Source organism: Antennarius striatus, chromosome 1 (genome assembly GCF_040054535.1).
Source record: "Antennarius striatus isolate MH-2024 chromosome 1, ASM4005453v1, whole genome shotgun sequence".
NCBI classification, from domain to species: domain Eukaryota; kingdom Metazoa; phylum Chordata; class Actinopteri; order Lophiiformes; family Antennariidae; genus Antennarius; species Antennarius striatus.
Window position 1 is genome coordinate 14,128,792 of NC_090776.1, and position 72,089 is coordinate 14,200,880.

The window sequence follows — 72,089 nt, forward strand, 5'->3', positions numbered from 1 at the left end:
CTCTCCTCCTGGCTGGGTTGTCCAACGTACCGTTTTCTCTTTTGTAAACAACAATGAAGTGTGATATTTGAAAAAATCAGATGCGCTACCGGTGGACTGCGCGCCACCAATCATTTGTAGTCCGAACCAAAGCGGCTTTTGAATCCCTCCTTCTCTCCCCACCTCTTCAAATTCATTGGCTGCGAGAGGAGTGGCGACAATGTTTAATGCACCATGCGGTGTCCGGAGTTCAGTCAGTGAGAGGAAGCGTTCAATGTTCCTACGGCTATTTTACGTGCAGATAATACAAAATAACTACTTTGCGTATATTATCAAGAAAATCATTATTTTTTTCCGATCACTGCGGGGAGACTTGTGTCCCAAAGCTGCGCTGTTGCTGATCACCTCCCCACCGGCAGCTGTCTTTCTCTCCGTGGACTTTGACGAAGGAGAGGACAAGGACAAGATGTCACAGGGAATCAGTCACTCAACGCTGTCTCTGACGCATGGAAACAAAAAACACTGATTGCATTTTACGCATCATCCAGTTTGGATCTACTGTACTGCACATCTGGAATTTTTTTTCTCATCATAGTGTATTTTTCCAGAACAATTTTCCCTCACGAAGAAAGGTGACTCACTGCAGACGGGAGGCGATCTCCTGAATCTCAATCAGAGGGGGAGAGGACTTCAGCTCATTGACATTACAGTCGTACTTTTCTGGAGCACTTTTCTTTTTTCTTTTTATTTACACTGCGCTGCCCTGTAGTCTCCCCGTGCGTCACGGACTCGTGGGTTCGCCGTGCGGAGGGAAGTGGGGAGAGGACACGGGCTGGTATCCGCTGAAGTGCTTTGGGGATAAAACTCCTTGAACCCTGTTGGAGCTGACGGGTTTCGATTTTTCTTTTTACTGTAACGTTCATGGACTAATACTAGAGTTTCTCTTGGTAAGTTTGACGACTTATTTCATTATTATATAGCCTAGGTTCCTTTTGTTGCGTAAATCCACACTGGAAATCATGTCTGTTGCTCTTTTGCGAACGATTGTTCTTGCAATCATTCGAACGGATGCAACAGCTTCTTCGGAGGATCGTTGATTTTTTTTTTTGTTTTTTTTGTTGGTACAGAGACGGAGAGCGTCAGCGGAGAGAATTACACGGCTGTGCTAAACCGTTGGCAGCTCATTTCCGATGTTTTATAAGACTCATTGTGAATATACGGATTATGCAGATTGATTAGTGCGTGTAAGAGGCTCATTTTATACAGTTATTCAAATACAGGACAGCCTCAGTTGTATGCCTCTTAACACATCATTAAAGTTGCCCTAATGCCTTTTCAGTCAGCATTTCTCAATGTGGAAATGATACATTATTATTCCAGGGTCAAGGTTTGCTTTGCACTTTAGATTAAAACTGCGTGACAAAGCGGGAGTTTATAATAGTAACATGGAGTAAATAAGATACAAAGAGAGTCATTATATTCTATCAAGGCTGTTGCCGAATGCCTTTCCAAGGTTAACTAATTGACAAGCTTCCCTGATAATTGTGGATATGAATTACACATGAGCTCTGTTTCGTTTACGGCCCGGCGCAGGATCTGATGTTTTACTGCCAGAATGTCTAAACTGTGGCTTATTTCACTGCTATTTTTGGTGCCTGATTGCCACATGTAGATTATTACATATCTATTTATTCTTTCCCTTTCAGATCTTATGGGTGAACACTTTCAAAGACTATTCTGTTTGGACACTTGAGCCTGATTATTATTTTTTATTGAGTCTGGGCACTGAGCTGAATATAAATTCGGTGTTCACCACCACTGACTGCTGGAAGAAGCAGAGGAAAAAAGCAAAGAAGAGCAAAGACAATCCACAAAGACGAATGCCAAGGCCTCACATGATGAAAAGAACTCTTAATTTGATCTTGAATAACATAAATACCAAATCTCAAAGTATCAACAGGTCAAACGAGGCATAAACACAGAGATTATAGCAGCTTTTACAGAGTGGGGATGCATCTTTCTATTTTCTTTTTCCTCCTCTTATGGGCTCATGCCCTGACATTGAAAAACTTGAATTACTCTGTTCTAGAGGAAGAGGGTCCAGGGACAGTGATTGGGACCATTGCCAAAGATGCCACACCTGGACCTGAACAAACTGGACAGGGAGGACAGGGAAAGAAAGCCAATTTCAGGGTCCTGGAGAACTCAGCGCCACATCTCATTGACGTGGACCCTCAAAGTGGACTGTTGTTCACAAAGCAGCGCATTGACAGGGAAACATTGTGTAAGAGAAACCCCAAATGCCAGCTATCCATGGAGGTGTTTGCCAATGACAAGGAGATTTGCATGATTAAAATAGATATTCAGGACATTAATGACAACTCACCCACTTTCCCTTCGGATCAGATTGATATTGATATTTCTGAAAATGCAGTGGCAGGTACACGCTTTCCTCTGACCAGTGCACATGATCTAGATGCAGGGGAAAATGGTCTGAAAACCTATCAAATAACACGCGATGACTACAATCTTTTTTCCTTGGAGGTAAAATCCCGTGGGGACGGAACTAAATTCCCAGAATTAGTTATTCAACGCCCACTGGACCGTGAAGAAAGAAGCCATCACACACTTATTTTGTCAGCCACTGATGGGGGGGAATATCCCAGGTCAGGTACCATGCAAATAAATGTTAAAGTCATTGATTCTAATGATAATAGCCCTGTTTTTGATCAGCCCACTTACGTTGTTGAAATTCCTGAAAATTCCCCTCCTGGTAAAGTCTTGATTGATTTAAACGCTACTGATCCTGATGAGGGCAACAATGGTCAAGTGGTTTATTCTTTTAGTGGCTATGCCCCTGAGAGAATTCGGGAGCTATTCTCCATAGATTCAAGAACAGGGGTCATAAAGATTCAGGGTGAAATTGACTATGAAGAAAGCCCAGTTATTGAGATTGACATCCAGGCAAAGGATCTAGGTCCCAATCCAATTCCTGGCCATTGTAAAGTCACAGTTAAAGTGCTTGACAGGAATGATAACTGGCCATCTATAGGTTTTGTGTCTGTGAGACAGGGAGCCATCAGTGAGGCAGCACCTTCAGGCACTGTCATTGCTCTTGTACGCGCCACAGACAAGGACTCAGGGAGAAATGGACAGCTTCAGTGCAGAGTTTTGGGTAATGTTCCTTTTAAACTCGAGGAGAACTATGACAACTTCTACACAGTGGTGACAGATAGGCCATTGGACAGAGAAATGCAGGACGAGTACAATGTCACCATTGTAGCCAAGGACAATGGCCTTCCTCCTTTAAATTCCACAAAGTCTTTTACTGTAAAGATCCTGGATGAAAATGACAATATTCCTCGGTTTACCAAGTCTGTTTACCTTCTTCAAATACCTGAGAACAACATCCCCGGCGAGTATCTTGGGTCAGTTCTGGCACATGACCCAGACCTTGGTCAGAATGGCACTGTATACTACAGTATAATTAATTCCAATGTAAGTGGGGGAGATGTCAACACATATGTCAATGTGAATGCAGCAAATGGAGCCATCTATGCAGTGAGATCTTTTAACTATGAGCAAATCAAATATTTTGACTTTAAGGTTCTTGCTAAAGATGCTGGATCTCCTCACCTGGAGAGCAATGCAACAGTGCGCATCAACGTCCTTGATGTGAACGACAACATCCCTGTCATAGTTTTGCCCATACTTCTGAATGATACAGCTGAAATACACGTGCCACGCAATGTTGGAGTTGGCTACATTGTCACCACGGTCAGGGCTGTGGACAATGACTATGGAGAAAGTGGGAGGCTCACCTACGAGATCTCAGATGGCAATGAGGAACACCTCTTTGAGATCGATCCATTGACTGGGGAGGTCCGAACAGCACATCCATTCTGGGATGATGTGAGCCCCATTGTGGAGTTGATCATTCGAGTATCAGATCATGGCAAACCAACGCTCACCGCTGCTGCGAGGCTCATCATCAAGGCCTCTGATGGACGTCCTCCTGATGGACTGCCTCGCACGAAAGACAATCAAAATTGGGACAAATCCCTGCCTCTCATTGTGACTCTTAGCATCATATCCATCATGCTTCTGGCTGCTATGGTGACCATAGCGATCAAGTGCAAGAGGGAAAACAAGGAAATTCGTACCTATAATTGTCGTATTGCAGAATACTCGCACCCTCAGCTGGGAAAAGGCAAGAAGAAGAAGATTAACAAGAACGACATCATGCTGGTGCAGAGCGAGGTGGAGGAGCGGGATGCCATGAATGTAATGAATGTGGTAAGCAGCCCTTCCTTGGCCACCTCTCCCATGTACTTTGACTACCAGACACGCCTGCCACTCAGCTCACCAAGGTCAGAGGTCATGTACCTCAAACCCACTGCCAATAATAACCTCAGCGTGCCCCAAGGCCACGTGGGATGCCACACCAGCTTCACAAGCCCAGTCACCAGCACTACAGACACACCTACTAACCGCATGTCCATCATACAGGTAAGGGAAATTGCACCCTCCTCCGTTACCTTTATACCACCATTTTCACATCACAGTTAGAAAATACGCATTCCTAAATCAGTGTCCCTTATTTGGTAAAATAAAAAAAAAAGATGATAAGGACAGACAGAGGCAGACAGATCCAGGAGCACAGAGACAAAAATTGGAAGGGAGGGCTAAGCATTAGGAAGGATTAAACACTCAGTCTGATGTTCTCATAGAACAGAGCCAGTGACATCAACACAAATCAGATGTGCTCGAAATATGTCATGGGAGGCTTTTGAAATCAGTTTATACATAGAAATGATTCGTTAATCACTCGATCACTGTCATTTCATTCCTGTGGAATAAAGAGTCTAGCCTGTGGCTGAGCTATAAGCAGGTATGTGTTTACTTTTTCAGAGTAATTTCATTTTAAACTGCCCAATTATAGCACATTTCCAGATTTTCATCCACAGACTATTTTTATTATGAATCTAGATTCTTAGTTTTTTATACCTGTACACACTAGATGAGTAAAGTTACTCTGAATAGCTAGATGCGACCAAATGAGTCACAAAATGTTACAGCTCTTTGTGGTTAATTCTAGTGATTTTAATTCCTAGAGATTAGCAGATTGTATTTATTTTCACAGCTACTTTAGACGTTTTCTTGTGGAGGACTTGGGTACATAAGCCTCTAACACGATAACTTCCCTGTGTCTTTGGTCGTAAGCCCATTAAAAGTCTGTCGTTTCAGACGAGGATTAAGGCTGATTTAAGACATGTAACACTCCATAGTGGTATGTAACACTATGGAGAAAGGGTAGTTTGCAGCAAAATTGTTACAAATAAAAAAAAAATCATATTGTAATGTGGTAAGAACATTAAGTTCTGAGTTGCTTTCATTGCTATTATGTTCTACCCATGACCTCACTATTTTGCAAAACTGGAGGACGTTCTTTCCAGTTGCATCCTGATGCACTATTAGTCACTCAATTAGCCTCGCTGATTACTTTTCTATCCCTCTATTTGTGCTGAATGTGGATGTGATGATGACTGTGATCAAAAGTGACATTTCCCACCAGGGAGAATGGTCATTGTCTGTTGTTCCCACTTTCAATCTCAACCCTGTTTCTATTATGAGCCAGCTGCATAGGGCATGGGTCAGAACGAAGACCGTTAAGGCTTCCTAATCAGAGGGAGGGAATAATTGCTGCTCCATTTTGCAGGCTTTTACTCAACTAATGTAGTGATGAAGAATTACAGTTTTGAGGACTCGAGGTAGTCAAAGGGGAAATGAGAGCGAGAACACATCCCTTCATGTCTTGTTTACAGTGGGCCCCCCTCAACGCATTAGGCGTGCAGGGTGCTCTATTGTATTATTCAACAGAAACCTGTGTAGAGGGACATGGCCTGAGGCATTAAGTTTCTTCAGAAGTTGTACAGAAGCGTATCATTTTCCCTCCCTCCCTTCTGCTTTTACCTTCTCCTTCCATTCATGTGGACAGTAAGTAACCTGAGTCAGAGAAGAGTGGCTATGGGGAAAATGTCAGGAAACAAAGACAGAATTCCCCTTCCATCGATCCCAAGGCCTTTCAGCCCATCTGTCACTACATTGCCATTAAAAGGAGAGGCTAAATAGGAAAAAATAAATAAAGAGATGGATAAAGCAGCAGTGCACATTGCCAGCTCAGTCAGCTTCATAAGGGCACCTTAGTGGTGCTGTCTTCATCTGCACATGGTTGGATGACTAGAACTGCCTGCAACTCCCAGTCTCTTTCCACCCCACTGCTGCTGGCCTCTAATGATGTTTTATAGTTGTGAACTAGCAGACAGGCCGGGCTCGATTTCTAGCTGGGAGAGGGTGAATAATGTGAACATATCAACTGAGCTCCGTTGGCCTTATCATTGTCACCACTGTGCCTGGTGGAGAGCTTCTTTTCATTTCTAAAGAGAATTCCTAGGATAAAGAGATGGATGATACGTAATGATGCCTAATTCCGCTTAAGGCGTTGAAGGGAATTACTTAGTGTGGAATCAAGGTTAAAACCAATCTGCTGCGAAATTCCTCTATGCACATGAAGAAGGGATTTCAGTAATTCACTCCGAAGAGGCAGCCTGTGCCCACTCTGTTTTGAATATGTTTGAGGATTTTGTCCCACATTATGTTTAACGTCGGCAGCTGTGCCAGGCTGTGGCCCTCCGACGGACGGATCCATCGGGTTCCATGCTCCTTTTCTCTGCTGTGTTTTCTAAAAGATGCCCCTGATGTTTACAAATATCAAGACACCTGTGTCATCACTTTTAATTGGCCCATAATTTATCATATTGATTTGTTTTGATAAGTTATACGCGTCTTAATTTGGTTCGCCATGAAACTGTAATTAAACAGGATCCTGTCTCGGTGGGAAGCCATCCGTGCTAATAAGGTGCAGGTGGTACAGAGGCAAAGTGGGTGGGTGGGGAGGGGATTATGAAAGGCTATAAAAGCTGCCTGTAGGTGGCGGCATTCTGCCTTGTGTAGGGTGGTATTAAGAGGAGGCGTCTCAGAGGGAAAGGGGTCCTTGCTGCTTTTGTCACTTGTTGAGGAGACGACTACACCCCTCATGAGTGTGGGACGTGAATATGTAAGAAAAAGTGGATTTAAAAGTGTTTTGTTTCAGTGACTTTGAAGGATAATTACCGAGGAAACATTCAGTCTCGGCTATATGCAGTTTGCTGTGAATTACACTGTCTATAAAAAGAAAACCCAGGCACATTTCTCTTCTTGCGACTCATAATAAACCGAGGTCTTTGAATTGAATCTCAAAATGACTGGCAGACAAAAAAACCTATCAAGTGGTTTTCAAGAAAGCTAGTGTGACTGTGATCATTTAAGTGGGTGTGCGTACAATATAGGAAGAAAAAGTGTTCGCTCCTTTGATCCATTTAGGTTGAGTATGTGCATGAAAAACAATGTAGCTGGAGCAGATGTTTAAAATGAATCCTTCCAGGAATGGACGTACTCTACGTAATTTAGAGAAGTTCTCTCTCTCTCTCTCTCTCTCTCTCTCTCTCTCTCTCTCTCTCTCTCTCTCTCTCTCTCTCTCTCTCTCTCTCTCTGTGTGTTGTTCTAACATCATTGTGTATTCTAGGCATGTGATTTAAGCCTTAGCTGGCAGGCTCTGTGACAGAGCAGCTCTCTTTTACGAGCGGGACAATCTTGCATTTGTTCAAACCTTGAAACATCCTTTCTCCAAGACACACACACACACACACACACACACACACACACACACACACACACACACGCATACCCACATATACATCCATGTACACAAACACACATGCACATGTAACTGTGCTTGGACTGATTTTAAGGATCCCACCTGAAGTCTTATCAAAGCCTTCGCTGTTTATTGTATTGAAATTGCTCCCACACTTCAGTGGCTGCTGAGGCAATGAATAGAAAAGTGCTTTTTTTATTTCTCTTCTCTCCCCTTCATCTTCAGATAACTGCCTTCCTCTGGAGCTTTCTATAGAATGACTTGGGTAAACCTGTATGGGATTGAAGCCTGGTTACCACTGAACAGTCCAACATCCAGATGCTCAAACAGTCATTTATAACATCAGGACAAAGTTCAATTCATGCCATTTACATAGTTTTGTTCCCCAGTCAGACAAGCTTTGTTTTATTTGAGCTTTCCAGCATGTGCATGCGTATAAAAATATCAGCTCACCTGAGGCAGTATCTTTATACTGCCAGTGTACATAACATAACACACTGAAATTCTGAATTATTAATAGGGAGTTTTATTTTTCTTCACCTTCCCCTAGCTCATACAGGAAGTACCCTCAGATTACAGAGTGTTGCTCAGGGGAATAATGGTAAATTATGTTATTTCCTTAACAAAACGTAGACATTTTGTGAGCCTGTTTCCTTTATTAGCTGCCGTTATTGTTGTTTTTCAAATGGCAGAGGGGGTTAATTTTGGTACAAATGTTTCACAATGACTGGAAGCTGTGGTGAAATTGCAACACATTGCTCAAAACAGCAGGTATATCAACATTATCTTTCATTACAAGTCTTCCAGAAGAGGCAGGAACATAGGGTGACCTATACGAGTGGTGGTAGGAGCACACAGGTAGAATACATCTTTTGTAGACTGTGTAACCTGAAGGAGATCGGTGACTGCAAAGTAGTGGTAGGTGAGAGTGTAGCCAAACATCATAGGATGGTGGTGTGTAGGATGACTCTGGTGGTGAGGAAGATGAAGAGGTCAAAGACAGAGCAGAAGACAAAATGGTGGAAGCTAAAAAAGGAAGAGTGTTGCATGACTTTTAGGAAAGAGTTAAGACAGGCTCTGGGTGGCCAGGAGGTGCTGCCAGATGACTGGACAACTACAGCTAATGTGATCAGGGAGACAGGTATGAGAGTACTTGGTGTGTCATCTGGAAGGAAAGTAGAAGTAGGAGACTTGGTGGTGGAATGAGGAGGTACAGGAGTGTATACAGAGAAAGAGGTTAGCTAAGAGGAAGTGGGACACTGAGAGGACTGAGGAGAGTAGACAGGAGTACAGGGTGATGCAGCGTAAGGTGATGGTAGAGGTAGCAAAGGCCAAACAAGGGGCTTATGATGACTTGTATGCTAGGTTGGACAGTAAGGAAGGAGAGACTGATCTATACCGGTTGGCAAGACAGAGCGATAGAGATGGGAAGGACGTGCAGCAGGTTAGGGTGATTAAGGATAGGGACGGACGTCTATTGACAGGTGCCAGTAGTGTGATGGGAAGAAGGAAAGAGTACTTTGAAGAGTTGATGAACGTGAAAAATGAGAAAGAACAAAGACTAGAAGAGGTGACTGTTGTGGACTAGGATGTAGCAAAGATTAGCCAGGATGAAGTGAGGAGGGCACTGAAGAGGATGAAGAGTGGAAAGGCAGTCGGGCCTGATGATATACCTGTAGACGTTTGGAATTGTCTAGCAGAAGTGGCAGTAGAGTTTCTGGCTGGGTTGTTCAACAGGGTATTAGATAGCAAGAAGATGCCAGAGGAATGGAGGAGAAGTGTGCTATTGCCCATTTTTAAGAACAAGGGAGATGTGCAGAGTTGTGGCAACTACAGTGGAATAAAGCTGATGAGCCATACAATGAAGTTATGGGAAAGAGTAGTGGAAGCTAGACTAAGCGCAGAAGTGGACATTTGTGAGCAGCAGTATGGTTTCATGCCAAAAAAGAGTAATACATATGCAGTATGTGCTTTGAGGATGTTGATAGAAAATTACAGAGAAGGCCAAACGGAGCTGCATTGTGTTTTTGTAGATCTGGAGAAAGCTTATGACAGAGTGCCCAGAGAGGAACTGTGGTATTGTATGAGGAAGTCTGGAGTGGCAGAGAAGTATGTTAGAGCGGTGTAGGACATGTAGGATGACTGTAAGACAGTGGTGAGGTGTGCTGTAGGTGTGACAGAGGAGTTCAAGGTGGAGGTGGGACTGCATCAGGGATCCAGTTCTGAGCCCCTTCAGGTTTGCTATGGTGATGGACAGGCTGACAGATGAGGTTAGACAGGAATCTCCATGGACTATGATGTTTGCAGATGACATTGTGATCTGCAGTGAGAGCAGGGAAGAGGTGGAGGAGAAGCTAGAGAGGTGGAGGTTTGTCCTGGAAAGGAGAGGAATGAAGGTTAGCCGCGGTATAAGACAGAGTACATGTGTGTGAATGAGAGGGACCCCAGTGGAAGAGTGAGGTTACGGGGAGAAGAGATCAAGAAGGTGGAGGATTTTAAGTACTTGGGGTCAACAGTCCAGAGCAATGGAGAGTGTGGAAAAGAGGTGAAGAAGCGTGTACAGGCAGGATGGAACGGGTGGAGGAAAGTGTCAGATGTGATGTGTGATAGAAGAGTTTCAGCTAAAATGAAAGGAAAGGTGTACAAAACTGTGGTGAGACCAGCAATGTTGTTTGGTCTAGAGACAGTGTCACTGAGGAAGTGACAGGAGACAGAGCTGGAGGTAGCAGAGATGAAGATGCTGAGGTTCTCTTTGGGAGTGACCAGGAAGGATAGGATCAGGAATGAGTACATCAGAGGGACAGCACATGTTAGAGGTTTTGGACATGAAGTCAGAGAGGCCAGACTGATATGGTTTGGACATGTCCAGAGGAGAGATAGTGAATATATTGGTAGAAGGATGCTGAGTTTTGAACTGCCAGGCAGGAGGCCTAGAGGAAGACCAAAGAGGAGGTTTATGGATGTAATGAGGGAGGACATGAAGGTAGTTGGTGTGAGAGAAGAGGATGCAAAGGACAGGGCTAGATGGAGGCAATTGATTCCCTGTGGCGACCCCTGAAGGGAAAAGCCGAAAGGAAAAGAAGAAGAAGAACAAGTCATTATGTTTTACAAATTAGAGCGAAAATTAAGATGTTATGATAAACATCAGAAGTCTCTGGCTACATATAGGGGGAGGAGCGGGTAAGAAAGGCAGAACACTGGCTAATCTCTGAAGCAGAAGCTGCTTGGTTTCCGATGTAAGCGGAATTTGATCATTATTTACTAGTGTTTCTTTGCAATTCGAAGAAGCGTGAGATATAGAGAAACTGACTCTGGCCACATCTCAAGTAACCCAATAGTAACAAAATGTTCAAGTTTTAGAAAGAACCTCGGAGGAAATCTGCTAAAAATGTAATAAACTAGTCGAGCATCTGTAGTGTTTCAATTTAACTGTTTTCTTTGGCCATGATTTGCATGGATCACATTTAACAGACATTTTTTTTTGTAAGCCTTACAAAGTTAACCGTCTGCAAATACACAATGTTGGTGCACAGGAAATCTATGCGAGTTTAGAGGTATCTGTGGAACTGAGTGTTTTAAAAAGTCCAAGTAACCTTGTTAAATAATTTAAAATATCGCCAGACATTCCCCTCTGCATCAAACAACAAAGTTCAATATGGCAGAACCAAATAGACATTGATAAATAGATAGATGGATGGATGATAGATGACTGAAGACAATTATGCACTGGTACAGTATATTGGTCTGATTGGCCACCCATTAGAAATCCAGCTGTAGTGGACACAGCACTTATCTGTGATGCATAATTTCATTATTTTTACACACATCCCAACCTGGCAGTGGAGGGCAACTAAGGCATGTTTTGTTTTGTTCTTTTGTTTTCAAGTGCAGAGGGATTGAGACAGGATATGAGAACACCATTTGACCTCCGTGATAGCCAGACTGCCCGGACACATTAGACCAATTTACTTGGCTCAATAGGAAGTAGTCTATTGGAGATGACATGGGCATGATAATAAGACCGTGCGCTGTCATTGGACATTCACTCTCATGAACATTATGTTTCCATGTCTGCATGAGTGTTTTTGTGGCAGAGGAGGAGTGGATTATCAGGATTCCTTATGCTCATTTCTGTGACATAGGAGCATCTGAATAGCATGCCATTCCATTTTGTTCAGTTGATAGTGCTGCTGTATTGTCTGGGTCATCTTAAAATTATTTTAGATTGATCTCTCACCAGACATCTTATTTCTGTTTTGTTATAACAATGTGGATGTTGTTTTGTTAAACCTCCCTATATGACACTACAACACATATACAGTACATATCTATAGTTTTATATTTATTCATTAGTTAAATAACTACTGCACCAAATTGTATTTTTTAATGTGATCCCACATTCCACATGGATGGCAATCTGAAATGCAGGTTGTCTAGGAATACTGGTAACCTGTAGTAGTTGTGTGTTTCAACTACCTTCCTGCACCAGATGGCTATCCACGGTTCCTACAGCAATATGTTTTCATTCAAATATATACAGTAATCCCTTGTTACTCGTGGGTAATGTGTTCCAGGAACCGCCCGCAAAAACGAAATTCCGCAATATAGCTACAAACCATTTATTTTATAATTTACGTTAATATTTAACCCACCTTCTATCTGAGTTACCTTTTCCCACACTCTTATCGACTGTTTAAAGCACTTTTGTGTCTCACGGAAGTGTGCTGCGTTCCTAGACTCACAGAACGCAGCTCACTTCCGGATGCCGTCAGCCAATAGAATGCGTTTAAGGTATCACGTGACTAGCTACTAAAAATCCGCGATGAGGTGAAGCCGCACGAGTTAATGCGCAAATGCGTGAGGGATTACTGTATTCCGTTATACTCTACGGAGGGGAAATGAAAACATATGTTCATGTCCCCTGTGTATTTTGAAACATTTACCTTGCTACTGGTAGCGTTGTGCTCAAACATCTCAAGCACAAGGAACCAGGCTTGCGTCAGCCGAGGTCATGACGACAAGGGAGTAAAACATAACCTTCACATGGGAGCAATCTATGATTCATCTGCCCTTTGTCACTCACACACACACACTGTTGCACCCATGCTCCATAGTGTTCTCTGAACCACCAGCCATGCTGTTTTTCTTAGATTGGTAGAACATTCTTCCCTACAGGAGTCATGTCCCCCCATGAACTCTTCCATTCCTCCCAGTAGATACCCCTCGATTTGTCTATGTCTGTCTGTCTATGTATTTGTATACATATGTGTCTATCTGCTTGTCTGTCTGTCTCTCTATGTATGCATCTCTCTGTCTATGCATCATCAGCTATAATTAATTCTGTAATCATGAGGTATGCAATATAGATGATATGTATTTATTACAATTATTTAGGGCTTTGCTGTGACTCTAAAATTCTATACTAAAATACAATACAGAACCATCAAACATACGAAGCTTTGCAGGCAAAGCTGTTGCCAATTATTTACTGTAAATTTCCAGTGAAATGTTTAACAGTGAATACACAAGATGGCAATGATGTATTCTTTGAAATGGTAGCAGCCGGGTCTCCTTGCTGTAAATCAAACAGTCTCAAAGTCAAACAAAGTGGAACTCACGCTGCTGTCTCGGCACAAGTCCAACCTCGGAGAGCTTTTATTTCTTCCACACCCTCCCTCATTGTGCCCCCTAGGCATGTGCCATAGAAACAACGCACTGCAGCTCAAAGAATGAGTTATGTGAATCTGTTCTCACCGTCTATCTCATTAGTATAAGAGAAATGATTTATCCTCTTCACCCTGAAACTCTCTCTCTTTCTCTGTCTCCCTCCCTCTCTCTCTCTGTCTCTTCTTGTCCTTGCTTAGTACAGTTCAGCACTTCCTCAGCTTCGTGAGTAATGTGGTTCATTGATTCGAGGGACATACCTTGAATACCACCTCATCTTCTTTAATTTCAGCTAAGTATGACTTAGACAAGCTTTTTTTCAAAGAGGTTTTTCTGTCTGTCAGCCACTGGAGTACATAACTGTCACTTACTTAAGCAATAAAAGGTTACTTTGCTATTTGTGTGTTGTTGTTTTTTGTTTGTTTTTGTTTTTTTCTTTCTTTTGCTGTTTGTGTGTCTTTGCCTCACACTCTAATGGGAGGGATCCTATTGTCTACTCTGTTCCTGCTTATATCTGAAGCACAGTTTGAAATCTGATTCCCATATCTAAAGCGCTGTGTGTGTCTGAAGGGAATTGACATGCACTGTGTTTTTCAGTGGCTGTGTTTGTGACAACAGAGAGGAATGAGTTGCCACTCTCAGATGTTATTGCCTAAACAAAAGGACCACTAAGATTTGTCATCAAATGTTTGACTGTCTGCTCTTCGGGGTGGCAGACAGTGCTAATGGTGTATTGAAAATGGTGTATTGGATGGTTTCATCTTTTTCTATTGTACTACACAGATGTAGTCAATTGGCCCCTGACTGAGTTCATGTCATTGAGAGGAATCTTTTTAGGGCCTTTCACATTCAGATCAATTGGTGGTTTGCTTCATTTCTTATTGATTTTTGCTCCATTTGGTACAGAAATAGTGTATTTCATTATCTATCCCTATGAGCATTGCTCAGTTTAGGAAAAAAAACAACAAAAACTGGAGCTTGCCCTGTCTTTTCCTTGCTTTCTTCCATTCGTCTTCTACTGTCTTCTTTTTTTGATTCCATTCATTTCTGCTGTGCTGTTGTCATTTCAGATAAGTTCTGCATTTGCTCATGTTACTGACAACCCATGCCAGATTCATAATGATGAGATTATTTTGTCAACAGCACAGAGTGTATATGTCTGCTGTATTGATCTGGGAACAGTCTTAATAAATGAAGTGTCACGCTGGAACCATTGACTCAAAGATAACCTAACAGACCTCACCAGTTATGCATTCACTACTGTTGAAATAATGGAGCTTGTTTATTCGACACATGACCGTTTCTCCTCTGTCCTTTCTCCAGTTTTGGAATTATGGGGGGGGGGGGGTGGCGCTTTCTCCACACAGCCTGTCTAAAATGCATCCTTTTTAAAGTCATGTTGACATTTGGAGTTGATGTACTCCCAGGTGGAGAGACATGGGTTTTACCCTGGAAAGAACCAATCGGACAGGCAACGTAGGAGGGATAACTGGGGAAGAAAAAGAATACCAATGCCTCAGCTCAGTGTGTTGGTGTGTTTTCCTGTGAAGGACTGATATTTCAAGAAGAGTTGTACATTTCAAGGGATCAGCAGGGTTTGGAATTCAAGATTACATGTGAATGCCTCTCAGTGAGCTAGCTGATTAATGCTAGAGCTTCTTGACGGACTCTTAATAGACCAAAGCAACAGTACCTACACCTGGCCGACATATAGTCTTTTCTGTATGAACAGCATCCTTCCTGACTCCTATTCTTCCCTTCCCCAGCCCCTCTTTTGCCTCTGACCTCTAACTCAATGCATATATGGTGGATAGGTCACCTTGGTATACAACAAGACATAGTCCATCTGCTGCTTGTGTGTGTGAATGGAGAGTGGTTTATGAACACGGGTGTATATGAATGCATGTGTGGAGGGGGTTTGTATTTATCTCTGGCCTCAGCTGTGGGCTTTTGGGCAATATCTAAAATCCTTTCATCTTCATAAAGGCTCTTACTTCAGTTCAGATGTTATACTTTTGTTCTTTAGGTTTTTTGCGCACAAGCACTCAGCTTCCGTCTCATTCACTCACAAACAAGAAAACATGTTCGGTTAGTTTCATATCCAAGCTGTAAAAAGCGTCCTTAGTCAAGTTCTGATGTAAATAACAGATAACAATGCTTAAATAACGGATAACAGGGCTTAATAGTATTATTTCCATAATGTAGTAAAAGTGTGCTTTTAGCAGCCTGAAAGCAGAGTGATGTTTTATTTAGATGTCACTCCAAACACTGCAGGATACAGACTTTTGGCTTCATTCATAAATGCACTTGGGTTTGTTTGATCTTGGTTTTCATCTCACTTTAATCATTTCAGTCATCTGAAGACAGGCAATGTTGTAAATCATGGTTTTTTCTTTAAAAGTTATTTGGGAAACATCCTTATTTCTCTTTTTTCTAGGATAACTTAATAAGATTGATACCACCATTGCTGCCAGCAGCTAATTAGCTTAGCATATAAATTGGAAATGGGGAAAGCACTAACGTGGCACTGGTGTTGCATTACAACAGGTCCTCTACCACCACCTGTGATTAATCTTTTATGTCTTTTTAACTTCTACTTATAAAAATAAATCATATTATAGTTATGATGATATATTTGGCAGGACTCTTGAAGCACTGATTTCCTGGAGTTTTTTGCGCTCCGTAAGGTTCATATTCACTTGTGAGCTGTACTGATTGCCTTTGCTAAGGAGAAAAGGCCAACATTATTTTATCCCTCGAAGTGGTGATGTATTGTAATTGTCAGTGTTTGTCTGTCAGTCCGTCCTTCCGTCCGTCTGTCCACCAAATACTTTCACAACCATTGCAGATAAAACGATGAAATAAAAAGCACATTACTCAGGTGGCAAAGCGGATGAAAATGAGATGATGACCTTGACTTTGAAAAAACTAGGTCAGGGCCAAATTTCAACTTTTGTACATTATTTTGTACATATCTCAGGAACCAAATAAGAAAGAAAGATGAAACAAAAGACGTTATATTCAGGGAGGCAAGGGGATGAAAATTAGATCACAACCTTAGCCTTGGAAAACTAGTTCAAGGTCAAATTTTCCCCTTTACACCTTTTTAGGTACACATCTCTGAAACCTGATGAGATATAATCACAAAAGAAAAAGGCAGCCAGGGGCATAAAAATGTGATGATGACCTTCACCTTTGGGAAAACTAGGTCAATTTCATACTCGATAGTACAATATAGAATTAATTCCTGCATCCATTATGAAAGTAGGTCAGGGTAAAATTTTGAAAACAGGGGTGTCGCAGGATGTTGCACTCTCTGACTGCCTTATTTTACTTGTTGTTTTAAAGTTCATGTGTTTGTTCCTACTTTGTTCAATACATAGATGCATGAAATGTACAGTACAATGTGTGTGTGTGTGTGTGTGTGTGTGTGTGTGTGTGTGTGTGTGTGTGTGTGTGTGTGTGTGTGTGTGTGTGTGTGTGTGTGTGTAACAGCTTTGGATTTTTGGGCTGAGTTGCTTATGGAGTGATGAGGATGAAAATTGTCAGTGCTGACTAAAGATTCCACGTAACAGCAAGTCTGTTGTAACTATTGATGAACAAGTGCTGAATGATTAGTAGTTCGCGCACCAAAATCCCATGCTGAAACCTCTTTTTACTGCATTCTTCAGTTTTTACTCTGTATACCCAATTTGACATCAAGTTCAGTCCTCTGTCTCTAGTTCTTCTATTACTCCTCCAGATATTTTTCATTATCAATGATCAGAGTCATATTGGCTGTTAACTGCAGTGCCAGTTGGTTGAATGTGTCTGTGCAAACAAAGTTGAAAATAACATTGCTTCTGGGAGAGACATTGAAATGATGTTTTAAAATCATCAGAGAGTTGCAATAAATCTTTTCTAAAAGCTACATTTAGCATTGACCAGCGGGGCTAGTCTGCCACAGATGTTTATTGTGTTGATAGGACTACAAAATGTGTTGTCTATCTTAAGAGTGGAAACTTTCCTCTGAACTGCATCCCAAGATAGCAGCTGAGAATAGATAGGCAGTTGAATTATTGTCAGTTCTGATTTATTTGCATGATGCTGTAAGGAGCTCATACAGATAGAATAAGCTTTAAGCAAATATGTATAATTTATTCTGAAACATATATAAAAGTGGAACAGAAAGTAACATTAAAATGAGCTCTGCTTTTGTGAATGTAGAATTGCTTTGTATAGACACCAGTGTGTGATGCTGGGATTATATACATGTATTATAAACTGTACTATATAAAATTGCTCTCATACCAATGCAACAATTGGTTAAAAACTTCAAGAACCAGCACAGCTCTGAGTTAAAATATTTTGCTTATGCCAGCAGTAACATGAGCAAACATGTTTTCAATGTATAAGAGACCAAATAATAGATTCCCAGCTGCTGCCACATCACAAACATTGTCCTACCAAAGCTGGACAAGTCCATGAAAAATCACAGCTGCCTGTTGTATTTCATGTTCAATAGGTTTATTAGCCTTCTGCCTTTTGCCAGTCCAACTGCAGCGGATCTAGAGTGATTTTACTCCAGAGTGTCGCCCGCCATGTAAAGCAGTGTTAGGGTTTGCATAGCCAGGCAATAAGGTGCACGTTTGGTGGTATGCTTCAGGCATGAGGCTTTTATAAAAAGTCCTGTTGGCATTGTGCTCTAGAATACTGAGGTAAGGAGGGGATTTAGGGCATAGAAGTGGCGCTGAAATTAAGTTTAGATGTGGTAGTTGAGACATAATTGTTCAGGAAAGCACAGTTGGATTCTAAAATGTGATTTAATGCAATACCATGTAAACTTCTGACAGACATGAAGTAACAGCCCATGAAAAGCAATTACCGTATTTATTCGAGTATAACGCGCAAAATTTTCTACCTAAAAAAGAACTCTAAAAAAGCTTGGGTGCGCATTATAAACGAGGGCTGGGGTGACACGCTTAGATGTATTAGTATATTATTTGCGCAATGACTTATTGGTCGAAGATATCGCTGACCACAATCGCAAAACATTGAATGCAACCACATCTCTCGACCCACAAAACGTCCATGGTCAATTTTTAGTAACAGTATCCAAATCATTTGCGTGGGCGATCTAAAATAAATACCGGTAATTCATGATGGCTCATGCGCATCACTCCTGCAGAGGCGAGGCGTATCTAAGGAAATGGTATTCAATAATCAAATGCGTCATCAGCAGACCTTGTCGGATGGTGTCATTTCCGAGAATTCTTATTATCCGCTGTGACGTATGATATTTGATTATTGATTAGCATTTTATTAGCTACGCCTTGTCTCTTCATTTCCTTTCCTCGCCTCGGCCACACTGAAACGTGAGTTACCGGTAAGCATTGCTGGTGTCTGATGATGAATCGGACTTTGAAGGATTTTAAATACTGGTAAATATTGTTAATTTTATTTCGGTATTTTGTTCATAGTTTACGTTGTCAATAAATTATTTTTATCATGGATGCACGTGTTTAACAATGTTTGGCACTTACAATGCTTTGTCTGAGACAAGAAAAAGTGAAACAAAATTTTATACCGATTTTTAATCGAAAATTAGGGATGCGCGTTATACACGTGTGCGCGTTATACTCGAATAAATACGGTAAATTTTGAAAGCAAACTTATCATGTTATGATGAAGTACTCTTAACTTGAACTGTGACAATAAGTGTTGTTGGTGCTTCCCGATGCTTTTCCTATTCAATGTTTGTATTGGTCTGGAGTAGTGTTGACTTCGAGTGCCTCATTGCTTTGCACACAGGTGACTGCAAATGATAATAATGGCTCAGTAATAACATAAACACACAATGTCTTGATTCTTCAAGTACAAATGCATGAAGAGATTATTAAAGCACAGCACAAATTCAAGTAAAAATCTGAGCTTTAATTTTCAGCAATTCTCCATAATGTTGGAAGGAATGTAGGATTTGTTATTCTCTATTGCTCCCTCAACCAGCTGTTGGTGATTTATTTGTTACTGCTGAAGATTGTCAAAATGAAGCTCACATGGCCACGGGCACTGATATCCATACGATTCGCGAAAAACGAAACCATAAGAAAACATTTCCCATTCTGAAGTTACGGCATCACTCATCTGAAATTCAATTTCTTTTATTTCAAAGTAGAGATTATAAAATGGGTCACAGTCAAATTGGTTTTACAGTTTTAAACTTCCATTTAGCTCTTACGAAAATAGATTCTAAGTGGCTGGGCATGGATTCTAGCCTCTGTTTTGTGTTTACGATGGGGGTTATGCTTTTTAGTCAGATAAGGATCATTTGCTCAATAATACTAATTCCAAAGAGGTAAAACTAAATTGTTCTTAATATGAATTTGCAATTCATCAAACAGGTAATTTTTATAGCTGTTAGGATAGGATAGGCCTGTTGAGCTGCTTTGTTTATAGATAGGCGTAAGCGGATGAAGCGGTTAGGGAAAATGAATGATTTAACTTAGGCCATCATTCAGTTTTTTTTGCCTCATAAAATAGGGGAGACTCTAATATATTTTGTTGAGTTTATTTTCAAGATAATAATAGCAGACTTCATTTTTTTCCAAATGCTTTGTTGATTATTTCCAGACTCCAGGCTTCTTATTTTTTAATTACCTTCTGCAATACTAATATTTTATTCTTCTAAAGTAAATTACATAGCTTATTGAGCAAGAATAATGTACAAAACTGCACCCTGAAATCAAACAGGACAAAACAAAACAACACAGATGGTCTCTTTTATTATATTCTTAATGGCAAGCTGCCTGTCCCACTTGGACTCAAGGAAATTACCTAGAAAATGAGAGCAAAGTATTTTTTGACAGTACAAAATGCTCAGACCCTTCATCAAAAGGACTAATAAAATAACAGTAACCGCAAGAGGAAGATGATGAAGAGCACAACCTCTTCATCTCTCATTCTTTGTCCTGTGCAGCCCTTCATTTCTCTTTCTCCTTTTTGCTTTTCATCTGTCAGTGATTTCATTCCCTTGCTCAGCATGTGGTTAGCATAGCAAGCCAGCCGTTCAATTTGAAGGTCGTTTTCTTCCAATAACAAGAGTTTCTTTTTTTTTTTTTTTTGAGATTGGAAATCATAAAAAGAGAAAGATTTGTAATGATCAAAGAATGCTTTCACTTACCTTGTAATATGTGTAGTGGTTCCAGCGTAATAACACACTACAGCTACATATGTATCTCTAATGAAAACAGTATGGTCAACAAAAATAATAGGTAATCAGTTAAATGATTGTGTATTTTACATAATATTTTTTCTGGTAAGCTGTGAAAATTCAAGGAAGAGGCCATGTCGTTGATGGTGCTTTGAATGTTAAGAAACTGAAAAATGCTACTAAATGCTACAATATGTAATGAGATAACCCCAAAAAGGTCTGGCTGTTGAGATCCACTGCAGCTGCCCGAGTTACTGTCTTCACAGTAAATAATTTTTAAACAACACACAATATTTTAAAGTAATAGCCAGTATAAAATACAAAGATGTGGGTGACTATTCATTCTGAGATGGAATACTAAAGTTCAATAAGATATGGGTAAATCATATTTTGTCACGGCACAGGAATGATGCCTTTCATGAATTTAAATTTACTGTCTGGAAATGTGGGCTGAGATTTGTGTTTGCTGGTTGTGGTTTCTTTTATTGTTGGAAAAAGTTTTAATTTTTGTATTTCCATGGCAACAATTTATATCCTAAGAATAGAGCGACTTGCTTTTAAAGCACATCTTGTGTGCTATGTAGGTTTATGAGAAGGGATGTGAAAACTTTTTAGTTTCCCTTAGTATGTTTTTGATTGACTTCAATCCCATTAACTACAAGAAGAAAAAAGCCCTATGTATTAAAGAAACTAAACTTAGTTGCACCTCCTCTCTTGGCGGTGTTTTTGTACATAAATAGGTACTTCACCCAATCTATATAGCCTGCTAATTGTTGACATCACTTTCTTTGCGTATTCAAAATCAAAACAAGGTCAGGAAACAGCAGGAATTGCCTATAAAAAGTATATTTGTTGGGTGTTTTCAAGGTCGATCATGATTAAAAACTCCACGCCTACCTTATTGCGTCAGAGGCATTTACCTGTCCAAGTCCTTTTTCCCAGACATCTTATTATTTGGAAGATATTGGAAGATATTTAGCAGCCGGTAGACTGCAATGGCTTTAAGTTCACTTAAGCTTTCTAATTGATTGGTGTCTTATCTCCATGAAGATGTATAGGAGCAGCTAATTAGATTTGATCACTTACAATTGCTTCTTAGCCACTAGTTAATCAATGCAGTCTAATTATTGTCTAGTTTTCCCTCCCCTTTTTTCTGTTTTGTTCCTTAATCATCCTTTTTTGCTCTTAATTCTGTTTGCTATCCTTTTGGTGTTTATGTCCTTACTTTTTCTGCACATTTCTTTATAAATGTGTTTTTTCTTTTCTGTAAGATTTTTTTTCCATTCTTTTCAGATAATCATTTATGACAGAGTGATATCAGACAAAAGCCGTCCTATTTGATCATAGGTGAATTATTTGACTCAAAGAACCCTGCTCATAGATGCAATTTAAATCCAATCCAAAATGAACAAAAAGTTTCCTCCCATGCCAACAAATTTCACAAAAACTAGGAAATCAAAATAATTTTGTTGACAAATAAGCTGGAAAAAACAAACAAAAAATCAATAAAAAATGACAATATCCAATTAAAAGCTGCACTTCAGGTGTTTGTGGCTGAAGTCATAATGGAGTTAGAGCCACTCTCACCCTCCGACATGTGCATGAAGGTGGAATGCTGTGTTTCATTTGGATTACAATAGAAAACTGCACACATTATGCCTAGGATGGGTACAAAGATAAGACATGCTCATCCTGTAAACAAAAGAGACCTGTCCAGTCATGTGTAACAGAGAAGCTGCAATTTGTCCTCTTTCACCACTCCCACTCCCAAAGATGATAAACACACACATGATCCTATCCATCCTGGTCACTCCCAAAGAGAACATATAGATAACACACACACACACACACACACACACACACACACACACACACACACACACACACACACACAGGGAGGCAAGTACACCAAACATAGGCCCAGAGCAATGAACACTTCCCCAAAACACACCAACAAAGGCCTACGGGTGGAATTGCGCTCCGATATGTTCATCCCATTTGTCTCAATTGGCTGCTGTCTGCTTGGTCAGTCACATTGGGAATACAGGATAGAGTGCAGCTTTTTACACTTACTCAGCCTCACTGTACTCAGTATCTGTCTGACCTCTGTGGCCTTTCTGGATGGACTCTTTACAGCACATCACTCAGTACAATTCAATAGGGATGTTTTGCAATTTTTATCCACTACATACAAAAATAGCCTAAAATTTATACAAAAAAGCACTGACCCATAGCTGCTGTGTTCATTATGTATAGCTAAGGTCCGAAGCCTGTCTTGAACAATATCTTAGGTCAATAGACATGTCAGATTTACCCAACCTCAAAGATCAATAATATATATTCTGCATTTTGAGTCTGTTTGATTCATAGTAGGTCTGTCCAGCACTATTCATTTGACTTTATTTCACTTGAGTTCATTTCAAAATGTATCAACATGAAATAAAATACAATACATAAGATACATGCAGTTTAAGAATTAATTTCCTCAATAAATGTTGTGTCTGATAATGTTAATAAAATTACAGGACCTCCAACCAGAACTTGGCTTTCCTCCCCAAAATCATTCATCATTCATTGTGGGCTGACAGTCTGAGTACAAAGCAACCCATGCAGGCTGTTATCGATCCATTAATTGGAAAGTGGCCCACCATAGTGAAAGGGCTGGACAGTATAGACAGACAGGAAGAGAAGGAGGCTTAAGATCAGCCTGGACTCTAATTGGCAGGAAAGAGGTTTCTATGAAGTGGCATAATGTGCTCTTCACTGGCGCGCGCACATGCGTGTGTGTGTGTGTGTGTGCGTGTGTGTGCGTGTGTGTGCGTGTGTGTGTGTGTGTTGAGTAGGGTGGTTAACAACCGTAAATACAGTGCTGAGGGCTATCGATGCAGTTTTCACACAAAAATCGCAGCATATCATTGGTAAGTTTATATAATCAATATAATCAATCGTAGTGCATTGGTTGACTGATATGAACCTTTTACAGTCTAATCTAATGTAAGAAGAGTCTAGTGAATAAGAATATGTTTTATATTTTTGTTTCATGTGCACAGCTGCAGACAGCAAATCAAATGATCTTACAATCATACAAAAAGTGATTTTTTATGCACTTTTCCTTACATTCTGCTCACATTCAGCACCAAATGAGTCTGGTTGATTGAAATGGAAGTCCAAGGACAAATCCCCTGGCCGTACAAGTACAAACTATAAAGACTTCCATTTCTTCTTTTTTTAAAGAACTGTTATCATTTCAATGCCAAACCATTTCAAAAATGCATTTTTCGACTTCTCTATATTCAGGTTCCATTCCAGCCTGGTTTTCAATTTTGATTTCATTTTTTGATGTTTTCTTCTTTTTTGTCTTCTTTGTTCGGAGGAGGGTCTTGACATTGAGTTGAAAGTGTTGGCAAAAGCATGAAAGGTCAAAGTATGGAGGTGGCCTGTCTGAATTCCATATACCCTTTCCACCTTAGAACATGGATAATATTGAAATACTCTATTGACTGGGACACAAGCTGTGCATGTGAAAGAGCTTTGCACAAGGAGACATTATGTACTGTTTGAGAAATTTGAATTGACGTGACTGCTGTCAATTAAAAACAAAGCTGTGCACTACATAATAAAATTATTTAGCTTTGAAAATATATTTCTCTTGAAGGCGCCAGTTTCAGACCTTATTGTCCCTTAATCCTCAAAAACAACTTTGAGATGTTCCGATCACAATTCAAACCAAGTATAAACACATTTATTTCTGTCTTCCTGTGGTGTTAGCAGCGCTTTAGTTGCTCGTTTTATTAATGTTGACGAATATTCCTGTAAATGCCATTAACGTGATATAAACCATATATATATATACACATATATATATATACACTGATTAATATATACACTGGTATATATATACACTGGTATATATATATATATATATATATATATATATATATATATATATATATATATAAATATAAAATGTGGTGACCCTCTATCTAACCGTCTTCTGCATCCTCTTCTCTCACACCAACTACCTTCATGTCCTCTTTCACTACATCCATAAACCTCCTCTTTGGTCTTCCTCTAGGCCTCCTGCCTGGCAGTTCAGAACTCAGCATCCTTCTACCAATATATTCACTATCTCTCCTCTGGACATGTCCAAACCATCTCAGTCTGACCTCTCGGACTTTATCTCCAAAACCTCTAACATGTGCTGTCCCTCTGATGTACTCATTCCTGATCCTATCCTTCCTGGTCAGTCCCAAAGAGAACCTATATATATGATGCACACACACACACACACACACACACACACACACACACACACACACACACACACACACACACACACAGAGCCGCCCAGTGGTGAATGATTTAACTCATAATGTTGTTTCATGCAGTGCTGTTTGTGCTGCTTATGCAGTTTGTCCAGTATTCCAATATGTCACTGTTCTGTTTTGTATTTGTTTTTCTAATTTTGTTCTGTTATACATGTTGTTCCTTTGTGCAGCATATGCAAGGAAACAATATTGGTGGGTCTTTGCAAAGTTGTGCACACATGCATGTTTGTGTATTCTCCAAACAATCCCGGCAGCATAAAGTCCCCTGTGGATGATCAGGTAGCCCGATACTCAATAAGAAGCAGATGGTTCAACACGTCCAATCCTTCTTCTCAAGTTGTGAAGAAAACGTGATGCCGTAGCTCTGAATCATTTCATGTTTAATAGTTAAAACTATGTCTGCCAGATTTGATGTTCATCTCTGCGTTTATTCATTAATGGTTACTTAGATGGCTTCATGCAGTTAACGGAACGCTCCAACCTGAACAATACCGAACCCACACTCCCAAGACTGCAGTATCCCCCTTCCCTGTCTCATTCATTTTATTCTGCATAATTAATTGTATGTTGGTACAAAATCGAATTTCGCAGTAGGACCTTCCAAAGCCCACTACCTACTTTGTGTCTCTCTCTTTCTCTATCCACAGACTGACAATTTCCCCACTGAGCCTAATTATATGGGTAGCAGACAACAGTTTGTTCAAAGGTAAGAGTTGGAATCTATAACAATCACTACATTTCAGACCTTGGTTTTCTTGTCTCTAATGGTCCCAGCACACCACTATCCCATCAGTAACTAAACTGACAATAAAATGCACCGAGCACAGCGATGAGAGAAAGGGCATGCACATTTAATTAGGTCTGAAAGTGGTCACTAACAGTACACAGTAGAAACTCTCTTTTTTTCTTTCATCTGTTGTCTTCTTTTAAAGAACAGTGCTGCTTAAAACCTGAATCCTATTGTTTTTTGTTTGTTTTCTTTCTTTAAAAAGTCTCAGCCAAACACGGTTTACTGACACTTTCTTTTTGTTTATTCATCTAGCAGTTCGACATTCAAAGATCCTGAGCGAGCGAGCCTTAGAGACAGTGGTCATGGTGACAGCGACCAGGCCGACAGTGACCAGGACACCAATAAAGGGTCTTGCTGTGACATGTCTGCAAAAGAGGCCCTCAAACTGAAAGCTACAGGCATAAAACCGCCACCTTTGGAGCAAGGTGAGATCATCAGTAAATTTGACTGCATGAGAAATGGGGCAAACAGGACAAACAATCTCGAACCAAGCAAGTATCAATACATTTTCCATGATGCCGTTATTTGTATTAACGATTGAGCTCCTGACTTGCCTGAACGCTCACAATCTGAACTTTTACTTGGCTGCTTTATTCTCCACTACTTTCTTCCCTCCATTTTTCTCATTTTATATTTGAGCAGTGTGTGTGTGCATGTCCTTCTGTGTATTTGAGGGTGTTGGTGAGTGTGCATTCTACACACGTCCTCAGTTTATCAAAGCAGACAAGTCCATTATGTTTTTATAAGTCCAACTACTTCAGCCTCTCCATTTAGACCCCCTTCCCTGAACACCCGTCTCTGAAACTTTGATAATGGAACATGGAAAATGACTTAGAGAGGAGTAGGCGATGTAGTTTCATACTGTGGTGATTAAATATGAATAATTATTCTAAGCACTGTGGGTCGGGCAGATTACATATGACATGTGTTGAACAATAGCTCCCTAGATATGAATTGTTCTAGTCCTCCTCAGCAGAGTCATTTTATTGAAGCACAGGATCACTGTGGACACGAAACCAAGATTATACATAGTATACCTCTGTGAGAAGCAATGGGACAGAAGATATGTACATTTTCCAACTGCACCTTCAACCAGTTATGTTCGTCAATGTTCAATTACCTGCATGAAGAAACATATATAGCCACAGAATCACATACTGTAATCATTTGAGTCTTCACACATATGTATCTCACTGACAAGATCTGGTTCTGCATACTGAACATGGATCCTCTCTAATGGTACCATTAATCCTGGGAACAGAAGGGCTGTTTTACTCCTTCTGGAAGGACAGTGACAATTTGCACAATATGAAATGTGCACATTTGTACAGACAGCACTTTTTTTTGCTTTTGATTGTGTTTTTTGAATGAGAAAAAAATAGCCACACATGTTGGCAAGAGAAATTGGCCAATTAAAAGGCTCCATATGGTTCTTAATTTGAAAATGTCCCCATTTAACTGTCTGTGAGGGACAAAGATAATCACATTTATACACATAACACAAGAGAACTGTCGGTGAGTAGCATGTGCTGCTGCTGGTGAATATTTTCACCCCCAGTTTGTCCATCAACCTGTCTTTTATCAATATTAGTTTGATTGTATTGGATAAGAGATTATCCCATACATGCCCAAAGGGACACACACATGCATTCATGGCAGGATGGAGCTCTAAATGGAGAGGTTCTAACTGGCCTTGGCTTGTTCTGCACTCCTGGCTGTCTTTTTTCACTCTCACTCTATAGTGTCACCCTCTCTCTATGGCTTTTGTTCCACTCCTCCACCTCAATTAATGTGACAGTAGACAGTTAACTGGCTGCAGCTGGCTGTGTTTAACCAATAACATGTGGGCTTAGCTAAACTGTGGGGGAGGGTAGAGGCAGGAGGCCAAGGTGGTGTGCGAGACTGGCGATGATGGTAAAACATTCCTCTGGCACTTTTACAGTCTGCCGACATGAAGTTAAGGAAGTTTATCGAATCCAAACAGCAAATGATGCTTCATTCAAGTAAAAAATATTTAAGTCTGATCTGTCTTTCAAACTACAGTGTGATCTGATTAGGAGTGGAATGTGCAATGTGAAGCTGAATTCAGGCGTTGTTTCCTGTGGTTTAAATAAAAGCTTCCTGTGTGCAAATGCATGGATTGCTATACACTGAGGGCCACAGGCACTAAACATCTCTTATCTGATTTTAAGACAAGGAAAAAAAGGGCTTGTCATTCCCACTGTCACTGGGGCTATTTTCTTCACGTCTCAGAAGTTAAAACTACTTAACAGTTGTCTCTCCATCTCCTGTCTTCCCTCCACCATCCCATCTTAGGTCCTCTGTTTCTCTTCAAGAATAGCCCTTCCAATAAGTAGCTCTCGCTGCCTGTTTGCCAGGTCACCAAGGCCCCATTCACTTGCTCAATTTAAGCAGAACTACAAGTGCGCAAAGCATGCAGTCCAAGTCCCAATCAACCCCCAACCCTGTTTCAGTTCTTATTCTTTAAAGTCACTTGACTGTAGTCTGCAGTCTATATGCAATTTTGTTTTTCCTTTTTGTTTCTGATTCCTTTTCACCCTTCTTTGGCCTTCGTTATTCTTTTTTTTTTTCAAATAATAGTTAATTTCCTCTCCATTTTTCTGTTAGCTCTGTCCCCTGGCAGTATGCATTAGTAGAAAAAAGAAGCAAATCTTTCTCATTTTTGTGCTTATAAATCATCAAGCCTTTCTCTGATGTTCACTGTGGTTTTCATCCAGACAACATAATCTGGACATCTTCACACCAGGGAATGGTCTCAAATTGATTAATTACCCTTGCATAATTGCTAGCTATGTATTAATTAAGCTTAAGTATATTAAATGCATTTTTGCCAGTTTTAAACTGCAATTAATTGGTACTCCAGTGCTTTTGCAGCAGACGTTGATGCGAGGCTTGTCTGGCTCTGGCAGAGTGGCTGGCAGCACATTGCTCCTGTCTGCGGAGATGACTGCCACAGTTGCTATCATGAACAGACAGGCGGCAGCGGTGTAGAGAGATGTTACCCACTGATAGGGGTGTCTGACAAAATGGAGAGAGATGGATGATGGAGAAGCATAGAGGGACACTGTTTGACAGCGATACTGTTTGACCGTACCAGCTGACCTATCCTAATTAGCTGCGATCAGAGTGCAATTATCAAGTTGCCTTCTCCCTTGTTTTAAAAAGGGAAACATGAGTGGGACACAGGAGGAAGGGGGGGGGGTTTGATACGACAAGGGCGGTGGGGGAGATGGCATGATATATGTTCCTACGCTATGACACCGCTGTAAAAGGTGATAATATTGACTTTTTCTAGTTATTTGTGGCAAAGTGATAAAAATGCCCTCCAACCACATCATACCTCAGGTCGCAAAAAGTTTAAATAAGACAGACGTCATGGTTTGGCTATTGTTCTCACACATGACATTTCTCAGTGTTTAAATACATGAAAGATGATGTCTGTTCACATATGGATGTATATTCTGTGCACATTTGATGATGTTCGCGGTTGTATACCGTGTATGTGCAGTCCACACTGCATCTATTACTCAATCAAATTGAATATTTAAATGCTTGTTTTATGATGTGTAAGTAATTACAGTAATGAGAAGGCTGTGGATGTCAGCGAGTCCTCAACCTTTATAGTTTGCAGCTAGATTACATTTTAAAAAGGTGTTATCCTCACTGTATCTTAAATATAGATTCATGTTTAAAATATGGTCGTGTTTTAATTAACACTTATATTTCACTTATTTTAATTAACACTTATATTTCACTCAGTTTCTATAGTTGTCATAATAGAAGCCCCAAGGCTTGAAAAAATAAATATAAAATATTATTGTGTGTTATCCAGCAGATATCTTCATATATTGTTTTTCTGAATAATTGGTTTTCTCTCTACCATTTCACACCAAGACCAAAGTTAATATTCACACTTTAATCCATTTTAAATATTCACCCATCTTCCCTCGTGGCAGTCTTAATCTTAAAACTCCTGCATTGCTGTAATTTTGCAAAATAGTCCCAAGAATCCCCCCCCCCCCTCGCCCTTTTGAGTCACAGTGATTACATTTAAATCATGAATGAATGTTTGATAAAAAGGGGAAAAAATGCAATTCCAAGATTAATTGACTGGTCAGAAGTCATATCAGATGCCCTTTTCACACTTGTAGCCATAGCAACCTCTACACTGCTCACTGTGGCCTTCAATAAACCTTTATCTGACTGTTGGAAAAGGGCATTCTATTCAACATCATTTATATTTCATGGACAGATAAATGCAGAAGTGTATTTCAGAGGCAGGACACACACATATTACAATTTTAATTTAAGTATTTTGAAATTTTAAATGCGGTGCCCTCAGCATTGTTTGTGCTGAGTTTCGGGTTGCCATTGCTGCAAAATTTCTGTGCATATGATAGACAGCATATGCAAGTACGATAGCAACTAATAATGAGGGCATATGTCATTTGGAAGTCATTCCAATTTTCCAACATGTATGAAATATAAACTGTCATTATTACTGACCAATTGTACCATTATTTGTAAAGCCTTGCTATGGATCCAATTCATCTGAGTGACTTCAAACTCTGATAGTTACAAGTTGTGTCATTATATGGAGCAAATTTATATTTCCAAGACAATAATGGTTTATCACACTCTGATAAATTTAGTTTACAATAATCCCTAGCGCATTCGTGCATCAACACTTATCGCAAATTTTTAGTAGGTAGTCATGTGATACCATATGCACATTCAATTGGCTGACAGCATCCGGAAGTGCGCTGCATTCTGTGAGTCTTGGAACACAGTGCACTTCCGTGAGAGACAACTGTGCTTTAAAAAGTCGATAAACATGTTGGAAAAGGTAACACAGATAGAAGGTGGTTTAATATCAGTATGGGGAGGGTTCATAAACATTTAAATTACCGCAAATAATAAGATAAATAGTTTGTCACTATATCGCGGCGGAATTTGTTATCTGCGTGTGGTTCCTGGAACGCATTAACCGCGAGTAACAAGGGCATGCTGTATGTGTATTTGTATGTGGCTAAATTGAATCCCAAAACCCACACGCATACACGCACGCACGCACACACGCACACACGCACACACACACACACACTCACACACACACACACACACGAACGAACAAACGATAAAAACAACACAACACAAAATCTGCCTTCTGGAAGGCATGCAGGTTAAAGATGCACTTCTTCTGATACATCTTCATTGAACATTGGTTCCCAAAGTCCCAAAGTGTAGATATGATTGATGTTATGTAGAACCAACACTTGATTTAATCATATCTTGTGAAAAGTTTCATAGTCCCTATTCCAGTTTTCTTTACTGTCCTCTGTATCCTGGAGTCTTCCACGCATTCCAGTCACCTGTGTTGCTATAGCCACCTGCTTCCTATCTCTAATCAGGCTCCACCCACTTAAGCTCTGGTCAGACCTCAGTTCGCTGCCAGATTGTCATTGATTTGTCCTACTCTTCAGGTTTCTTAGACTTCCTGGTGATTTTTTTGGACTTGGACTGTTTCTTGGACTTTGCCTGTTTGTCTGTTCCTTGTCTGATCTTCTGACAACCTGTTGTGGATTTTGATGAATTCAATGATGAATGTGGACTCCTCCCGTGGTGTTCTGCATGTGGGTTCTAACCACACTCGTGACAAGATACTTCCTGTATGGGACTAAAATGTGCTGGTAAACTCCCTAATGTGAATCAATATTTTATTACTCTTTATCTTTGATATTTGTATGGAGCATTTACGATATTAACATTCATACATTCTATAGCCTTTAGCTATGTGACCAATAGACTTTAAAGCAATATCGGATGAATAAATTCCATTTCTTAGTAAATTTACACATTATCGCTGCAGCAAGAAATATGCTACTGATTTACACAACAAACAGAAAGTTGGTACAATGTACATTTAAATGATTTTAAAATAAAAACATCTCTAGCTAACATGTTAGCACAATGAACATATTTGATGTCTTTGTCAGGGTGTGTAGTGTGCCGCAGAGGATATTATTTCAGTCCTATGTGTGAAGTCAAACTAATTGTTCTGCTGGTTAATGGACAAACATATTTTGAGGAAGGGCCCCCATTTAAGTGCATTTTAAACACTTGGTTTCTAAACTACTGTAAACAGGTATCATATGGAGGAGTTGTTTTCATGCGAAGCTGTCACATCTCTCTTCTTAAGTATAATTAACTAGTAATGAGACGGGTACACTACATGCCTCATTTCTGTGAACTCAGAATCAATTAATTCAAAATCAGGATTTAGCTCCTGTTTATTGAGCATCCGTTTTGTTTTTAATGTCAAACTTAATTGATCATTTCAAGGGTTTGTAGCCAGATCTTGGAGGGAATAGATGAGACAAACACACAACATCTAAAAATGGCACCCAGATGCTCGTGTTTCTTCCTACTGTTTTTGCGACCTGGTGGACCTAGAAGGTTTGTCTCTTAGCCTTTCATCTTTCTCTGCTCCCAATGTTCTCAGCTGTTCATTGGTATCCCTGGCTAGCCTGATAGCATGATTCATGGCAACATCACCAGCTTGTATCCTCAAGTGGAAAATGAGAGCCATCAGCAATCTAGACTTCACTCAAAGTCAAATAAAATGTGTGTCTGGTTGCATGTGTGTGTGTGTGTGTGTGTGTGTGTGTGTCCTTATACACATGTGCCAATTTGTGTGTTCACCCCATTCTTAGAGGATGTGGCGGTATCGTACAGCAGTGAGGCGATTTGCGACTAAGCTAGTGGAATCCTGCGGAAAGCCTAAAATCTTGTGGGTTGATGGGAGGGGTCTAAGGATTTCCTCTCTCTCATTATAGAAGATTTGAAGGGATTAGTCTATTTTCTTTAATACGGGAAGTTTTATTAAAATCTTTTGTTACATTTGTATTTTATGAAGGGTAATGTCCATTCATGTGTCCTTCCTCCTCTCGTGAGTGCGTGATGCTTGACAGGACTTGCCATAGGGTTTAATTTCCACTTCCAAACCTCAGCTTGTCTCCATGGTGGCTCACCAGTGATTTCAAGCCCTTTGGCAGCAGAATATCTTCTCTGACTGCTTGGGCTATTAATTTTTTGACATTATCTCTTCACCTCTGTGGCCACAGTGAATAATTATGTCGTGTTTATGGATGCAATGATAGAGATATGTACTTTTTTTTCTGCAAGTAGCATTATATCTAACCCTAACCATAACAGAGCATGATAAGACTAATCTTACAAAAAATTTAAGTTGAGAATGCATTCTCCCTGTGCCTTCAAATAAGAGCTTCTGCCAAAAAAAAGCTTACGGTTTTCCAACCTTCTTCCTTCACATCACACAGTAATGAGAACAGGGTACTAATCTTTGTGTGTGCTCACTCATATTAGATGCTGGAAAAGACAAAAGAAACAGTCAATAAACGCTGCGGAACTGTTATGCAAGGTGTATTTTTGAAGAATGCAGACAGGCAGGTATGGGATAAATCCAGAGTCATGGATTTTTTAAAGTCATTCTAATGTTTTTCTTCTGTTTAATCCCCTTCAACGGTAACACATTTCTTATTTTTTTAGTAGCACTGCCAGTGTAGCTCTAACACTCATGATTAATGTGGAAACCTTAATTGGATAGTTTTTGCTCAACACAAATTAATCAAAAGACCACGTTTGACCCAAATATCTTCCTGTTTACATGGATTATCAGCAGGACTTATCAATGAAATATGTGGCTAACACAGGTAATGTAATGACCAAGGAGTCATCCTAAAGATTAATTTATTCATCCATCCATCCATGGTCCATTGTTCCACGGCCAGGACGAAAACCACACTGCTCCTCCTCAATCCGAGATTCGACTTCCGGACAGACCCTCCTCTCCAGAACCCCTGAATAGACCTTGCCAGGGAGGCTGAGGAGTGTGATCCCCCTGTAGATGGAACACACCCTTCAGTCCCCCTTCTTAAAAAGGGGGACCACCACCCCAGTCTGCCAATCCAGAGGCACTGTCCTCGATGTCCACGCAATGTTACAGAGGCGTGTCAACCAGGACAGCCCCACAACATCCAGAGCCTTTAGGAACTCCGGGCGGATCCCCGGGGCCCTGCCACCGAGGAGCTTTACCTCAACCCCAGAGATAGGAGAGAACCTCAGAGAACCCAGACTCTGCTTCCTCATGGGAAGGCGTGTCGCCGGAATTTAGGAGGTCTTCGTAGTATTCTCCCCACCGAGTCACAACGTCCAGAGTTGAGGTCAGCAGCGCCCATCCCCACTATACATAGTGTTGATGCTGCACTGCTTCCCCCTCCAGAAGCGTCTGATGGTGGACCAGAATCTCCTCGAAGCCGTTAGGAAGTCGTCCTCCAAGGCCTCACCGAACTCCTCCCACACGCCACGAGTTTTTGCCTCAGCAACCACCAAAGCTGCATTCCGCTTGGCCCGATAGGACTCCTTCTTCAGCTTGACGGCATCCCTTACCGCCGATATCCACCAGGGGGTTCTGGGGTTGCTGACACGACAGGCACCGACCACCTTGCGGCCACAGCTGCGGTCGGCCGCTTCAACAATGGAGGTGCGGAACATGGTCCAATGTCCCCTGCCTCCCCCGGAACATGGGTGAAGTTCTGCCGGAGGTGGGAGTTGAAACTCCTTCTGAAAGGGGATTCCACCAGGCGTTCCCAGCAGACCCTCACAAAATGTTTGGGTCTGCCAAGTCGGACCGGCATCTTCCCCCACCATCGAAGCCAACACACAACCAGGTGGTGATCAGTTGACAGCTCCACCCCTCTCTTCACCCGAGTGTCCAAGAAAATCGGCTGCAAGTCCGATGACACGACCACAAAGTCAATCATCGAACTGCGGCCTAGGGTGTCCTGGTGCCAAGTGTACATATGGACACCCTTATGTCCGAACATGGTGTACATTATGGACAGTCCGTGACGAGCACAGAAGTCCAATAACTGAACACCACTCGGGTTCTGATCAGGTGGGCCGTTCCTCCCAACCACGCCCTTCCAGGTCTCACTGTCATTGTCCATGTGAGCGTTGAAGTCCCCCAGCAGAACGATGGAGTCCCCAGTGGGAACGCTCTCCAGCACCCCCTCCAAAGACTCCAAAAAGGGTGGGTACTCTGAACTGCTGTTCGATGCATAAGCACAAACAACAGTCAGGACCCGTCCCCCCACCCGAAGGCGGAGGGAGGCTACCCTCTCGTCCACCGAGGTGAACCCCAACGTACAGGCGCCAAGCCGGGGGGCTATGAGTATACCCACACCTGCTCGGCGTCTCTAACTATGGGCAACTCCAGAGTTGAAGAGAGTCCAACCCCTCTCGAGAGGACTGGTACCAGAGCCCAAGCTGTGTGTGGAGGTGAGCCCGACTATATCTAGTCGGAACTTCTCAACCTCACACACCAGCTCGGGCTCCTTCCCTTCCACGTCCCAAGAGCCAGCTTCTGTCGCCAGGGATCGGATCGCTAAGGGCCCCCCCTCAGCCACCGCCCAGCTCACAGTGCACCCGACCCTTATGGCCCCTCCCACAGGTGGTGAGCCCATGGGAAGAGGGACCCACGTTGTCCTTTCGGGCATGGGTGCCTTTGTCTGGTCCCTCACCTAGGACCTGTTTGTCATGGGTGACCCTGCCAGGGGCATAAAGCCCCAGACAACTTAGCTCCTAGGATCATTGGGACACACAAACCCCTCCACCATGATACGGTGACGACTCAAGGAGTGGGATTAATTTATTCATTACTTTCAAAAAAACAACTTGTAAGTAGAAGTTTGGATATAAGAAACTTGTTTGTGCACATTGATGCGATGACCTGAAGCGTGCCCATTATCACTGCTGAAGATCAGTTTCAAGGCGTTGTCTACAGCGCCTCAGGCAAAGACAAATGAAGTGAAAAGACAAATAAAGCAATCTGTTTACATTTACTTTGTAGCTTTTGTTTCACGTCAAGTCACATGGGGTAAAAATACCAAATATCCTCAAAACGTCCTCCCAAAACACAAGTAAGTTCTGGTATTTTAAATCTTGTATTTAATCATGATTAATCAGCTTGGTTGATGTTGATCTGTTGACAGACTCCCTCCTGCACTCGTTCAGTGTAGTTTGAAGTCCAAAGTTTGGTCCTGTCTTGGTGTTAGTATTTTTGCTAATAGAAATTATTTGCTTTACCCAAATGTAATTCTTCAGTACTGTTTTAGTGGGAAAAAAACCCAACTAATTTCATCAGTGTGTGAACATAACTGCTTTTATCCAAGCTTCTCACTTCCTATTAATCTTGATCAGTCGCAACTTTATTGTGTTTAACACTCTTCATTTTTTAATTGATTGAGAGTCTTTTTTTATTTTTTTATTTTAGTGAGTCTGTCTTATCTCTATTTAAGACCAATTGTGCATAAAAGTTCTCAGTTGCACTGCAGCAGGTCTAGCAGAAGATACCTCAGTCGTTTCTCTCATTGGAAGCCTCACCCGCAGGTGGATTTGAATGTTTGTTTTACTGCCTCGTTTGTGTGTAATAGAACGCAAAAGTGAGGCCATTTGGTTTGATTAGTTTGCATATTTCATGTTTATACTTTATACATGCACACAGACCTGCTTGCTGTAAACACACAAGTAGCCTACATTTTCATCCAGAGTGTTTTCCCGCTGATGAGAGTTGGTGGAGGTGGTGGGATCTTCCCAGTGAAACTTGTTCTACCAAATACACACAGCTGTAAGATATTTTCTCTCAAAGCAGCAACAAGGAGGGAAATTCAGTGTGTTTATCTCGTCCATCATTACAGCAGACACCCCCAGTTGTTCTCCTTGTAATCATGAGCTGCAACCTTGTAGATTTGTTGTATGAACTATAAATTAAAGGAAGTATCATTGTGTTGTTAATTCCCATGGCAGACCAGCCTTCATTTTTGTTTATTTGCTTTTTTTTTCTTTCTTTCAAGCGTTCATTTTGTAGTTGAAAGGCTTAGTTGAATTTGTGATAACGGTGCTTACAATTTAGATGTTATCAGAGCTTTTGATGAGGAGATATTTTAAGAGGGAAGCTTTGGGACTGGATTCATAGAGTGGAGATATTTCTCAGCTTATGGTAAGAAGCGTGTTAGTTATTATTGAAAATGTGAACAGATTGAACACTGAATCAGAATCAGTTGCACTGCAGCTTTGTTTGTCTCTGTTAGTCACACAAACTGACAGAGAGAAATGACTGTTATGAACAGAAAAAGACGGGTGGTTGTGTTACAGCATTTAGTTGCTATAAATTTGCGCTGTCCATTTACTACATAAAAACTAAAGTAAAAGGACTATTTTCTGATGTTTTATACACTTACAATCAAAGTAGGTGTGGTGTCACAGCTGCTATTTAAGAGTACGTGTGACAGAGCAGCAGATCTGCTCTCAGTGGGTGAAACATGTTGTCCACCACAGCAGTGGGGAGCACACGAGGGAGCAGATTATAATGATACAGAACATCATCACTTCCTGGGCAAGAGCTACTTCATAGCCATCTGTCCTCTATCCACAGCACAATGTACAGCCTGAGATCTGTGTGTGTGTGTGTGTGTGTGTGTGTGTGTGTGTGTGTGTGTGTGTGTGTGTGTGTGTGTGTGTGTGTGTGAGAGAGAGCTATGATTCTAAACATTAACCACGCTCTTTTACATAGCATGTTACATGTTACAATGATCACTTTAATCACTGCTTTGCACGCTCAGTGGTATTAAATGACATTGTAATCAAGTTTTGTTTTTTGTTTTTTTAATTTACTTGATAGTTTTTGCTCAAGAAACCAAATGTTGTGTCATTATTCCGGCGGTCTTCAAAGTATGAACATGATTGGTTTCGAGAGGTTGTTTGTAAGCTGAATTTCTTAATTTTCAATCTATAATCGTTATTTGTGGTCATCTAAATGCCATTACTGTTCAAAATTTAAAACTAAGAATTACCAGAAACAATTACAATGCATAAAAACAACATTCAGTGGAAATAAAATGCTGCAGTACTGTAATATGACTTACTATTAGACCCCAACATCTGGGCCATGGACCGGTACTGGTTCATGGGTAATTTGATATCAAGCCGCACAGAAAGAATACAAAACTTACATTATTTCATTACATTATTATTTATTATCTGATTCTGAATGATGTTTTATTTTTCAATACTCAGACACCAATACAAGAACAAGATGGAGAAAATGAGTGTTGAAGAGCTGCTTACATAGCAGTGCTGCTTGGCGAGGTTGCGGCAGGAAGGGGAACTATAGTATTCAGATATAGCGACGTGTGGTTGTTCGCATCTACGAATGTTCATGCTTGGACGTTTGTATCTTGAGTACTACCTGCATTTGGAATTTATGAGTGGAGCAATTACGTGGTTAATCAGTGTAATAATCAACCAAAGCATTGATTTGGAAAAGTTTTATTGATAAATAGTTCTGAATTTCTACCAGTATTTTTACAGTCAGTGTTTCAAGTGATTCACAAATCTGCATGTTGAGACAGTTGGAATTTATCAGGTGTTATTTTTTTTTATCTTAGCCTGGTCCTACAGTAGAAGTACATTTTGTTTCTTATTATAAATATTGTGGTACATAAAGTTTTTTTTTTTTCAATAATTTTGTCCCCTGATCATGGGTTAGACATTTAATTTGTAATTCTGCTGCTCATTTAATCAATTCTTGTCTCTAGTAAGTGTTATCTGTACGTTTTTCTGCCATTTGTTCAATAGCAAAACAGTTACTGGGATTAGCAAATTGATCGGTAGTCTTGTGTGTAATTCAATAGCTGAGTGCCATTGTCTGGCAACAAAAGGCATAGTTGAAAGCATACAATTGTACTGATATTGTTTCGAGACTCAATCGGTTGGATCACACAATGCTGTACTTTGCCCAGTAATACTGGAAGCAGCAACATTGCTAATTATAAAAACACCAAGACAAATTGTTTGATCAATTGTATGCAGCATTTATGATTGAGAAATTGTTCAGCTCTGAATATGCAAGAAATGAAATACCTTGGAAAAATTTCCCAAGACAGTTTCCCAAGACAATGGTTGAGTGGAAAAATTCCCAAGACAGTGCATTTTTCCACTTAACCATTAAAATAAAAGTGAAGGGCTCCATTGTCCAGGCTTTTTCCTCAGCCTGATGTAAATGAATATTTGTGTTGCCCTGGGGCATTGTTTCCCCATCCCTGCATCAGAAACTAGAGAGATAAATGGGCCTGGCCTGTCCAAGGCATCAGGTTTTCCTTTCTCCTCAACCATAACCAGTAATGTCTTTTTATCCACTGCCTGCAGCGCCATGGATAATGGAGTAGCTGAAAGAGAGGCATCACAAAAACAAGGGAAGAGAATGTGCTTTATGTGTTGACAGTTGGGATGATCAGAGAGTTCTTAAAAGAATACATGTGTGACGTATGAAATGGTATATGGAGGACACGTAAAATTTAGATGCATTGAGAAGAAAGGAAATCTAAGGAACAGAGACAAAAAGACAAATGGAAGATACACAGCAATGCATTAAATAAGTCAAAATCAAATCATGTGAACAAAGAGCTCATGAATAGATGGATAAATGGATGATGCAGAGAGGTGGGATTTTGGGTGGACTTAAAGAACAACTGGCTTCAGGAGCGTCATCTGTCATTGAGCCAATAGTACAAGTAGAATTAGAACCACGACAGTCAGAGACTGCAAACACCCCTGAATTCAAAATTTTACCCTGACCTACTTTCATAGGTCAAAGATCAAACCTAGTGCTCTGACCTACTGTCATAGATCAGAGCACCAGCTATGCTCTATGGTGTTACTCACACTGGCCTTATCCCTCGTCTTTCTATCTTATCCGGTTCCTGATTGTACAGAAGTTGAAATTTGACCTTGACCTAGTTTTCTCATGGTCAAGGTCATCATCTCATTTTCATCCCCTTTGCCGCCCGAGTAATGTGCTTTTTGTTTCATTTTTCTATCTGCAAAGTTGCAAAGATATTTGGTGGACAAATGGATGAACGAACGGACGAACACAGGAACACTGACAATCACAATACATCACCTCTTTGAAGCAGCATGTAATAAGCATTTTCACTGTAAATACCACTGGTGGTATCTGTGTAGATGACTGTACAAACTGGGACATATCGATTTCATCAAATATTTCCTGTATACATGCGGTGCTGTACTCGAGTCCTGACACTGATTGAGGGAGGGAATATTACGGGCAAGTGGTGAGTTTATAAGGATGTTTCTCCGATAACCTGAGTTTGTTACTTTTTGATCCTGCTAAATTAAGATAAGGGGTTTGGTTAATTAAACTGTCACATGGCGATACCTTGAGGAATTGCAAGACCAACTCAGCTTTAATTGAGTGGCTGCCATTGTCCCTGTGCTGCCTCTTTTCCCCAGAAAAAAATGAAAAAAACACCCTCATGGCTACCGGTAAAGAATGCAAGAGTTGAATGAAATGATTCGCTCAAGGAATTTAATGAAGAGGCGTGGAGTGAAGAAAATATTGTAAATAGAATTTAAGCAACTTAATACTTGCATACCTAGTGTGTGACACCTGGAGTGTTCCATAGAATGAGAGTAACAGATGAGACTTGAGTATTTGTGTCTTTCAAATATGTGAATAAGAGTTTGTAATTTTCCGTACATCGTGACAATCTTTGCAGCACGTTAGGCACAAGTCACCAAAGCCCCATTGACGGTGTCAAAGAGCTTTAATATGCGTCTGTAATCACCAGCCTCCAATTAACAGCTGACTTCACTGTCTCATATCAAACCACTACAAAGATCTATTATGGAGATTTAAAAGGTTTGCAGTGTAAACAAGTAAGTGTGATGAATCTTTTTTCTTTTCTTTTTTATTTAATTGGGGTTCGTACCTCCTCTTACGGTTTATAATCACTTAATTGAAATTAAGACCATGATGTAGTTTTCTATTGGATGCGTTGCAGATGTGCGTGATTTTTTTTTTTTTATTTCTTTTTACGTATTTCAAAGAGAACACTGCTACCTTCATTAGTCTTTACGTGTAGCATCTCAAGACTGTTGAATATTTGGAAGACTTTGCAGTGTTTTGATATCCAGTATTTAATAATAAGTCCTCCAATGCACCATTTTAGATGAAATCCAACAGTGGTACACCTTTTCCTGAGACACCACCCAATGCATCACATTAATTGAAATGTCTGGGGCTGTATCTGATACTATTTTGAAAATAAGAGTTTGTGAGATTATTACGGATCTGTCATTTTTTTATCACGGTTGCTGCTGCTGGACGAAGTTTCCTCAATAGCGTGATGCCCATTGTGCACTTGTTTCTCAAAAACAGTTGTCCATCTGTCCTTGAAGGTGATCAAAATCTGCCTTGATTAACAAGTGGGTGATGGTCCCTTGTGCCGTCTCTCATCCTATCCCAAGTGGGATCAGTGAGGATGAAGTTTTGAGCCTGGGGATAATCTAATTCCCTTGCTTGTGATAATGCTGCTCAGGATGATCATGTGGATGAGAGCCGGCTTGGTGTGCCCATGGTTGTGGGTACATGCTCTAGTCACGAGAGAGGAAGCCGTTGAATTAGTACGCACAGACTGATGGAAAATACACACTCTTACTGTTGCTGTATCCTGGCAACCACATCAGAATTCAAGGCATATCGAACAATATGTGATTGCCACATCCTCTTTTTTTAGCCTTGGGCTCCTGAATTACGGTCATAAACAGGAATTATATACAATAATTTCAAGGTACAGTAAAATCTGTTGAATTCTAAAACGAATGCAGCAACTCAATAGAGAAAATGCCAAGAAAATAAGTGATTTGTGTATGCTTGTGAGTTTTCTTACCTTCTAGAGTCTAGACAGTCAAATGCCTGTGAAGCAAAGCTTTGCTTAATGTCATTTTAGTTAAACTTTAGTTTTTGCTCTGCATGGTTTCTTCCCACCCAGATCTGTGTTGATGGCCATCTGCTCCGTTAACACGACAAGTGGTTCAGGAAACTCCCCTCATTGTTCACTGACCAATCACAAACACACCAGAATGCTGTCAACGATCATTTTCCACCCAGTGGTTTGCATTTGCATGCACCTGTGGTTTTAGCCGAGAGGGCAAAGGATGCAGAAGGACCTGGCAGAATGGGGAGAGGCTGGGCATTGGGGTGGAAAGACAACCAAGGCCGGGATTACGTTGTCGCTCTGTCTGTCGAGATTAAACAAAATATGTTCATGGTTGAATTGTCTCCCACCATTCTGTCGCGTTTTCCTCAAAATGCCTCACAGGACAGCTGAGCCATACCACCAGAATTTGCATTTTTTAATTTGCATGAAGTCAATGGAGCCTGGAGGCAACTTACGGCTTTGTGTGCATGTATGCATGCACACTTGATTGTGTGTGTCTGCTTCGTAATTTGATTAACAAAATAAAGAACTTGCGCAAAATATCCAGTGACACAACAAGACAGAACCTGCGCTGCATTCATAGAAGTCTTGCACCTGAACCGCACGGATGTTCGAAGCATTTGTCACCTAAAATTAAGGAGAACACTAGGAAATTACATTAATTGCCTCTAGTGACTTACAACGTTTTGTAACGCTGTATCACACAGCAGTAAAACCTGCTGTTGAGAGCTACCATAACTGATATAGTCTGCACTGCAGTGCTTTGCAAGCCTGGGTTGTGAATTTTATCAGGCGGAGTTGTGGTAGTGAATTTTGTGTGTGTGTGTGTGTGTGTGTGTGTGTGTGTGTGTGTGTGTGTTAGTGTGTGTGTGTGGTATTTATGTGTATGTGTGTGTCCAGGCCCCTCTGGAGTCCATTAATCCCAAATCTAACAGACTTACTGCAGAGGCAGCCTTTGATGTGTGCTGAATCCTTTTCTGGAATATTGGATGTTCCTTCCAGAATACTCACTTCCTTTTCTCCCATAAGAAACACATTGTTTTGCTTTTGTCCATCAATGATGCCAGAAATGTCCAGCAGGACAGGTGGCCACTGTGTTATGATTTTGTTTACGATTCAGGAGTGTTTTCAATAGTCTCTGATCTGTAATTTTACATCTCTGAGCTCTTTAAATCCCATTCTTATCTTGTGTAAGCCCTCTAATCTTTGACCCTATTCTTAAACCACCACATAGAATTGGGAAAGCGAGGACTGACAGGAGTTGTTTTTCTCACCTTCACAGTCGATGCATGTGTTTGTCAGAGAGTGCTGTCGTGCTCCAGCCTTTGGCCTTTCTTTCCCAAACGCATGACTCTGACAAGTACTTATTGCTATATATTTCTATTTATTTGTATTTTATTTCAGTGCCCTGGAATTGAACCCAGCTTTAAAGCCGTATGTTTATATCCCAGAAGTCTCAGGAGCAAAGCATACAGAGGCAAAGAAAGCATAAATTAGATAGAGAAATGGAAAACACACTTTTGTGTGACTTGATTATCCTCCCCCTGATGGTGAGAGTAATAGGCCATTATTGCATTTTTGTCTATTTATTTTAATCTAATAATACTCGTAAACAGACGAGTGAGAGTGTTAGTGTGTGCGTATATTTATCCGCTCGGCGACGCGAGCAACCAGTGTCTAGACTGGCTAACACCAATTTGGCGGGGGTTCGGGGGAACATCAATGCTAAAGCAATGTTGCTGAAACACTAGACATATTCCTCCATCTTACACGGAGAAGAGATTGTCGTGACAGACAGACGGTGATAGGAGGAGGAAGTGCGGCAGAAATAGAGGAGCGGTTGGCAGAGTTCACTGCGGCTAATACATCCAAAGTGTCAGTTCGCTCTCTAAATGTATTAGGCCCCGGGGCTGAGAAAGCCAACACCATCGACTCAACCTATCTCTCTTCACCTTTCCACTTAGCCCCTGTTCAACACTCGCCAATATCCTTTAGGGACCTACACTGCTGTTCATTGGCACAATTGATCAAATACCTACATGCTAAAGTGTATACTTTTCTTATTGCACATATTAGTCTCATGTGTGCATATGCTGGAGGATGCATCCAGCATGGTGTGCTTCTGTGCAACACAGCTAGTAGGTTTACAGTTGGCATCTCTTCACACTTTTATCGTCCCTTTGGCAGATCTATCATAGCGTTAAGCAGGCAGCCAGACTGAGGGCACTACTATTTCATTACACTTGGTATTGATACTGTTATTTGATAGCATGATACTCCACACAGACTGGTGCCAAATGCTAGATAAAGAAAAAGTAATGTTTTGGACTATGTGGAATTCCATGATGGCTATGGTGTGCATTATTTATTTAGCTAAATAACACTTTTCTTATATACTGAATATTTCCATGTGGAAACATAAATCACAAAGTTCACTCAAATAATTTTAATTATAAGGAAATAAGTGCATGAACATCAAAACCAGAGTGGAAGATATTTGACAATGCTTTGAAACAATTTGTATGCAGACGTGGTCAGATTAGGCTGTTTGAGACATTTTACTGGTGTCATTATTTATACCTCTATTAGTGCTGTGAGTAAAAAATACAAGTATTTGTATTTGTATTATAAGACAATATTTCTAATGCTTTCAGTAGCTTTTGAGTTTTGAGAAACCTTCTTGGGTCACATTCTGTGATATTGTATAATCAACTATCAATCAACTTTTATTTACAAAGAGCTTAATCACATCAGCAGACATTTCAAAGCTCTTAACTCGACTAATATTTATACTGTTTAAACTGCTCAACTGTCTGTCTTGTCTCAGACTTCATTCTTCTAGTCCACATGGTTTGGACACCATATGATTAATCAGTAAGAGACTAGAACTCCATACAAGATCTCCAACGTTAAGTGCATATACAGTATGTAGTTTCTAAACTATGGTATAGTATTTGCTGTCTTGCTCCTGTCCTCCATCGCTCCTTCCCAACTCCTAGTCTGTTGGAGCACCCGGTCTACTATCTGTGTGCATGGGTCCCCAACGTCTGTCTGAAATCTCCAGATATTTAGGCTGCTTCACACGTTTTCAACGTCTGAGAGAAATTTCTCCAGCGCTCAGATCACCCGTCTCAGAACCATCACAGTAATCATGTAACACTCAAGCACCGGTTTGCCTCTTATCTAGGATTTTTTGTCAGCATTTTCCAAAAGAGTGAGTGGAAAATCAGGATTGCAAAGCTTTTGTGTGCACTCAGCAAAAAAGAGCCCAGTGTTAAGCCGGTGTTGAGAGTTAACATTTTCCTGCTTGACACCAAAGTTGTGTAAGTAGCCAGTGAAGTTGCACCCATCTTTGCACTAATGAAAGTTAAAATGAGGTGTGGTTTGACTCATTGTTATCTTGAGGCGACAGAAAGCAAATGCTTCATTGACCACAGAAAAACTGGTGCAGCATTTTATTAGCGGCACATTTTTTTTCTCTGCTATTTAAAAGTGCATTATTCATATGATGTGTCTACATAGGTGGGTCCGCAACGTGCACACACTCTGCTTGTTACACGCTGGTGATGCGCAGATCTTTTAATGAATTTTAAATATGTTTAGAATTGCAAGCTCTAGAGGTGATCTCATTTTTTGTTTTGAGATGTGTGTTATTTTTTAATGATATCTTTCAAGGATTAAAGAGGCTGCTTTTCAATTTGAATTATTTTTAAAGATTACCATGTGATAAATATCACCACAGTAAAAACTAAACAGCTGTACTGGACAGACGAAATTCTCCAGAAGAAACAAAAAACATTTTTGACAGACTTTTATAGCTTCTGAAATTAATATTTTCAATCAGCTTTGATGGCGAATTCTTTAACCTGGGCAATTTCACAGTAGTGATCTTGGAAATGTGTATAACTTTTTTTTCATTTCATTTCTCTTAAATGTGAGACACACTGATTAGTGTTATTATTAATTGTTGTATTTACTCATATGCTGTCAAATGTTGTTGATTGAACAGAAGAAGTAGAGTTGGTCATTGGTTAAGCGTGACTTACTACATATGTTTTCCCCTAAACAAAATACAAACCTTTGTCCTTATACATACTTTGCAGCCAGATTATGTGTTATTTAACTAGTAAGGGAGAGCTGGACACACCCTATATTTTTGTGAACCAGGCACTTTTAGATTATACATTATATATTGTTTAAATGGGGTCTTGAGTGTCCATCTTCTCTATACGTTTGACTTATCTATCTTGTCGGTCAAGTCTGAGCTTTTTTAGCCACAAAGAAGACATTTTTTTTCAAGTCAGCATCTGGAACACAATTTTTTTTTCCATATTTCCATTATTGTCTTTTTTTTTTTTTTTAAATTTACTGCATCACTGTTTCCATTTTAGTTTTTACTTTGACAGTGAAGCTCAGCTTCATTGTCAATACAGAAACTCAGTGCTAAAAAGGATGAAGGTCATTTTAAAACCTCCAGACCTTAATGTAATAGCATGGCCAGCAGTACACTGCAGTATGTTGTCTATGTTGTTGTGTCACAGCGAAACTGTAGAGAGAGAGAATCATAAGTACTTTGCTTAATCCTGCTGTAAAAATAATCATGGGAATGTTTGCTTCATTCCACAAAACCACAACACCTTGAGTTCAAATCCTTTTGTTCATCAGAGAGGCAGGAAAAGAAAGGGAGACAATAAAAGAAAGTGACTTAATTTCTTAACTGTGACAGCATCTATGATGTCTAGTGGATCTTGTTTTTGTATGGATCACTTGTATCAACCCTCTGTGATGCTAAACGGGTTCAATCACTGGTGTTTAGGGCCGCTTGTCAGTTTATAGCTTTTACACCTTTTCCAGTCCAATCAGTTGAAGAAGAGTATTGGAGATGGCATTGCTAGAGTAGTATGATTAAAATGTGTAAATTTGTTGGAGTGAAGCACTTCAAAGGACGACCCTATGTGAATTAGCAACAAAAGGTTTCCCTTCATTCTTTCTTTAATGGGGCGTTTGAAAACTGTTTTCTCTTCAGATAAAAATGGGGTTCCTGTAATGAGCTAGTGAGTCATTGATTCTCTCGGCTTAATATTTTTTAATTCCCTGCTCCCTCCTTTTTCTCTCTCTCTGTGTCTTTGTCTTTCCCTGCCTTGTTTCCTCTTTCTCACTTTATTTCATGTGCATGCCATCTCTCTCTAAATGGGCCAAGGCAACTTTCCTTGCTGCCTACTGGGGGGACGAAAGTAGATTAAGTCTGTTAACAAGCAGAAGAATGTTGATCAGTCTCACTGGTCTCTGCTCTCCTGTCTGATTCAAGCGATGCTCTGCCCTCCAAGGACTCCTCAGTTATAGGCGTCACTACGTTTCACATGGCCAATGCAATCTAATAGCATCAAGTAGTAACCAAAGCAGCAAAAATACATGTTCTCCTTCATAGCGGCAAACAATTAAGTACTAAGTAGAAATGGAATACAGTGCGTCCTCGTTCTTTGAGATTAATGTGTTCCAGGAACCACAGACGATTAAGGAATTTGCGATCGAGATCGCCATCTATTTATGTTATTATTTACGGTAATTTAAATGTTTATGAACCCTCCCTATACTGATATTAAACCATCTTATATCTGCTTTAGCTTTTCCCACACTCTTATCTACTGTTTTAAGCACTTTTGTGTCTCACGAAAGTCAGAAACTGATGGAACCAAGCACACGTCTGAATTTCGTCAGCCAATAGAATGCGCGTACGGTATCACGTGACCACCAACCAAAAATCCGCAATGAGGTGGAGTCGCAAATGTTAATGTGCGAGGGTGCACTCTACGTTGCTGAGTAAACATGCCTCATTGATCATGTAGTAAAGACAAGACACACAAACTATATTTATATGAAAAAATGCCATAAATATAGGCCAAAGAGCGAAGAAATAAACAAAAGAGAGGAAAGGAGGCAAGACAGTCCAGAAGCATCCCCTGTCATGGTGCAATCCCCCATGTCCTAATTACACAGGCTTAGAGGAAACGGAGGATTAGCCACTGATTCACCACGCTTCTTGCCTCATCTTCTAATAAGTCCCCTTCTTGTTTCACTGCCATCCTTTTGTACCAACCTTCATGTATCTCTTCAGGTAAAGGTAGCAAGACATTATTGACCTGCGGCTTTCTGCCTCTCTTTGTTCCTATTTGCTAACATGTCTGCCTCAGATATCATCTAACTTGGGTACCACCTAATCCTATTTAAAAAGTAGGCTGTGCAGTAGGTTGTTTTTTTTTCCTCAGGTTTTCTCTCCTCTGTTTATGTTCAGTATACCACTCCATGTGTCGGCACTATGCATACTGTGTCTTTTTGTCATATACTACATATGCATTGTTAAAACATATATTTATTTCAGGCAGATTAAAGACAGTGGGCCCGTTTCAGAAAGGCAGGGTTAACAAACCCTGAGGTAAACCTGTGGCTCTGGGTTGACTTACCCTGAACTTCGAAAACCAGGGATTTCGGTTTCACAAACGCTTTTCGGGGTTAGTTTTAATAACCCAGAGTAAGTTGACTCGCGGTTTAACAGGCACGACAACTCGAAAAAAAGGCATTATATATGGAGCCCCGATTTGACTATTCACCATGACGACGGGTGAGACGAGCACCGCAGCGCTTTACGGTAGTTGGAGTACAGATTTTAATTCATCCATATGAAGACTTTGAGGACATTTTTCAGAAGAAAGAGTACAGCGGTGCAACTGCAAAGAAGACAGATGGCGTGGGAGAGAATTGCTGCTCAAGTCAATGAGCAAGTTTCAAATTTAGTCCGTTGCACTCACGGTAAAACTACATAGGTAAACGGCTTGCATAATAGTTTATTAATTGATTTTATTTAGGTCTGATCCGGCGGGGGGAGAAATAAGTACAGTACAGTAAATATACAGTAAATATTAAGTAAATATTTACTTAATATTTGCTTAATAGTCAGAGGAAACCCTAGGTTTCTGGAATAAAACCTGCCCCCGACCAGGTTAGCTTCAGAGAGTCTGTTACTGTGGTAACAAACCAAGAAGTTCAGTTTACCTCACTTCATGAAACTGGTCAAGGTCACTGCTCTGACTAATGGTAAGTTACTTCCCTTTGTGAAACCGAAAACCCTGGTTTTCCCTGATTTCAAGGTTAACTTACCCAGGTTTCCCACTAAACCTGCTTTGTGAAGTAGGCCCAGTTAGTCCATCAGTGAAGAAAGTATTTCTTCAAAAAAATAGCACTGTTTTCCCAACATCTCCTTTATCTGCAGATCGGTTTCTCTTTAAGTTAATTTACACTGGCAACAGGGTTTCCCATAAATGCAAATTGTGTTGACCTGCCACAAAATCATAGCCAGACATACTATCTTTGTTGTGTGCTGATTTCTCTATCCCTATATATTATCCATGGCAATATTGAACTAGAGATTTTGCAGTGCCGTTTTCATCGCCAGGGGCAACATCTTTATGTCTTTTTTTTCTATCTGGGCTGTGTTTTCTGACAGACTAGGTTGCAAATCCAGCTTCCTTATAACGTAATGCAGTTCGAGTTGCAGGTCTGTTTTCCATTTTCTCACCTGTTGTGAGGGAGCCAAATTGTAGTAGCTTACAATTGAAAGTATTGTTCTCTTTTAGAACCATGAGTTGTTTCACTTTTCTCATAACCTAAATGTCTGTCATGTGACACAGTTGTGGTTGATTTATGTAACAAAGAAAATCAAATGTTGCTAAGTACTGTATGGTAAAAATACTTCGTAATGGACTTAAATGCAGCAAAATGCCATTTGTCATATAGGGATAAATTAAGACTGACAAGTATTTTTTCAGGGTTATAACTTTTGGGGTCAATAGTTTCAAAGGTATTAAATTTAATGACAGCAGGAATAATGTAGTTTTTTTTCCCTCTCAGACATCTATATCTAATAGCTTGCCTGTGGCTGTTATGCTGAAATTGCTCCACCATTAGAAGACTTTAAGGAGTAAGAGAAAAACTCTAGGAGTGAGCTTTAGCCAGAGGAAATGTGAATTATACAACGTTTTAAGTCGCAGGTCAGTAAAGAGGATTCCGTTTTTGTTTTGTTTTTGTTTTTTTGTTTTGGAGAAGCTGAAGCTTTGACACTCTCGCAAAGGTCCTGCGAAATATATCTGGTGGTTTTGACTGCTGGACACAGCAAAATCTTTTTAAAGGTTTTAAAATAAAGATGCACAAATACCTCCTTCTATGTGGTATTTTTTTCAGTTTTTTTATTTATGTCTCTTTTGTTTCTCTTCATAAGAGCACTAAAAAGAACACTTAAAAATTGGTTGTTCAAAAAAAGCAGTGGGAATGTTCGGAGGAGTGTTGTCACACATCACTGATACATTACAGATAAAGATCAGTTTTCCTGTTACCAGCACTTTCAGGGCTTGTATATATTCCCATGGACATTCTTAACTGTTGAAGAACTGTTTTTTGTTGGTGTTCTTTTTTTTTTTCTTGCCTCGGGACTGATGATAGAGAGATTACTGAAAGTTTCTATAACTCAAAACGTTTTTGAATTGAAAATGAAATTCTATACAATATCATTCATATTTGTAAGTAATGAATTGTGCTCATGAAAGCAATAATAATAATTAAAAAAAAAAACATTAAATGTAAATTGTGTGTGTGTGTGTGTGTGTGTGTGTGTGTGTGTGTGTGTGTGTGTGTGTGTGTGTGTGTGTGTGTGTGCGTGCAGGCCACACACGCAACGAGCCTGTGTGCATGCAGGGTAGGTAGAGTGGCAGGCATCTCCTTTGTGGTGCGACCAAATGAGTAACATGTAAGGGGGACGGCGCCTTGCTCAAAAGCGCCTTAGCAGTGCTCCAGAGTTGAGCTGACAGCTCCCACTGTCAGGTCACACTCGGGGTGTTTTTTTTTTTTTTTTGAGAGGGCGGGAATCGAACCACGGATCTTGAAACACCACTGAGCCACTGCCGCGCCATATAATTAAGTAGGTCACTTACAAACAGATTTGTGTTTATAATGACCGTTTTGTGATTTTTATGGCTCTCATTGCTGCTTTGTGTTTAAAGAAAAGAACTGTTTGAGAGCATCAATCTGGCTGTCCAGATCTCCTCTTCTTTACAACCCACAGACCTTTTGCGCCACCCACAGCAAACAGCCCTGCTTGCTCATCATTGATCAGGCTTTGTGTAGTTGTTTTTGTTTGAATATGAGCTTATGTTCCAGTTCCTCCTCCTCTAGCTTTTTTACCCCCCCCCCTCCCATGCATAAATACTCTCTCCTCCGGGCGTTCTTTAAACAACTTAGCCAGGCATTAGCTGACAGAGAGGCCTGCAGTTTGTGAGTGATTGCCTAAAGAAGAGGACGTGTTTGATCCTAAGATACACGTCCTTGATTCAGTTTCAGCATTGGCAGCTAGTGGGCACCCCCACTGCTGCAGCCAAACATTTCCTGCTATGCATTGGTTTTCTTCTGCCTCCCACTGCGATAAAAGCTATTACACTGGAGAGAGGCATCCTTGTCATTGTGCTCAGCCACCCACTGCACATGCAGATATTTTTACTCTGTAGGACCTTGGATTAAATTTTTAAATTCAAAAGAACAATCATATAGCATCATAGTATTTTAATTTGGATACAGCCATATTATAAAGATAGATGTATAAAAATACATTCATACTTATAAGCTCAGATGCCAAGGATGCAGAGAGTTTAAAACTTTAGTTTTCAGTAATTATAATTATTAAAATCTCATCATGGCGCCATTTATGTTGGTTGATGCCAAACCAATCATTTGGACAGTATTAAATTCACATCCTGCAAAAAATTCTATTAGATACAACAACAATCTGATGGAATTATTGTTGTATTGCTAAGTCTTAAAATCATGTTGCCAAAACAGACCAGTCAGCAACAGAGAACAACCTGTTCTACCGGCTCAGCGTTGCTTTCGAATCAGCAACAATATCAGATGTAGTACTACGCTTGACTTCTCGTTTTTATCACAGCAAAACCGCACAAGGAGAAGAGAATATAAAGCAGCTTGCTCTATATGAGAAATATAATTTCCTGGGGTTCTGTGACATGAAGGGAACCAACCACAGTGAAGTAAATAACAAAGGGGGTTCTTAAGAGAAGGGCAGTACCTTAAAAAAAAAAAAAAAAAACAAAACTTAATTTCTACAAATTTAAAATTTATTTTCTCTTATTTATTAAGGAAGCAAAAACTGAAACACCAAAAAAAACACACTCTGCTTGGCGGCTTGTACTGAAAATTAAGCTCCATCATAGAAACTCGTTTGTGCATATCCAATATTTAGTCACCCTGATTGCCTGGAAATGTGGGAAAAGGGGGCCTGGGTGAATCAGATGGGCCAGATTGCAGTAGGCAAAGAGATTAAAAACACAATAACACACACACATGGACAGATAAACACACACTGGGAGCTCCCTCAGGTGAACAGGTGCAGTCATGGTGTGTCACAGATGCTCTGTGCAATTTGTCAGCTGCCATTCCTCCTGTCCTGTCCGGGTTTTTTTTATCACAACACAGAAACACACACACAAAATATCAGGTCATTCCACCTCCTATAGGCTACTCTAGATACTTGTAGAGTTGTTTAATTAATCTGTTTTTAAGATTTTTATTTTTGTTTTAGGAGGGAATATTTCATGACGGTATGAGTTTGTCCTGTATGCATCTTCACTCTCATAAGCCTGCATGTAAAGCTACCCACTCCCCCCTCTGGAACCACAGTTTGTGACAGAGGGACATTAATCACAGGGCTGGGTAATAAAGCAAGGAGGGATGGGCATGTAGGGCCAGGGGGGCAGGCGTCAGGAGGGAGAAAAGGGTGTTTAGGGAAATCACACTATGCTTTATGACACACACTGATACACAAGCCACATTTTTACACTCACAGGTTTCGGCGCACATTCTTCATGCGGCAAACTGAAAGCTTCCACTCCTAGATTAAATCGAGGAGTGGAGGAAAAACCTTCTGAGGACAGTGGTCAGTTTCTTTTTATTAGTCTTTGTTGAGGTGTCCTTGGCCACCAATGTATGTTTTCATATGGACCCAGAGCTCTCCTCAATTGTTAATTTTGTAAAAGACTATTTTTCTGGAAGGAAAACACAATGTTGCTTTTTTTATCAGTTGGAAAAGGATGAGAGGTATTTTATGGCACAGAAGAAGAAGAAGGTTTACTTTTGCTCCTGTTCCGTGGGAGTTTCAATGATATTGATAACTCTCACGGCGAGAGTTAATAAAAAACTGTGGCTGAATCTGTATGATTACGAGCTAAAGGATAGCAGACCAGTAATTATATTGGACCACATGCATTTAACTGTTTTCCTTTGATTTATTCCTGACCTATTTGGATTTTGAAGTTTTTTAAAATCGACCTAAATCCTTTCTGACATTTTGTAGAGAACATTGTGTTGTGTGTGTGTTTGTATGTGTGTGCGTGGGTACACCTGGCCAGCCTCTATCTTTGTGTGTTTTCCATTGCACCTGTACTTGCATGATGCTCCGCAAGGAATTTATACAACAAGGTAGGTTGAGAGAGATACCAATAATAGTTTCCCATTCTTGTAAATCCACCATTATTATGTGACATAGCAAAGGATTCACTGTTGGAGACACATCAGAGAAAACAATGATGTTTTAGATGCTCTACGGTGCTCTAAATGGAATTTGGTAGGAAAATTAGATGTCAAATTAATTATAATTTATTCAGAGAGTGTTGTTTCTAAAAATGTCCCTCTCACTTTAAGGAGCTTATTTAAGGGCCCATTTCTTGGCTGGTTCTGAAAGTACATAACAAATCCTTCGTTCTGTCCCTTACTTCCTTTCATTCTATGGTAATTATCATGAGGTATGGCATTACGTTTTATTTTGCAATGTTTCTGGATTAAGGATCTCTGATTTTTTTTTCCTTTGACACTAAATGTCCTTTTGCTGTTTGTCAAAGGTTTCTTTGAGCAGCTTCTACTTCTTTGATGTGCTCTTAGTGGTAAAGATAGCTGGCAGCTACATGGCCTTCCAATCTAACTCATTGCTACTCAGTCTTACTATTCTGCTTGAAAGCAAGGCAATTAACCCCTGAAAAGATTTGAAGATAGCGCTGGCTGCTTTCTTTTAAATAAAGCATCTACATCACAATAGAGTGTGTGGACTTTATTAAATATTTTGCTGGTAATATAGGCATAAAAAGAATGTGATTTAAATTAAGAATTAAGATCGAGTATCTACAATTGGGCTGCGGGGATACAAACATTAACCATTCCTGCCACTTGACAGTCTTATCAGAGCGCTTCGTCTCCTCCTCTATCTGATGTCCAACAGGTTTTAATCACACTGAATGCTATACAATCTAAAATCGCTGCTTCATCTTTTGTCCTTTTTTATTCTTTCTTACATTTCAAGGTTCAAGGCTAACGTGGCTGTATGATACACCAGCTATTTTCAATACTCAGATAGGTTTCGAGGACACATTTTCCTTCAGTCATACAATGTCAGCATTCAAGATTCCAGACTTGATAGACGAGTAAACAAGGGAAGATAAAAAAAAACACCGTCAGCCTCGGGTAAACTTAGATTGATATCTCTGGGTTCAAGCTGTTTTTTGACTCTACAACAATTGCTTATGCTGTAATGTCATCTGGGAGAATAAAAACAATGTTGTTACAAATGGCTGATCAATTTAAGCACACCTAATGTGATGGAGAAAAAGTGAAGCTATTAACGATTTACTGTATTTTCAGAATGGATTAATAAAGCAGGCTGGCGTGTTTCATCATGTTACCATATGAAGCCGCTGACTGAGAGGTGCATCAAACGATGCCAAATGCTTGCATGATTCACCGTGTGTATCAGCATCATTTATATTGGATGATGCACAGCACTGAGAAAAACTGAAGAGGGATTGACTGAGCATGCCTGTTAGCCAAATCATCACACGCAAATGTGTCCGTGGTGGAGGATTCTGTTGGCCATGTCATGGCAGAGAAAGAGAGAGGGAGGTAGGGAGTGGGAGGGAGATGAATGTCACCCGTGCTCTCATATGTCATATTGTTAGCCATAGATATGAGGATGCCTCAAGGTTGAACGTGCAGCTGAGACATGAATAATCTATCAGAGGTTTCCTCCAACAAAATAGAGGGAAATAAGTCTGTATGGATTATTTATGCCTTAATATGCACATGGTTAATGGACAATCACCTCTGAGAGCATGATGACACAGTAGAGACTATGTTCTAGACTAAATAGTGTGTGTCTAGAATGCATGCAAAGCTGGGTGTGTGACAGGAGATTCTTGTCCAGCTGTTGGTGAATATCTTGTCCAATCTTGGTGAGTATTTTATACATTTTGTATCTTTATCATGGATTACTGAAATAGGTGAATGCTGCCTGGAAAAGTGTACTCAGGTTCATATGTTGTACGTACAAGCTTTCGGAACATTTAATCGAACTTGGCATGCTGTTTTCTTACTCGAACCTCAATTAGTCTTTGCACAAACCTAAGGACACACAAATGGCACACAGATATAAATACTTCTCGGTGCATGCAGAACAATTCATTTAACCCCCCACACCCCATGCCATTTAAATGTAGTCCACCTCAAACTGGTCTGGCCTCCGCTTTGCAAGCTCAACCTATTTCCTCTTCAGATGACTGCCTCGACAAGGGAAATGTCAGGCTCACTTTGCCAGCGCTGTTTGGCTTCTTCAAACATTTGTGAAGTGTTAAGCTCATCTCCACAGCTTAGGCGTGCAGTCTCTCAGGAATCAAGGCTGCTGACCCGCAACACGGCAAACACAGCCTGGCCAAGTGCACTGAAGCAGATCCACTCTCTCCGCTCATTTGCATCAACAAAAGATTGTATTAGTCCCAAGTTTGTGGTCATTAAAGCAGCGCTCTGTCTGTGTGGTAAAGGCCCGTGCATCACATATGGCAACTGATGGAGTGACTTAACATCTCTGAACAATAGTGTTGTTTTCTCAAATTCAGTGCAGCGCAGAGTTTATTATGACTTATTCAAATGGTGCCTCTAAAATCGTTCCTGACAGGTTTTAATCCATCTTAAAATGTGCTTTATATTTTTCACCTATTGATTGCGGCTTAAGACTTAATACCACAACAGGATGGATAGAATTAAGTGCAGCCGAGTTATAATGTGAATTTAGTCCCACTATATCACCATAAAAACGGAGTCAAGGTATAAACCATTATGGTTCAGCAGGTGGAAATTAGAGATGACAAGATGTCCCTTTCTGTTAATTTTAAAGGTATGCAGTCACCAGGACTGTGTATTTGGTTAAATAATGCTGTCTGCTACATTCATAGAGCTATACAGGCATGAACAATGCAAAAAAAACAAACCTTGGCTAATTCTTTTTAGCTTAGAATGATGCTTCTTCTCTGTATGTGTTATTCCAAAATGTGTGCTTTAGCAAATAAGCAAGTGTTGTGCAAATGTATTGCTTTGAGAAATCAAAAAAAAAAAATTGAACATCTCAAAACCAATATGCAAATTGACGGTAGATGTTGCAAGGATGTTTCCAAGCATTTTTTTTTTTTGTGCATTTTAGTCGATGATTATTCAGCGCTGGTGTGATTTAGCATTTCTGGGTTTGTCTGAACTCAACCTCGTTGAGTTTACACCCAATAATGATAGATAGATAGATAGATAGATTTCCTATATATATATATATATATATATATATATATATATATATATATATATATATATATATATATATATATATATAGGAAATCTATTTTTTTTTTTTTTTAATCCAAGTTCTGGATCTGTTTTACACAGGCATGAACACTCCCATAATCAGCCAGTATGCATCTTTCTGACAAAAGATGAAAGACCGGAACACACACTCACATTTAGGCGCGCATACACATACAACAACAAGGAGCACACAAATAAACAGTCACAAACACATGGGGAAGAAGCACAAGCCATTTGGCACAGTCGCTCTGTCTAGGGAGTGCTTCAAAGCCCACTGACATAAATTTATGATAACGGTGCTATTCCTTTGCCAAACCTCAACTGTTGTTGTTTTTCTCCCTCCCAGTCCTTATGTATGCTGTGCCATCTCCTTGATCAGAGCTTTGGAAAATGCTAGCAGGTGTCCCCCAGTGTGAGTGTGTGTGTGTGTGTGCATGCACGCGCATTAGCAAGCATTTACAGTATTTGGAATGGGGCATCCTGAGTACGCGCTTCCTTTTTGTTTTGTTTTTGTTTGGTTTTTTTTACTTTGCTTCATTAAACTTGGTACTACTTCCCTAACTCTGGGTTCAATCTCATTTTACGATTGATGTCCATGATAGTCAAATGATTATTTTACCCTCTGCCCTTTGTGTTTTACCTGGAGGCAATCTCCTTACATGAATATGACTGTCTTCTCCATTCACCCTCGTCCTTCCTCTGTCTCTCCCTGCAGATGAGGATTGTGTGAATTGTACAGAGGAGTGTCGAGTACTGGGTCATTCTGACCGCTGCTGGATGCCCCAGTTCCCCGCTGGAGGAAACCAGGCAGAGGGCATTGACTACCGCAACAATATGTTTGTGCCGGCAGGAATGGAGGCTGTGCCTGAAACAGAGACCTATGAAGCTGTCAATCCTAACTGCAAGAAGACATTCTGTACATTTGGAAAAGAGAGACGTGACCACACCATCCTCGTGGCAAATGTCAAACCTTATTTGAAGGCAAAACGTGCCCTCAGTCCACTGCTCCAAGAGGTACCCTCAGCCTCTAACAGTCCTACCAAGGGATGCTCCACCATGTCTCCTTGTTCCTCAGTCAAAAGCCCAGCTGATGGGGCTGAAGGCAAACCTCCTCCTGCCACCTGCTCTGGTCATTATGGGCCTCCCGATGGTCAGTACCTGTCCCCAAACAAACAAACCAGAGACCAAGGTGTCTATCCACCCTTGTCTCCTTCAGACCCAGTGGCCAAGGTGCTAGCAGAGGCACGCTCCAGAATCAGCCAAGAGGCAACAGGTGAAATGGAGTGTGTCCTGGAGCAGGTGGAGCCCGATGTACCCCGTGACAGAATGGACGCAGACCAGGTGGTGAGAGACATCGACAAACTTTTGCAGGACTGCAGAGAAAGTGAGGCCACTGGCACACTCAGGAAGTGACACAAAGGACTGCAACACAAAGAAGTATGCAGGTAGAGAGGAATACAACTCTATTCCAAAACCTCTCATGCCAAAACTGTCACTTTCACCAAAACAAATCAAAATGGTTAAATGGCTCCAAGGAAAGGAGCTCTTTTCATTGTATTAATTGTTTTAAAAGTAAATACACTGTATGGACGATGAAAACATTTATTATTTGGCACTAATTCTGGTGCTAAGATCCCGACCAACGAAGTGAACTGGGTGAAAAACATCTGAATTCTGCTGAATTTATAAACTCTTTTTTTTTGTGTTTGGATTCTTAAGCAAATTGCAGAGGCTTGTGTCTCTGGCACCTCACAAGCTATTATCTAAGTGCCCACCAGCTCATAAGTGTGTTGTTCATGGTCTCTTGTAAAATCCTACACATCTAAGTGTGTGTAGGTAGATTTCTGTAATGTGTGATGGCCATAGGAACTGAATGAAAAAGGACTATGGTCAGACACGGCAATCGATACAGAAGCAGAGAAACAAATTCTAATCCATTTGGGACAGTGAAATAAAAAAAGTATAGAAAACAACCGTATCTTTCTGACATAGATGGAACCATTCACAATGGGATGGATCCAGTCTGAACGTGATGAGATTGGTTAATCAGGGGTATTTTTGCAGGGCTTGATTATGGACATGGATTCAGAGATGCTTAATGCTACTGAAGGAGGATTATTAACAGTGTAACCATGTTTCACCTGTCATTTGTAGCCATGTTTGTAAGTTGTTACTGTCTCACACCTATTTAAACATTCATGTTGCCGGGCCGTTATAGCAGCACTTACCAATTTTACACATGTGCACCACACTTTGCCCATTCACACGCTGACTCACTCACATGCAACAATATTCCTACACACACGGACACTAATGCTTGCACATAACTGGCCATCTGTGTAATTGTCTTAAACATAAACATCATCAGCTTTCAGTCCCTTGTGTACAGTGAATTATCATGTGTGTGACGATGCCGTCAGGCGATCGCAAGTTGTATTAAAAAAGGGACATTTTTCCTCGACTGTGAAAAGATATCTATATGATTATATAGATTATATGTATGAATCCATGTATAGTGTCCAAATATTAACAAAATATTTATACATTTTGTACAAAAAATTGAAAAAAAGATAATGAGGTATCTCAACAAAAAAAGTGTCCTTGAGTTACGGTCGTGAGTGAGGTGATATAACTCTGCAAAGGATGCTGCCATTGTTTCGAAGACACATACCCAAAAATATAAACAAACAAAAATGTCCCTTCACATTAAAACAACACATATTATCATTGTATGTGTAAATGTATTCAATTTAGGTGTGTTTACATAAAAATGACATATTTTTATTGATTTTACTGCAATTTCTGTGCATTTGAGCCAAATTGTTATGTGTACAAAAGCTATATTGTGTATTTTATTAAATTAATATATAGTTGTGTTGCTATATACGGGCTTATATTGTATTTGGCAAAAGTTGCCTTAGTAGCTGTCGAACTCTGTGAGTTTGCTTTAGTTTGGGTAATGTTGGTGTTTTTTTTCCCCTCTCTCTCTCAACTCTGCAACGTTGCAGGCTGGCTTCAGTGCTTTTGAGATGTCACCTATTTTTACCCAGAGGTCCAACCGGATCAAATACAATAACTGATGAAAGCTTAATGAGCCAGCTGATCAGAAACACTATTCATACCAATAACAAAAAGCAACAACTACAACATAACAGTCTAAATATTTTTACTGAGCAAATTTTTACAGGGCAGCTATTTTCTTTTACAATTAGTAGTACAGTATATGTATATTTCATTTTTACTTTCTTTCCAAAAAAGAAACCTGCCATATGGAAAGTTGAGTGATTTTCTTGGTTATCATAAAACTGCCTTACTGTCTCTGCGGAGAGCTTATTGTATTTGTGGAGCTTGTGACTGCTTATAAAGCCCTGGTCCACCAGAATGTGCATTTTCTATAATGGGCCAAAAAGAAGTTCATTTTAAGCAGTCTGTATTGTTTTTGTATGTACTGCTTCTTTATACATGTTAGAATACTTTGCAGAGAAACCTGACACAGGAAAACCCTGTCTTAAGTTATTTTCAATTTGATGTCTTAGTTATTTAGGTACACGGTTTAAATAACCATGTGTCTTCACATTCAGGCTTTCTTAAAAATAATGATACAGACATTTATTTTTTAAAATTTTGGCATATTTCGGCCGCTCTCTGAAATAGAAATAAGAGGTACTTTTTCTAATTCTGACAGTGAAATGAGGAGAACAGTAGGTTGTTAGAGTAGATGTGCTCTGGAAAATATGTCCACAATCACCAAATGTATGTAAAATGCAGCCATGAGAGGGAACAGTGACTCACAGTCATTTGGCCTGTGCTGTGTTTACTTTAAGTGCATCTGAGCTGAGTGTAGATCCTGACAGATTATAACACATCATGTCTGTCAGGCATTACAGATCTATTTGGTATTTCTATTCCTGTTTCTTTTCCTTCAGATGCATGATTTTGGAAATTCTCCTGTTATTTTCCTGCTTCTTTTGCTTATTTGCTGTCTTTTTTTTTTATAATTCATTTGCTCACTTCTCTCCCCTTCAGCTGCTTGCTGTCTGGCCTCTGAGGAAAAAAGCAACTGTTAGCTTTTTCATCTGTAAAGTATTGGATTTAGTTTACCCTTGCTCTTTTCCAGGGAGATGGCAGGAGCTATTTTTAGAAAGGGGTCCGGAACATATCACAGACCAGGAAAATATTTATGGTTATCTTTAAATGTCTCTTTTTTTTTTTTGTTGTCCTTCTCAAATATTTGAATTAATCAAGCAAGCCTTACAGTCATATCATGCAGGCAACACAATGAAGTTAAAATGTGCTGTTTTGGAGTGCAATCTGCAACTGTGATCCAAGCAAAAAGAAAGTAAAAAAAAAAGTTTTGCACATTAACACCCATGCACTTGAGCAGCACACTTGACTTATGACTTATGGTGCTTGCATGTGCTCCCGCATGGCGGTTATGCCTTGCCAGGTCCGGGTCCATCTCTCTGTCTTTGGCATCTTTTCTGGGTTGGTGTAGGGAAATCTTGATAGACTTCAGGTCCTGTGTGATGCTGTCCAGCATCACACAGATGGGGTCTGTCACAGGGCCGTTTCCTGCCAAGGCATTTTGGGTTGATTCCCATGATATCCTTAGCTGGATATCCTGCATCCTTGCGCACAAGGTGTCTAAACCACCTCAACCTTCTTTGGCCATTTAGTGTTGAGGCTGGGCATTGTTTTGCTCGGGCTCTGATCCTCTCAATGCTGATGAAATCAGACCACCTGACACCAAGTATTCGTCTCTTGCACTGCATATCGAAGACATCAATATGTTTTCTATCATGATCCGTCATTTTCCAGGTCCCACTTCCATGTAGACGAACAGCCACTGCCAGAGTGTAGTACATCTTCATTTTAGTGGCAAATGAGGTGTTAGGGTTAGGGTTATCGATCTATCAGCCGCTATAGACAAGCCTAGGTAGGTAAAGTTCTTCATATTCCACTGGTTCACCATCAACCTGGATGGGAGGAGGTATGGCATTGTCGGGTGAAATAAGCATTAGCTTGGTCTTTAGCCAGCTAATCTTCATTCCTACTGTCATGCTTCTGTATTCAGGGTGTTCAGGATTTGGTTCAGTTTCTCTTGGCTGGATGCAAATAGTGCGATATCATCTGCATAAACTAGATCTGTTAGATTACAGGAGACAAGGTTGACTCCTATATCATTGCCATGGATGTCAGTTTGTTCATCAGGTGGTTGATTACACAATTTAACAGGTCCACGCAACCTTGACGTACATCTGAGGCAATACTTAACCAATCACTTGTGTCATCCTTGATCCTGACACAGCTCTGGCTGTCATCATACAGAAGTTTGAAGAGTCTTGTACGTTTTGTTGGGGCCCCAGAGCACTGTAAAGTAACCACAAAGCATTCCTGTCAATGCTGTCGAAGGTAGCTTTGAAGTCAATGTTTGCTGTTTGTTGGAATTCTTCAGCCTTTTCAATGAAGTGCCTCAATGCTGATATTTGGTCAATGGTGGATTGACCAGGTACAAACCCTGCTTGCTATTTTCTTCTTTCGGATCTTACAGCAAGGGCAGATCTTTGTAACAGGATGGTGGCAAATAGATTTACAGGAATTGACAGAAATGTGATACCACAATGATTGGTGCAGAGCAAGAGGTCCCATATGTACTTCCAGAATGGGAGGATGATTCTGCACTGCCAGTCATTGGGAAGTATTTCAAGAACCCAGACTGAGTAGATGATGACTTAGCCACTCAATCATTTAGCCACCTCCCAAGAAACATTTTCACCATTTTATTGATGGACTGCATAGTAGGAAAAATTCTCCTCCCCGGCAGTCTGCTGTTGTCCAGCAGGCTCTCCATGCTTGCAGCATCTCAGCTGTTCTGCTGCAGATCCCTGCTGCTCTGCCAGTTCAGTCGTTTTAATGCTATTCTTCATTGGTTGTTACTGGCGCTTTGTTTAACTGACAGGATTGAGTAGAATCGGAGTGATGTTGAAGATCAGGGTTATCTGCAACTGTGGTTTGTTTAGCAGGGAATTTAAGTGGTCCTTCCACCGGTCTAGGACCTCATTTTCCCAGTAAGACATTTGCCATGCTCATCTTTGACCATAATCAGATAGTTAGGGGTTGTTCCAGCAGTTGACTGTGAATAATTATTCCCTGAATAATGTGGCAAAATCTTTTTTCTGTGAGGCATGCTCCATGCACTGTACTTTTTCTTCCCAGTGGGATTCTTGGTCTTGTTTAGTACCTTTTTCCTCTGTTTGTCGAGTGGACAATATTCAGCCATATTATTTGCAAGTCTGGAACTACGACAATTTTCAATGATTCCAAGTTTGTTGGGTGTGATCCAAAACAGAACTTGATAGAAATTCCCGCTGCATATGTGCTTCTAATGAGTGGGTCTCTCAGCAGACGAGAGTTTATAGCAACATTTTGTTTTGGTTGGTCTTGCACTTTTAGCTTGAGTCTGGTGGTGGCAATTACAATACGGTGATCAGCATTTCCTTATTCAGCGCCATGGTACGTGTGACAGGAGGAGACACTAGACCGCCATTTACTACTGACTAGGATGTGGTCAATCATCTTTTGGTAATCCCATCGTTACTATACCAGGTATACTGCTATATCAGTTTACGCTGAAATTGTGTTGGCGTGATGCATCGGTTATTTGTAGCACAGAACTGGAGGAGCCTCTGTCATTAGTCTTGGAATCTGGAGATACAGGATTCCTGGCCATGCACTGCGTGTGAGGAGGTCACTGGCTATGGTAGCGTTCAGGTCTCCAAGTACCATGGTGATATCATGTTGGCTGATGCTGGATATGACTCTGCACTGCTTGTATAGGTCGGGGCATAGCAGGCTATGACAGTGACTTATCCAAGTTCGTGTGTGAGGCAGGCTGTCAGTATTCTATATGACACAGGTGTCCAGCTCACAAGAGTTCTGTATGATTTCTTGTCAAGGGCGATAGCCCCACCCTCTTCACAGCGGTCATGTCAAGACCGTAGGATATGGTACTGGCCGGGAATGCTTTCACCCACAGCCACCCAGCGCACCTCTGGAAGGCTAGCTATGTTGACAGAGTATTAGGCCAGCTTTTTTCCCAGGAGAGGTATAGCACCAGGAGTGTTTAGGGTCAGGACATTCTAGGTTACGAGTCTCGTTGATGCTTTCTGTAGATCAGTCGGTTGTCCATTTCCATACAAGGGTCATCTCAGGTTAGATCTGTCCGTTATCTGATTAGGTATAGCGTTCATAGCAAGGTTTGTTTTCCAGGAATAGGGAGTTGGTCTGTTGCCTAGCCTTCATCTTTGTAGTGGTAGAAGGGACTGACTCTTTACAGGGATGCGTTGGGGTGTTGGTGAGGGACCTTCATCCGCTGGGACCCTTGGGTGTCATTGAGGGATCTTCTTCCGGTAACTATTTGACCCATAACAGGGAACCATTAGCAATGGCGCCTTATCTTGTGCTGACATTCCGTTCCCGTTCCACCATCCAGATGCCAGCAGCGATGTTCAGAGGGTTGATGAGCATCAAACTGCTTTCATTTAAACACATTGCACCTTCACAGCAAAGGGAATGTTTAAAAATGTTTGAAAAATGGGGCACAAATACTTTCTTTCATGATGTATTTTCATTTTATATCTTCATGCTGGATCAAAAATATTCACTATTTGATACACTTTGAACCCCACATCAATTCACAAAAGAATCTTTTTATTTAATGTATGCTGCTTTTGTACCAGCTCTCATTCTTCATTGCTGGGTCTATCTGTAATTTGGGCATTAATTAAAACAAAGTGCGAAGGCTTGTTTTTTTGTTTTGTTTTTGCAATTAGTTTTTCCACCGCAAAGAGTCACCATAACAGATCAGGCACACTTAAAGCACTGTCCCCTCTAATGGTGTTCCCCTGCCCTGGCCACTGTCTGCTGCTCTCAACCTGGCAGGAAATGAGCTGGGTCCTGTGGAATAAACGCACTCTTTAAAGCCATGCCCCCTCTCTCAGGCTATTTGCTGTCTAATAGAGCAGAGTTTGCTGCTGAGGTCAACTCATAGTTGGAGACTGAACATAATGTAAGGCCTGTCATTGTCTTATTACACAGTTTTAGAATTATGCACTAATGACAGGTGCATTACTTAAATTTTAATTCAGTTATTTTTGTCCATTTTACCAGGCGATTAGAGCAGGGCCTTGTGGGATCTGGCTTAGCCTCTGACTTACACCGATGCCAGTAAACACACAAACAAACAACATGCCATTTTTTTCAGTTAAAACAAGCACCCAGTATATGTCAGCATCATTTCCTCACCACCGATCCCAAACTTATAGCATAGGGCTCCACACTACAATAGGCAACTGGTGCAAAGGCCAGAGACATTCATTTGTCTGGATTATTTCAACTTCTATTGTCTAAAGGCTGTGTTCATTGTGATCTATCTGAAAAAAAGATGAAAAGATCAAATAAAAAGCAATTACTAATAATGCTTGCTCTTGTCTTGTTGGTTAGTTGTGGGTGTGGTTTAATTTCCCAAAGGATTACCTCAACCTTGTGATGTTTTTGCTCCTTATCTCTGTCGACACCATCTCTTCACCTGGTCACATGTTCTATAGGCACGAGGGTTTGTATCCCCAGATGACACAAATCATTTTTGAGACACTCTAAAGGCAGTCAGAACATGGTCAGTAAAAAAAACAAAAGAAAGCAAACAATAATTTAGCAATCCGCTTAAAAATTAGACTCTTGGCATCCACGGTCCTATGCAGTGTTTTTTCATCTGTGGGTTCCTGTGAATTAAGTGTCAATCCAAGAAAATTGAGAGGTGACATATTGACCTCTCAAATAGATAAGAAATAGAGTATACTGTACAATATGTGCCAGCACACCAAATGACTTTTGCAAATTATCCACATCATCCGGTAACTGGGGACAGAAACCCCATTTGAGCTGCACTTATACACAAAGTAGGAACCCAAGTAAAGAACTTAGATCACTGAGATGAGATCAAAATAATAATAAGTAAAGCAAAAGGCATGCAGGCAGATGATCTATACCGTGCAGGTAGATGACTGAACTCAGACTGATTTGATGGAGCTCGGGCGAGGATGAATGGATTTGAGGAGATGGGTTTTGGGAACAGGTTCAAGAGAAGTTCACAGTCGCACATGTTACCAGGATGTAGAATGGATAATCTGACGGATACCAGATGAGGAACTGGCGGGTTTGTGCAGTGGAGAACAGGTGGAGTTGTTGAGATGATTGAAAACAGGTGAGTTTGGATTGAGCTGGAGGAAAGTGGGACACAATGGGCACATTCCCCACAGCTGATTCCATATGGGGAGAGGAGACAGGAGCAAAAGGGAAGACGGGAAACAGAAGAATCAAGATGGAGAAAGGGGGGCTGGTATCTTTTAGTTTGGTTATTTACTTTCACAACTCCATTTTACTTTATAACATAAATAAAAAACAAACATTTTTTCAACTGTGTCCTCAATCTGACATGAAACCTTGATATGGGCAAATGATTGATTATTTTCATTACATAAAATCATATTTTAGACACAAAAAATACTGATTTTGCTGTTTTTTCAATCTTCAGAGGTAAATAAATCGTGCTCTCATGCCAAATAGGTGAAATTATGTGTACCCATCAACAGCAGCATGCGATAAAAAAGAAAAAAAAGGACATTGTATGCTTTTCATATGCTCAGTCAAATTTGGTTTGTTTGTTTTGTAATTAATGACTATGAGCATTGGATTATCAGAGTTGGACGTAGACTGGAAGCAGCAGATGGGACTTCCCTTACGGTGCTCGATTCCCAAAGAGGAATAGTATACAAACTTTTTCGAGCTGATGGCTGCTTGAAGTATTAGTGCTTGTGAATGAGTTTTTAATGTCCTTTTTAGTGTTTTGTAACACTAAATGACAAACCATAGAACCTAATGATTTTATGCTGTTGTGGCTCCATGTATCAATCAGAATGCTGCTGTATAAGAAATTAAATTCACTCTTTTTTTTTTTCTTTTTTTTCCCCAGCCAGCAGTCCCAAGTTCTTCTTTGGAATCTCCTGCTAATGCCTATTTTCTCAGTGCTTTGGGGTGTTTAAATATTGAAATTCCCAGTCTGAAGAGTCTGTCATTGTCTTATGATTTTACAAACTAATTAATTTTAATGTTTTAATGTTTAATGTCATTTTTTTTTAACGATAAACGGACCTCATCCTAGATATGAAGGAAAAGGCATTCAGCACCTCTTCCTTCTTATTAGATCCTTTGGATCCATTCAAAATCCTGTTACTGTACCCCACTGCTAAAACTGTCAGTTCTCTGCTCAACTCCTACTTACTCCCCTACTTACTCGGAATGAAGCAAGCTCTATGTTAAGTATGCAACCACCAGACGCCGGTTAGAAAGCAGTACAATAATGGCTGCAGACAGCCTCCTTGAAGGGGCCAGCTCACATCAGCGACGGAAAACGCTAGATGAAAAGGTCAATAAGCAACATGAGAAACTTAATATGACGTAGACATATGAATTGCATCTCATGGATTAGTGCCCCTGGCAAAGTGCAGAATTGACTAATGCAGCTAAAATCAATTCAGAAATATGTAATATTTGGATTTTTGGTCACTGAAAAGTTAAGAAACCATTTTATTAAATGTCATCCGGACTTGTAAAAAAAATTCTATCACCTATTTTGTTTCCCCATCACTGGTAAATGTTTGACTTTTCTTCATTTAAGTAAGACTAGATGTACCATTTCTTTTTTTTTTTTTAGGTTACCCTCTCGGATGATGAATAAAATCATACTTGTTTCATTTTGTTTTAGAAGGCAATGTCAACAGGTCATTTTCCTTCAACATGTAACAATTTCATCAATAAAATGGGAGAAAAGAAAAAAAAATCTCCAATTTCCTTGGAAATATGTAAAACAGACATATATCTTCTCCTTTCGGCTTTTCTCTTCAGGGGTCGCCACAGCGAATCCTTTGCCTCCATCTAACCTTGTCTTCTGCAGCCTCTTCTCTCACACTAACTACCTTTATGTCCTCTTTCACTACATCCATAAGCATCCTCTTTGGACTTCCTCTAGGCCTCCTGCCTTGCAGTTGAAAATTCAGCATCCTTCTACCAATATGTTCACTATCTCTCCTCTGTACATGTCCAAACCATCTCAGTCTGGCCCCTCTGACTTTATCTCCAAAACCTCTAACATGTGCTATCCCTCTGATGTACTCATTCCTGATCCTATCCATTCTGGTCACTCCCAAACAGAACCTCAGCATCTCCATCTCTGCTACCTCCAGCTCTGTCTCCTGTCTTTTCCTGAGTGTCACTGTCTCTAGACCAAACAACATCGCTGGTCTCACCTGAAACTCGTCTATCACAAATCACACTTGACACTTTTCTTCACCCGTTCCATCCTGCGTGGACATGCTTCACCTCTTCTTCACACTCTCCATTGCTCTGGGCAGTTGACCCTCAGTACTTAAAATCCTCCACCTTCTTGATCTCTTCTCCCTGTAACCTCACTCTTCCATTTGAGTCCCTCTCATTCACACACATGTACTCTGTCTTACTGTGGCTAACCTTCATTCCTCTCCTTTCCAGGACAAACATCCACCTCTCTAGCTTCTCCTCCCCCTATTCCCTGCTCTCACTGCAGATCACAATGTCATCTGCAAACATCATAGTCCATGGAGATTCCTGTCTAACCTCGTCTGTCAGCCTGTCCATCACCATAGTGAACAAGAAGGGGCTCAGAGCTGATCCCTGATGCAGTCCCACCTCCACCTTGAACTACGCTGTCACACCTACAGCACACCTCCACTGTCTCACAGTCCTCATACATGTTCTGCACCGCTCTAACATACTTCTCTGCCACTCCAGACTTCTTCATACAATACCACAGTTCCTCTCTGTATACACTCCTGTACCTCCTCATTCCACCACCAAGTCTCCTTATTTACTTTCCTTCCAGATGATACACCAAGTACTCTCCTACTTGTCTCCCTGATCACAGCTGTAGTTGTCCAGTCATCTGGAAGCACCTCCTGACCACCCAAAGCCTGTATTAACACCTTCCTAAAAGTCATACAATACGCTTCCTTTTCCAGCTTCCACCAATTTGCTCTGTCTTTGCCCTCTTCATCTTCCTCACCACCAGAGTCATCGTACACACCACCATCCTATGCTGTTTGGCTACACTTTCACCTACCACCACTTTGAAGTCACTGATCTCCTTCAGATTACACCATCTACACAAGATGTAGTCTACCTGTGTGCTCCTACCTCCACTCTTATACGTTGAAATAGAAATATCATAATATCACTCTATGTTGCTGCCTTTTCTGGAAGAAAGTATTTACTACCTGTATAGCCGTTTCCATCCTTTTTGCAAAGTCAACTTCCATCTGTCCTTATGGGCAGATGGTGGTTCCTCTCCTGGATACCAAACCTGCCCATCACATCCTCATCACCTCTGTTTCCTTCACCAACATGTCAATTGAAGTCTGCACCAATGACAACTCTCTCACTTGTAGGTATGCTCTGCATCACTTCATCGAAGTCCAGCAGATTTTCTTCTTCTCCTCCAGTTCTCATCTTACCTGTGGAGCATACCCACTAACAACATTGAACATCACACCAATTTCTAGCTTCAGACTCATCACTCTATCTGACACAATTTTTACCTCCAGGATATTCCTAACAAACTCCTTCAAGATAACTCCTACCCAATTCCTCTTCCTATCTACACCATGATAGAATAACTTGAACCCTGCTCCTAAACTTCTAACCTTGCTAACTTTCCATCTTATCTCTTGGGCACACAGTACGTCTACTTTCCTCCTCTGCATCATGTCAACCAACTATCTACCTTTTCCTGTCATAGTTCCAACATTCAAAGTCCTTACTCTCAGTCCTATACTCTTGGCATTCCTCTTCTCTATCTTCCTACGAACACACTTTCCTCCTCTCCTTCTTCAACCAACAGTAGTCCAGTTTCCACTGGCAACCTGTAGGTGAATAGCACCAATGGTGGTTGTTGTTAACCCGGGCCTCGATCGAGCTGGTATGGAAGTCATAGATTTCATTTGCATGTTTGATTTGGAAAAAGTTTTACGTCGGATACCCTTCCTTACACAACCCTCTGTATTTTTCCGGGATTGGGACCGGCACAATAAAACACTGGCTTGTGCCCTCATGCGGATACATTGAAACAGATATCTATGATTGCTTAGAATTTATTATGTATGGACATAAGAATTTTTCTATGTTTATCAAGTTTAATATAGCTGGATGAATTGTTAAAACAGTGATTGTATTGTTAGAAGCTGATGACTTGTCCAGAGGCCATCACAGCAAAGATGTATTAGATGAAAGACAAGATAGATACTGATGACTGGCTGTACAATAACAACAGGATGTGATATGGGACAGAATGTCACAAGGGAACAGGAAGTGTCAATATTACAGTAACAGAATATAACCATGGGGATGAACGTTTTACTACCGAGGGCTGTTCTCCTTTGAGTTGAGCTGCAACATTGATCTGCAGCTCTAATATCAATTAGCTGTGCCATCATCAAGTGAACTTTGCCACAATGTCATTTCGACAGTATTCTTTCTTGAAAACCCGCACCCGTTTTGTCCAGTCTATATTTAGATGTTCTCTGGCCTTTGTAAGTGATCTATGTAGAATCACGTTTGGGTCTTGAGCTAAAAGCAAAGTTAGAAAACTTCAAAAGGTACAATGTGTGCTTGGAGATATGAAAAATACTGTATATCATATACAGTGTTGAATTTGACGTCTTTAAATATTGCACAAGAAGTGTAAACACATAAAAAAAAGATATTACCACACCCATCAATTACTTTTACTCTACTTCATGGTGTAGAAAATAAATTAGCAGGAGTAGATCACTAAAGTACAGTCGTAATTATCTTAAGAGTTTATGTTCTTAATAAAAACAGAAAAAAATTTTCTTTGTGAGCATTTCTTTGAGGGTAAATGTAGATATTTTCTGTTGTTAGCAATTGTAGTGTAATTGTGCAGCTCTGTTTGAGAACAGCTCCATGAAGAATGTCAGGGTTCACTTTAATCCAGTGGTTCTTAACCTGGGTTCGATTGAAGCCTAGGGGTTCGGCGGAGACAGAGGTAAAAGACAAAACACCCAACACGATGTTTTGTCTGAACATAATGTGATTTTGTCTTGACACTGATTCTTGTATGTTCGGCAAAAACATACACGAATCCGACACATCGTGTCGGGTGTTTTTGCCAAACATACACGAATCAGTGTGTACGTTTGACACATCGTGTCAATTCGTAATGACACGCCCCCCTCAGCCATCACTGGCTGCAGGTGATCATGCTACATCGATTAGCCTACCTGTGCTACATTGTCAGTAGTTGATTTATGCCTGGCATGATGGCACGTTATCTGATTGCTTTCTTAATATTTTAATTCATTGTAACTATGTTGAGCAAAAAAAGAAAGTGGTCGGACAAATATGTGAAACGTGAATTTACATGTACTGTATAACGGAACGTGATGGGAGTCAGCGTTCTGCATGATTTGCAATGTTAGGTTGAGCAACTCTAGTCTCGCACTGGCAAAAATTGTCACGGTTCGGCGTGGCAGTGCTGGTGTGTGGCAGGGAGAGGGGCCAGGCCTGTGGGTGGAGCCACAGCTCCACACCTGTGTGTACTCTTCACACCTAAAGTTCATTAGACTAATTACCATGAAGTCAGGTGCTGTCTAAACTCTCTGCTTGTTCAATTCTCAAGTTTGGTTTGTCCTGATGTTCTGATTCTTGCCTGTATGAAGAACTTTTGAGTTTGGATTAAATTATGGAGAAAAGAATTGCCTTTGGTGTCCTGCAACCACAACCTGACCTTCTTGACAGAACGAAACAGCAAACTCTGCACCCAGCAGACACCAACCTTCTTGCTGCCCTGACCACAGCAAATCCTGGAACCCAGAACAGGCTGCCAAGTGGAGACAGCGGGGAAGAGAAACCTGGGCATGGCTGGCAGCTTACGCTGGAATTCCAGCTCCACCTTTTTTGCCAGACCCGGAACCTGGTCCAGTGGCCGCTCCGGTCCCCGCCCCCGGACGCCATCCTGCTCCTGTGTTTGCATCCCGAACCCAGTCTGTTCCAGTCTCCACGTCTAGACCCCAGCCTGTTCTGGTCCCTGGCCTGAACGCCAGCTTGCTCCTGTGCCAGCATACCAAACCCAGTCTGTTCCGGTCTCCACGCCCGGACGCCAGCTTGCTCTCGTACCGGCACCTGAGCCCGAGTCTGTTCGGGCACCTGAGCCCGAGTCTGTTCGGGCACCTGAGCCCGAGTCTGCTCCTGTTCCTGCACGCCAGTCCGAGTCTGCTCCTGTTCCTGCACGCCAGTCCGAGTCCGCTCCTGTTCCTGCACCCCAGTACGAGTCCGCTCCTGTTCCTGCACGCCAGTCTGAATCCGCTCCTGTTCCTGCACGCCAGTCCGAGTCCGCTCCTGTTCCTGCACCCCAGTACGAGTCCGCTCCTGTTCCTGCACGCCAGTCTGAATCCGCTCCTGTTCCTGCACGCCAGTCTGAATCCGCTCCTGTTCCTGCACCCCAGTCCGAGTCCGCTCCTGTTCCTGCACCCCAGTCCGAGTCCGCTCCTTTTCCTGCACCCCAGTTCGAGTTCGCTCCTGTTCCTGCACGCCAGTCCGAATACGCTCCTGTTCCTGCACGCCAGTTCCAGTCTGCTCCTGTTTGTGC

General features: G+C 40.7%; 1 protein-coding gene across 2 annotated transcripts; it reads left to right on the forward strand.

Moving 5' to 3' along the window:
* The first annotated feature begins 493 nt into the window (after window positions 1–493).
* On the forward strand, window positions 494–59,159 carry pcdh17 (protocadherin 17). 2 transcript variants are annotated; one of them, XM_068317327.1, is made up of 5 exons: window positions 494–926; window positions 1,686–4,488; window positions 25,564–25,622; window positions 25,959–26,131; window positions 57,051–59,159. In XM_068317327.1, the coding sequence occupies exons 2-5, from the start codon at window positions 1,990–1,992 to the stop codon at window positions 57,746–57,748; spliced, it is 3,429 nt and encodes a 1,142-aa protein (XP_068173428.1). In that variant the 5' UTR covers window positions 494–926; window positions 1,686–1,989; the 3' UTR covers window positions 57,749–59,159. The 2 variants fall into 2 exon arrangements, with proteins under 2 accessions (XP_068173428.1, XP_068173436.1); XM_068317335.1 differs by having other exon boundaries at window positions 1,686–4,275.
* Window positions 59,160–72,089: the final 12,930 nt, after the last annotated feature.

Bases quoted from the DNA above. Each gene is read 5' to 3' on its own strand.
- pcdh17 (XM_068317327.1), top strand. From the start codon at position 1,990: ATGCATCTTTCTATTTTCTTTTTCCTCCTCTTATGGGCTCATGCCCTG. The intron at 4,489-25,563 runs GTAAGGGAAATT...CTCTATCCACAG, and splicing joins ACCGCATGTCCATCATACAG to ACTGACAATTTCCCCACTGA. The intron at 25,623-25,958 runs GTAAGAGTTGGA...TTATTCATCTAG, and splicing joins AGACAACAGTTTGTTCAAAG to CAGTTCGACATTCAAAGATC.